General features: G+C 55.0%; 1 protein-coding gene across 2 annotated transcripts; it reads right to left on the bottom strand.

Annotated features, from left to right (window-relative positions):
- Window positions 1-12,584: 12,584 nt before the first annotated feature.
- On the bottom strand, window positions 12,585-65,221 carry UMODL1 (uromodulin like 1). 2 transcript variants are annotated; one of them, XM_045196063.3, is made up of 22 exons: window positions 64,316-65,221; window positions 60,610-60,852; window positions 55,935-56,096; window positions 54,361-54,482; window positions 52,158-52,344; window positions 50,440-50,580; window positions 43,835-44,089; window positions 42,933-43,045; window positions 41,308-41,527; window positions 35,492-35,629; window positions 33,827-34,396; window positions 32,347-32,604; window positions 30,344-30,456; window positions 27,572-27,785; window positions 25,548-25,685; window positions 23,682-24,073; window positions 20,824-20,969; window positions 20,104-20,340; window positions 19,674-19,833; window positions 17,759-17,843; window positions 15,044-15,246; window positions 12,585-13,190 (listed from the first exon to the last, which is right to left on the bottom strand). In XM_045196063.3, the coding sequence occupies exons 1-21, from the start codon at window positions 64,389-64,391 to the stop codon at window positions 15,065-15,067; spliced, it is 4,152 nt and encodes a 1,383-aa protein (XP_045051998.2). In that variant the 5' UTR covers window positions 64,392-65,221; the 3' UTR covers window positions 12,585-13,190; window positions 15,044-15,064. The 2 variants fall into 2 exon arrangements, with proteins under 2 accessions (XP_045051998.2, XP_045051994.2); XM_045196059.3 differs by lacking the exons at window positions 55,935-56,096; window positions 60,610-60,852; window positions 64,316-65,221 and having other exon boundaries at window positions 33,827-34,399; window positions 54,361-54,478.
- Between the last annotated feature and the right edge of the window lie 4,926 nt (window positions 65,222-70,147).

Here is a 70,147-nt window from a genome sequence, read left to right as displayed (position 1 = left end):
AGGTGTGGAGACCCTCCGGGTGCCTGCACGGGGACCCCGCCCCCGTCTCCGTTCCGGAGACCCTACCTGAGCCCTGTGTTCTGTCGTCGCTTTTTCCAAACTGTGTGGCTGCGGGGCTCTCCCCTTGTCTCCAGGCCTGCGCCCCATATCATTACCAGCGGCACTGGTCCCGCTGTCCTGCCCCTCCTGCTCCGTGTCTCTGGCTCTTCTTCGAGGAGAAGGGAAGGCTGCCTCAGGGCACCAGTTTTAACCCAGAAGTCTCGCAGTGCATCCAGTGTCAGAGCTAAGGGCGCTTCCCATCCTTCCCCATCCCTCCTGCCCATCCACCCTGAGCCAGGAGGTTTTCCTCTGCTTCCCAGGACTGGGGAAGGAGCCAGGTGGGGCACTGGCCTCAGCTCTGGGGCGGGCATTCCATGGGTGTTTCCTGGTGTGAGCCCAGCTGGCAGGGTCCTGCTTCCCCATTGTCCTCCCCACTGCTCCAGGGCAGTCCCCAAACTCCAAGTAAGGTGAAAGGAGGGGCCAGGATAAATGCCTCCCCCTGGGAGTGGGGACAGGAGAGGAGCCCCAAGAAGGCATTACAGGTGCCCTGTGCAGCATTGCGGCCTCAGGCCAGGCGAGTGACTAGCAAGTGGCACTCAATATGTTAAGAGCACGGTCAGGAAGTGTTTTGTGATCTCAGGGTCTGGGTCAAGGTAGTCCTGGTGCTGACATTCACCAGATGCAAACCTCAGTCTCCGAACTATAAAATGGGGTAACCCTGAGAGCCACCCCCTCAGGCTAGTGTAGGGAAAGGGGCTAACCCCGGAACCTGGCATGGCTGGGCTCTGATCAGCCCTGCCACTCTTCTGCTACCTAACCAGATCTCTCTCCTGGGACCCTATCTGGCCCCTCCCCCACCTCCCCGCATCATCCCACCCATCAGGGCTGGCGGGCCCCAGGAAGCCCTCACCCACACCTGCTGTTTGCCAAGGAGCGCTGGCTCGGGAGGAGAAACGGTGGTCCACAAGGACAGCCTCCATATCTGGGTGGACTGTGCCAGGGGGCCCTGGGCCTCTGTCTCCCCGGGCCTCTGTCTCCCCATTAACTGCCTCACCCTCGCTCTAGGGTCGCTCCTGTTTATCCTCTGAGCGCCCCTGGAGCAGGATCCCGCTCCCAGGATGCCCTGGGAAGGACACTGATCTGCCTGAGTCCTGTGTTCCGCACCGCTCTCTGATCTGCATAAAGAAACTCTTTGTCAGGGACGTCTGCCCTCCGGGCACAGCGGGCTGGTGTGTGGCGCTCCCCATGCCTCTCAGTGCACCCAGAGACCCCTTCTGCTGGGAGCCGCTCGCTTCAGAACCATGTCTACATCTGGGCTTTCTTTTTCCTCTCCTGTTTCCTTCTCTGTCCTGGGAAAGATGTGAAGGCTTATGCCCAGTAGGGAACAACTCCAGCTCCTTCTGTGAATGTCCTACTCATTCCACGGAGTGAGTGCTCATTGAGTACCTACTATGTACGAATTGGGCTACTCTGTGCACAGAGAAGGGAGCCTGCCTCTGGGGGTGGAGGGTCGGGTGGGGTGTGTGGTGTGAGCTGGGGTGGAGAGGAGCCGGGGGGTGGGGGGGGCAATGAGAAAACCTAGGGGTGTCACCCCACCCAACCCGGGGCCTCACAGAGGAGAGACCTGCTGGCTGTGCCTGAAGGACAAGCAGGAGAAGCAGCAGATGGAACAGGGTGGAGTGAGGTGGGGTCCCGCCCCACTGAGCAAAGACTGTAGGAACAAGCAGGGAGTAATCTGGGCAGGGCACGTGGTGCTGGGAGGTGCGGCTGGGGGAGGAGAGGGCAGTGGTGTGCTGGCAGGTGCTGAACAGCCAGCTCTGTGCGGAGGGAGGCTCCTCCCTACATCCCGACGTCCGTTTACCCTCCAGGTTATTGCTGCAAAGGGAGAACAGCGTACAGTTTACAAATAATGATAAAACAGACCGTTCCTTCTGTAGTGAATTCCGCATAGCCCATCGACTCACACAGGACCCTTTCTGTCCGATTTTTGCCCAGCTCTTTTATTTGTAGCCAACCGATCGTTGCAGTTTCAACGACGATTTGACCATTTTCTGTGCTTGTCACAGTGTAAGTTACAAACATGACAGACTTCCCAGTTATTCTGCATTATTATTTTCTCCATTACTTTAAGTGTAAATAATCGACAAAAATCAAAATAAGCCCTGATTTGTAGTGTTTGCTCATTGCCATGGTGTAAATGTTCTCATCGTGGCCAACTTCAAGCTGCCACCATGATGTCACTGGACCCAGATTTGGGAGGAGATGTGAGGTGTTAGAATCTCTGCCATTGAGATGTAATAACGGCCAATAACCACAAGAATGTGAGGACAGTAACTGGCAGTAAAATAATTAGGACGTAATGAATTGGAGCATTTGTTACCTTTCTGCTACCACAATTTATTTAATTGTGTGTTTATGTAACTTTTTACTAAGGGCTATTTAATTCTTGGCCCCTGAAAGCCCGGAGAAGCCAGCCCCAGCGCGCCCTACAGGTAGAGGGAGGACCTTGGAGGGACGCTCAGCCCACGTTACAGAACGAATGGGGGCCCTGAGGGTACACAGGTCTGGAGTCACCCCAGCCAGGACCCTGTCCAGGCCCTAATCCTGGGACCCGTGAACACATTCTCTTACAGGTCAGAGGGATTAAGGTGGCAGATGGAGCTGAAGTGGCTCGTCCTCTGGCCCGACACCACGGAGATTAACCTGGTCCTTCAGGCGGGCCCAGAGCCGTTGCCAGGATCCTTAGACGTGCGGGGGGGGGGGGGGGGGAGGCAGAGACCTCAAGTGCTATGAAGTGAGAGAGACTTGGCCAGCCCTCTACCTTGGAAGGTGGAGGAGGGGCCCTGAGCCCAGAAACAAGGGCACCTCTGGGAGCAGAACAGACTGAAAGGAAGCGTCTCCAGAACCTCCAGGCGGAACCGCCCTGCCAACCCCCCAATTTTATTCCAGTGAAACATGCGGCAGACTTCTGACCTCCAGAAGTGTGGGGTAACGCCATTGTATTGTTTTAAACTGCTAAGTCCATGCGGATGTTACAGCAGCCACTGGTCCCTGCCTAGCCCTGGGGGCAACGCCCAGGGACTTAGCCTCACTGAGGAGGAGAAAGGACCTCGATCTCCTGGGGTGGTTACGAGGACTTGAGATTATGAGGGCAGGGCAGGACCACGGCAGAGACAGAGGCAGAGGTCCTTAATATGGGCCGAATCCTTATTAAGCCCCTTCTCTGGGAAGACTGGGCTCTCTTTCTGCAGAAACGACAGTGGTTGGAAGCCAGCCCAGCCCTCAGGACAAGGGCTGCTGTGCATTGTTTCACAGCAGATGTGGCTGCAGCATCTCATTCCTGAGCGTGGCATGGCCTTGGGCCAGCAAACGTGGTGTTGATTTGCCTTTGTCCTTCAATGGTTTGGGAGAAAGCCATCTTTGGGTGTCACATCCTTCAGACCGATCAGTGAGGTAGAAAATGCCCTTTTTCTCTGCACAGCTGGGCTGGGGCTACCGACCTCTGAGCCCACATCCCGGGTTTCCAGTTGAGCACTCATGTGGGGGTGCTGGCCTGCAGCCTTTCCGTGTTCTCACCAGAGACGGGGTGCAGGGAGATGGGGCAGGTGTTTAGTGCCACTGGAGGCTGGGGCATGGACCGGCGGATCATTTTCACAGACACGCCCACTCAGAGAAGGAGGGGTAGAGATCACACAGCAAGACTGTTTCACGGTTTCGAGGTTCCCCCACACCCCACCTCGACAGACTTTACCCTTCACCGTCCAGTCCCTACACGTCAGAGGTGCCAGGTTGCTTCCAGGTTCAAAGCTGTGGGCTTTGGGGTCTGGAAAAATCCCGGAACGGACTTGCTGCTACAGGGCCAACTGAGGACAAAGTGGGCAGCTGGATGCCAGGCTCCCCTTTCTGCCAGTGCTTCCTGCCCCCTCCTGCTGCCTGGTCTGGTGTCTCCACCTGCTGCCTCTCCCTCTCCAGTCCCAGCGGCATCCGGGCAGATCCAGGCAGGAGGACAAGCCAGGAGGCCCGAGCGTGAGGCGCTGAGGACCTGGGGCTGCCTCCACCATGCCAGCCACACAGGGAATGGCTCTCTCCTGGGAAGTTTGGGCCTCAGGGAGAAGACGAGGCCCTATCGCGGAGGTCATCTGAAGGGGGTCATGCAGACATCAGGCCCTGGCAGCTCAGGCCAGGACAGTGCTGCTCGAGGTCCTGGACTATCTGAGTCTGGGATGCCGTTTGGGGCGCGTGGACAGGACCCGGTGCACAGCGTCCACCCACAGGCACCAGGACACTGGTGGCCTCTCATTTCTGGGCTCCATCAGGTGAGGAGGACACAGCATAGGAAGGAGGCCGTAGGGCCCTGTCTGAATTTTCTAAATATCCTTAGGTGGTTTTTACAAAGCGTTTGCTTTAATGCTGCCAACCACAGCTAAGCTCACATGGACAACATTCACGTGCATGGACTTGAACCCTCTGACGGGCCACTGGCTGTGCCTTGGGCGACCCTCTCCTCCCTGGACCACGGTCTCTCGCTGCCTGGGGGGCAGGGGGTTCCCTCCTGCCTCAGTGGTGTTTGGCCCGTGGCTTCCCTGCCCCTCTGCCATCTGACACACCCCTGCCTTGGTCTCCTGTGCCCAGGTATAGAGGACCTGGACTGTCTTAGCATCGCTGTGGCCCCCAAACTCAGAGTCTCTCCGCAGAGACGCTCTCCTGCTCCCCTCTTGCCTGACTTCTCAGGGACACGGCTGAAGTCTAATTATAACCTTACCGACAGGTGACAACGCGGCGCCAAAGCAGGTGGCGAGGCATGTGTGGGGGCATTGCGGTCAATGTTTCATTGGAAGTTCTGCATGCTAATTTTCTCTCACGCTTAGTTTCTTGGGGGGTTGTTGTTATGTTCTCTCTCTCTCTTTTTTAAAATCTCAAAATCTGCAGAGAGAGGATTAGAGTTAGCTGGTGAATTTTGCACTACTTGGGCACCAACTTTGTGACAAAGAAATCCGAACACGGGGGGTCTGGGCTGTGGGAAAGGAAGCCTGGCTGACAGGTGTGGTCCCAGATGGGGGAGCTGATGTGGCCTCGGAGCCCGGCCTGGGTGCCAGTGACCACAGCTCCTTTTTGGGCTTCAGAGATTGTGAAATGGGTACAGGCACCTGCAGAGAGATGAGGGATACAGCTCACCAGAGACGGAAGGTTTCTGATGTGATTTATCACCTTGCATCAAGCCCTGGATAAATGCATTAAACCCAGTCTGCCTGAGGCTGTTCCTGCCCAGTGCCGAAATGCCCATGTCACCATGGTTACCCGCGTGTTTGTTGTGCTGAGCTGGTAGCAATTCGGCCACTCTAAAAAGAGTATTTATAAACACTTGGAGAGGTGTGTAAAATTTGAAGCAGCCTGAACGATGGAGGAAAGCCCTTCCCAACTGCACACTCCCAGCAGGGCACTTTGCTCTGCTGTAGGCGAGGAGCCCCGAGCCGAGCCCCTGCACCTCAGCCCAGCTCTGCCTGTGTCTCAGGGTGACTCCCCAGCTCTGTCGGGGAATTGGAACTGGAGGCGGGCAGAGGCCGGCCTCCCAGCAGCCAGGACGTCTCTGCATGAGAACTCAGTGCTCAGAGAGCCCACGGGCACCCTTGGAGCCCTGCCCCCTCCCACAAGTCCCTGGGCAGGAGAGGGCTGACTCAGCAGGGCTGGGCTGTCCAAACCCTGCACCTTCCGAAACAGCCCTGGGTCCCCACGGCTCCCGGGAATGTCCTCCCTGAGAAGAGTGTCTCTGCTCACCAGGGCCCTGACGGGGAGTCGTGCCAACCAGGGGCCCGTCTGGGGGCCTCGATGTCCCGGGAGGCTGCTGGGCACAGAAAACGCCTTCACAGCCACCGACACAGTAACGCATCATTCGTGGAGGCTAATGTTTTAAAGACGACTTATTTCCCTTAAGTAAATTCAGCTTGTGAATCTTACTTAGTTATATTTTGCATATGCCTGGGAACTTTTAACAATTTTTCAAGGGGGCCTTCGGAGTTTGACGAACTCCAGTGATGGAAACCCTCGTAACCAGCCCACCCACCAGTCCACCCTGTCGATGGCATTGCCTTGGGCATTTAACTGTATTCACAAATCGAACGCACTGGGTTTCGTTGGGAAGGTGCTTCGGCAGCGCAGCACACGCGTCCTCAGAAGAGCTCCGGCAACGTCCACGGCAGAGCGAGCGCAGAGGCACGGCGGCTCCGGGTTCCGGGGAACGCTCTGCTCACACACTTCGTGTGTTTCCCTTACGTCTCTCCACGCAGGTTCACAGCCCGATGGGAGCGGCGCCTTTTAAACCAGAGTCAGCTCCCCTGGGGGGTAAACTCTGAAGAGCTAAGCTAGGGGTCCTCCGATGTCTTCATCCCCCGAGGTCGTGAACACTGTGAAGCACCCAGACTGTCCCTGAGCCGAACAGGAAGGTGGTAATACAACGGGTTGATTGGCTGCGTTGGATTCTAAACATCCCTGCAATTAGTAGGGGCTTCTCACTACAAAGGCAATCCCCCCCCCCCCCCCCCCGGCCCCAGCAAGAACAGGGTTATCTTCTCAGAGTGTGAGAGATTTTGGTCTGGATTTGAGACCTGGGATGACAGATGTTCTGGATTGTTCTATCAGGCCACTGAGGAGACCTTGTGTAAGAGTCACATGACACAGGACTCCACGTCCTACAGGGGTGCTGGTCTTCCAGGCCGTGTCCCCGGGTTCAGAAGCAGAGCCAGGAAGCCCCAAAAGCTGAAGGCCAAGAAGGCCAGGGCCAGAGTAGACAGTGCACAAGCCCGGGGCAGCAACCTTGAACCTGAGGCTGCCTCCTCCCCAGCGTCCATCTCGTTCCCTTTCCCCCCACAGGAGTGACCTGGTCGCAGGCCCATGGGTGAGGGAGGCACCTGGCAGAGAGCACTCCTCTGGTTGGGAGGCCTCGCCCTCATCCCTCACCCAGCACCTGCCCCCTCGGGGTGTGGTGTGGGAAGTGGGTGAGAGCTCTGTGTGAGTCTGAAAACCAGGCCATCTGGGCACCTGGGCTGCCCAGGAGACCTCCCACCGGGTTCTGCCGCCCCTCGGAGAGGAGGAGACAGAAGGATCAGCTTCCACGTGAGCAAGCTTCGAGAAGGGCCCTGGAGGGATGCAGGGTGCCGGCCTCAGTGGGGAACACGGGGCCAGCCCTATGAGTCTAAAGAATCTCATGGGCCTTCCTGGGGAAGGGAAAGGAAGGGGGTGTCCGCTGCTTCTGACTTCGTGTCGCAAGTGGGCCAGGCCCCTGAGGAGACGGCTCTCGTTGGAGACTGGACTCTGACGTGGGTGGGGAAGCCCACCCGCAGGCCACTAGGCTGCTGTGCCCCACTCTGGTGAAGGGAGAGAAGCAGGAAGACTCCCTCCTTGGGCAAGGGTCTGACCTGCCCCCACTGAGGCCCACACGGTCATGGGTGCTGGGTGAGCTGCTTCCTTCCCAGAGGGTGGGCGGGCCCTCCGGCCAGGCCAGGGGGTGACAGGCAGCTCCAGAGCACGAGGGTGGGGGTGGGGGGCAGATGGCAGTAGTCAGAGGCTGTGTCGGCCACCACAGCGACTCGGCTCTGTGGAGGGCATGAACAGCGAGGTGTCCCCTCTGTCTTCAAGGCCCCCTTTCTCCCTCGGCCTCTCTCCTCCCAGACAAGGGCTCCGCACTGTGGCTGGGTGACTGGAGGCCCCAGGAGATGAAGTCCCAGCAGGGGTGGCCTCTGACAGCCACAGAGAGAGACCAGGGATTGCTGCCGGGAGGACTCCATCCCAGCCCCTGAGGGGTCAGGCCAGGTGCTGACCCCACCCCCACCCCACCCCGGGGAGCAGGGCCAGGGCAAGGGCAGCAAGAGGCTAACCTTTACTCAGCCCCACCGGAGTGGCCGAGTACCACGCTCACCTTGTGTCACGTTGCTACTGTTCCCCACCGTCACCCCGAGTCATTGAAACTTCTGTTTCCAGAGAGGGAAAGTACAGGTCAAGCCCACTCCATGGCCAGGCCTGAGGGGGATGGGGTGGGGGGGCCAGGCCACCGCCCGGGGAAGTGGTGGTGAGTCCTGTGACAGCCCACGTGTGCACCTGGTTTAGCTGCTGTTCTCACGTTTGTTCGGGCATAAGCCCCTTCTTCCTGAACACGCAGGAACACCCGGGGGACGGGCGTTTTGCAGTCCACACTTTGGGAAACAGTGAGGAAGCCATGGCCGTGGAAAGCCCTGGGCTCACTCAGGTCCAGTGCCTGCCCTGCCTGCATCATGGGAGGAAGTTCCTAATGTCTCAGGGCCTCGCCTCCCAAGATGGTGGCACGGAGAAGTGGGCGACGCGTGCCCGGCCCCCGGCCCTCCGGGGCTCACAGTGAGCATTGTACAAGCGCCATCACCACCTGACTCGGAGGACGAGCCTCAGAGCCCTGACCTGAAAGGGTAGGCGACTTCCTCGGTTTGGCTGTTGAAGGTGGATCTCAAAAGAGAACTCCTGTAGCCGACCCAGGCTCCCCCAGAGAGAGCCCCTTATCCCTGCAAACGGCTGCTGAGCGGAATCAAAGCTCAAACAGTCCAGTGAGAAGACATCACTCGCCCACTAAAAGTCTTCTTCAGGGGTCACCTGACAAGGCTGTATTATTCCCCCGAGTTCCCAGAGAAAATCGGGGGGAATGGAGCCCACAGAGCCTGGAGCCTGGCCAGCCCAGAGGGAGGCAGAGAGGGGACATCGACACAAACTCGTACAAACTCGTTCAAACTCGTCTCAAGTCCTGTGACCTCCAGGCGTCTGAACCGACCAGCATGATGCCTTCTCCTCCCTGCCCCCTCCACATGGACGTGGCTCCAGGCCGGGCTTCGGCCCGGATCCCAGCAGTCAGCCAGCACAGGACACCCTCCTGGCCCTAGTGACAGGCTCAGGTCTGGGGATATGACCCAGGATGGTTCAATCAGGAGACAATCGCAGCCCCTTTGATCAAGAGTCAGGGGAGACGCCATGTTTCTCCTTCTAGATGTGAATGAAGGAGCATGTAGTCCAGGTGACCGACTGCTCACAGCTATTTGGGGGCTGCGAGGGACCTTTTGGTTGAAGCTGAAACCATAGGAGAGCAAAAGATGGAAAAAACTAGGGCCTTTGAGAGTGGCAGGATCAAACCTCGCCGAAAGCCCACCCTGCCCGGGGCTTTTCATTTACAAGAGGCCCAAATTTTTCTTCATTGTGTGTCAAAACCTGTAGGAGTCGACGCTTCCATTACTTGCAGCTCAAAGTCGCCCAGTCCATGCAAGTACCGTCTCCACTTCACGGGCAGGGAAACTGAGGCTCAGGGAGACTGGTGCCCCATGTGCAAGAGCCGGTGCCTTTAATCTCCACACCATCCTGCCCCCCCGCAATCACTTGCTACATTGTGGGCTGCAAACTCCAAATATTCTCTGGTTTAAGGAACCCCCAAACAAAGTCCTTAATGTCAATCTATCTCCATCAGAGTTACTTTGGCGTCCAGGGCCTCCTAAGTGAGATCTGTAGTCCCTGATGGTGAGGACGGCCCTTCCCACTGAACCAAGGCTCAATGTCCCGAGTCAGGATGGGGGGGCACCCGGCAGGCTGTGGCTTCCCTCCTGCCCTGTGTAACCCTAATTCCCAGCACTCACTGCCCCAACAGTTGCAAAGTTGAGGCCCAGTCAGAAGCACCTCCGCTCTGACACAGATGCGGCCTCCTCACATGGTTGCCCGGTCTCTCCAACCTGAGGACCTGCTGCAGGCAGACACCACTCTCCTCTCCTCGACCCTTGCTCAGGGAAGCTGCCGCACCCACTCAGTCTTAGGGGTTCCACTGCACACAGGCCCTGTTTCCTGGGGAGGCTGCCCTTTTCCTCCCAGAAAAGGAGAGGGAGGGGAAGAAGGCAACTACCCCCCTCTGTGGGAAGTCAGGGTGGGAAAGCGGAGCCCATGCTGGCTTTGTGCGGCTGGTCGCACTGGCCAGAGCATCCAACAGCGCCTTGTTCTGAAGATGCCAGGTCTGTCCATCTTGAACGACCAGCATCGTTTTCTGAGCTGCTTCCAGGGCGCCCAGGGTCCCACCCCAGCAGAGAGGCGCCCAGGGCCCCCAAAGCCTTGTGGAATGACTTCAAATGCCCCTTTGTTTGCCGGCAAGAGGTCAAATTGAGCAAAAGAAAAGAGAAATGGCTGTGTAGGGTTGGAAACAGAGGGACCTCCTGCCCTGGTCTGCCCCGCCATCTAGTGGTCAGAATGAGGTGGTGCAGCCTGGGTTCCGGGGCAAAGAGGAACTCGGGGCCCCAGGTGGTGTCTGAATGTTATAGCTACACCAGACACAGAAACTCAGCCACCCGAGGCTATCCTGCTTTGGGGAACACCAGACTATCTCTCCCTGTCTCAGAGGTATTCTGAGCTCTAAGGTGCTCAAAGGCCCTCCCTCCCATTCCTTGCCTGTCAAACAAGAGGAGTAAGAAGAGCCTGACCCAGGTGGGAGGAGTTCTGAGTTGCCATTCTGAGCTGCGTGGACCAGTAATTACAACCTCTGGCCTCGGTTTGCTTGCCTGTAAAATGGGACCGACAACTTCTCACTGCAAAGGTTGTTGCAACAATTAGATGTGTAAGAGGGGAACGTTCTTGGTCCTGCCACGGCTTTCGTTCCAGCTCCTTGCTCACTTGCTGTCTGACCGGGAAAGCTGCACGGCTCCGTTCCTCGACTGCGCAGTGAGCGTAATTCCACATGGAGGCTTGTAATGCGGACTGAATAAGGTCATGGCTGCAGAGTACGCACAGAGCTCCTATGAAACCCCTCCCCTGCACGAGCAGGACAGCCCAGGGCCCTCCCGGCCTGGCCTGTGAAGGGGTCTTCCAAGACTGCTGGGGCCGGCCTTCCAGTTGTGCCCTGCACAGCGCTGAGGGTGACAGCTGCGTTGAAGAGCAGAAGCCGTGCACAACCTCCACCCACGTCCTGGCCACCCCGGATGCCTCCCTTCCCCCTCCTCTTTCAGTAGCTTGGCACATAGTTTCTTGAGCCGTGCCGGCAGGAAGAGTCTAGGGTTAGAGGATTCCACGTGCAAGCAACGTGCAGACGGAGCGTATTCCTACATGGCAGCACCCCGGGCCCCTCCCCGCCAGAGAAGTAGCACGAGCTGGGGGGCATGTGCGCCCTATTCTGTGTCTCCCCTCCCCAGCCGCCCTGTCTGTCACAGGGACTTTTCTGCAGGTGGACCTTGGGTCCCTAAGGGCAAGGGCTCTGCCTCATCTCTTTTGTCTTCCTAACATCAGTGTGAGAACTGGAGCTCAGTAAACATCCGTTTGTTAGATGAATGCATGAGTGGATGGATGGACGGATGGATGGACGGGTGAGTGAGAGGGCAGATGGAGGGCTGGTGGATGGATGGTTGGGCAGGTGCGTGTGTGGGTGGGGAGGAGAATGAACGGTCAGGTGAGTGGGCAGATGGGCCAGGACAGCGGCACCTCACATCACACACGCATGTGTCCCTCTCAGCACTCATCCTGGCTGTCATCCTCCACCGATCTGAGTGTCTCTCCCCCACCAACAAAACTGTGTGCTCAGTGAGGGCAGGGCTCAGTCTGCTCTCTCACAACCTCACCCGCAGCTCTGAGTCCAAGACTGGAGCGTGGCGTGTGCTCAGGAAATGGCTGTCAAAGAAGGGACTGCAGCAGGTGAGGTCAGGAGAGGGGAGACCAACTTTCCGTTATTATGCAAACCACAGGTAAACCAAGGTAGCACACTTCTTGAGATGGCATAAAAGCTGTAGATGAAGTTTTAAAGATGGAGTTTTAAAATGCACATCGGCTGTGGCATCCAAATCCACACAGCCGGGGGGCGCATGCCTGGGTTTGTGCATGTTTATCATCTCTTCTTCAGGAAAGGCACGTCATAGCTCCTGAGTGGGCATCAGGACAAATGGACGCAGCTCGGGAAGAGCCAGAGACGTGGGCCAGTCTCCCCGGACCAGATGGCCCCGCACAGTACCGGGCCCTTGGCGGATGCCACCTGAACCAAACAGAGCAGCCAGCACAGCCACGCTTCGGTGCCGTATGCAGTTTATTCTACTTGTTCAAAATCGGTCATCCGCAACATCACATACTGGGGTTCTCTACTGACTCTGAGAACATCCAGTACATCAAAGACCTCACTTCTCCCAAACGTTTGTATTCGCGGGAGTCCATTATATTCAACAAAATTAACCTCATAAACTGAAAACTAAAGAGCATGCTGTAATTCTAAGGTCATCGGAGAAAACATTTTACTTTCAGGTGTTAACTATCAGATACAATTGCATTTGTTTTAAATGCAGTGAAAAGCATCATCTGTTAGCATGGTATATTGGAGAAAATACTAAACTAACATATTTAGGTTCTAGACCCACTTCCTCAGTAATTCATTCTGTGACCCTGAGGCAACGCCTCCCTTTCTTCTTCTTGGGGTGCCCGTTGTGTATGGTTACCTCCCTGTGTGGTGGGGGACGGTTAAGACGGCCGTGAAATGTCTGGGGGAAGATAAAATAGTGGTCTATGTTACGTTGTTTTGATTCACAAAGATTTTCATATTAAGACAGTGCCTTTTGAGTCACCGCTGTGTGAATAAAAGTAATATCCTGGTAAAGCAGGAGAAAGGTTAAAGAGCGTATACATCTACCAAACATAACATCAATAATACACTTATTACTGACATAGTATTAAAAGAACTTTGAGTGCATTGTGAAATATCTTCGAAAACTAAGAATATTATGTATTTGACAAAGCATGCCAAATGGCGGGCTGGCTGGACATGGATGATGGATGGATGGATGGATGGATGGATGGATGGATGGATGGCAGTGGTGAGCAAAGGGCCACTTGGGCTAAACTGGGTGGCAAAGGGCCTGGCAGCTCTGGGGCTGTGGAAGTGACCTAGGTGACAGCAGAGCTGGGTCCACGTCTGGGTTGAAGATCCCTGTGTCTGAGACTCCAGGCGTCCCCAACACCCTGCCCACTTCTCCAGCAGCTCATGCTTGTTTGGACCTCTGCAGTCGCCGGGCCCCTGGGGCCAGGCAGAGTGATGTTTTCCTCGTCTCTGGGGCTCACCCGAGGCCTGGATGTGGGGGAGAGCAGGCTTCTGTCGACACTTGATGAATGAAGAACTGAGCTCGAGTCAGGGCTACCTGTGCAGGAAAGGGGGTCACTGGGTCAGTTTGCACACAGGAAAGGAGAGGCTCATACAGGAAAGCCCCTGGAGGGCGGGTAGCTCAGGGCTGCGGCCAGGCCCTGAGGACATGACTTCTGTGCTGGCTGGATAGGGAGAGACAGCCCTCCAATAACAGGGCAGCGACTCCCAGGAGGAGCAGAGGAATCGGAACTTTGGTGCCTGGGGTCTGGCCTCTGGGGAGCGACGCGCCCCCCTGTCAGTGGGCAGGTGTGCCTGGTGCACACACCTGAGGCAGACAAACACACCCTTGGGGACTTTGTGCCTTTGTGTTATCTGTGGAGAACCCCACCCCACCCTGCGGACACAGGGCCCCGGTGCCTAGCACCAACCTGGTGTGTGGAGGGACGGTTATTTAACATGTTTCAAAGAGCAGAGTTTTGCAGGAACCTGAAAACTAGTTCTAGATGGTTTCCACTGCGGAAGACAGAAGCCCTGGGAGAACAGCAAAAGAAGAGGGGCCGATGGCCCTCCGGCGTTTCCACTGCAAGGACAGCCGCAGCTTGGCCTTGACGTGGATACACTGATGGCCTTGGACAGTTAGGACAAGCCTTGGCCCCGTTGTTGGGATTCCCGTTTCAAATATTAAGTAAAATCCGCTGAAATTCCTCTGTCAGCCTCTCCAGGGAAGTGACTGGCCTGGGGTGCTGGACACCAAGGGTTCCGAGACCCCGGAGAGTGGGTCCCTAGCTGCCAAGCATCCTCCTGGCAAACGGCCAGGACAAAGCAGAGGCGTGGTCTCTCCTGGGTCTGCAGAACCAGCTGCCTGAATAGCTCCTTCGCCTCTGGTTGAGATAAAGTGACCCGGGCAAGGATGTGAGCTTGTGGAGAAGTGTGCTGAGACCTGCCCCCACTCTGTGACCTTGGGCGAGCCACTTGACCCCTCTGGGACTGGTTTCCTCAGTTCAAGGGTGCGACCAGTATCTGCCACACTTTGCTGAGCTATTGTGAAGATCTGCTACCCCAGGAGAATAAGGAGCCAAACACAGGCAAGGTGTCCTTGGCCGGGGAAGCTGCTGGGCCCCCTGAGGAAATGGGGAGCAGCGGCCCGTCACTGTGGGGCCTGTGCACACGAACGCACCCCTGACCGGGGACAGGATGGAGCAGGGTCGGTAAGTAGAAGGGTCGTGGGCCCCAAAGCAGAGACTAAGACACCACGCTGAGGCAAGCCGTTCTTTTCCGATTAGAGTGTCAAGGTGAACTGGAACGTGCTGCTGTCCACTCCCTTCTTTGGGACTCTCAGGGGAGACAGAGGACCCCAACTAGCTAGCAGGAGGCTTCAGGGACCCCAGGAAAGCTCTTGCCTCCTGACCCAGATGCCTGGTACCCCCCCCCCCCTTCGTGGACATCTTAGAGAACTGCTCCCAGTACCCTGTCCTGGTTTTTTATGGAGGCTTTATTACAGGGCTTGTTTGATTAAATCATTGGCCATTGGTGATTGATTTGACCTCCAGGCCCTCCTCCCCTCTCCAGAGACCTGGGGGTGGGACCAACATGGCCAACCCTCCAATCACTGGTCAGTTCTCCTAGCAACCGGCCCCATCCTTGGGTGCCTTCCAAAGGTTGCCTTGTAACATAATAGAAGACACCTTTCCTGTTCCCATCACTCAGGAAACCCCAGAGTTTCAGGAGCTCTGTGCAGGAACGGTGAATAAAGACCAAACATGCATTTCTTACTATAAATCGCGGGCACCAACTGCTTACAGCCACAAATCTACCTTTTGCCAAAGCCACTGAGACACACTAGGCGGTCCCCATTGGAGGCAAAGGGGATGCAGGTCAGATGCGGCTCGCACCTCGCTCCTCACCCACCTTCCGGGCAGCCGGGGCCACCTAGTCGTGGAACACCTGGTAGCTGAAGTTGTCTGGCCGAGTTTTGAAGGTGTACTTTCCGGTCACTCTCTGGTAGCGCACGATGAGAAGGGCAGCTGCCCCGGTCACCGCAGCAAAGACGGCCACCACAATGAGGACGATGTAGCTGGGTCTCAGGCCGGCCTGCACACTTGGAGACTCTCCTGCAGGGGGCGGGACAGGCATAGGTAAGAGGTCTGCCCGAGGCAGGAGGACGGCACCTCCACAGCAGCACTGAGACGTGGGTGCAAGTGTCGAATGCAGGGCGCAGGACTGAGCCTGGGTACAACGCGCTCCCTCAGGTGTTGGCTATTACATAACACTCTCCTTGGAAAGTCATTCACACGAAGCACCGTGGCAGTGAGGTGTGAGCCCGTGTTCCTGTGGGTACCCAAAGGTGACAAGGACAGTGTCCCAAGGCAGGGAGAGCACAGCAGCCAGGACAGTTCACCCTGCCCAGCGTTCAGGATAAGCACCAGCCCAGGTGTGAACAACAGGCCCTCTGGGTGGAGGCAGACAGCTCGGGGGGACCACCCACATGGAGACACACGGGGTGCACACACTCTGCAACATGCCATGGGCCAGGGAGGGGCGATAAAATAAACAGGAGAGTGTGGACCCCGGAGACTGACAACAGGGATTCGCATAAACACTTGTAAACCCATGTCCCTAGCAGCACTTTGCACAACAGCCGAAGGTGGAAACAACCCAAGTGTCCCTCAAAGGATGGATGGATACAAATGGAGTACATTGTAGCACACCCGTGTGCTAAAGGAAAAGCATTGCCTGACATACACTAGATGAAATAATGAATAAGTGGGAGGGGTGGATGGGTGGACAAATAGATGAATGGATGGATGAGTGGATGTATGAAGAAATGATGGATAGATGGACAGACGGAAAGATGAACGGATGAGTACGTGAGTAGATGAATGGACGGACAGTAGATGGATGGATGAGTGGATGGATACAATTCAGAAGATTCGTTAAGTTTCCTAAGACCATATAGCTCATAAGTATGAGAACCCATATTCAGGCTCAGATCCCCTAACTCCAAGCCCAGTGCTTTCCCCACTCTGGGCTTTGCACTGTCTGTGATGTCTATGAATGAATAGAAGGTGTGCACCCAGAAATGGAAATTCGACGCACCTGTGTTCTATTTCATATTAGGGCCCCAGTTCTCCTCAGCAATTTAAGACGATGCAGAGGGTAAGAAAAGCATGTTGTCCAAGGACACAGGCCTACAGCTGCCTGAGGTCCAGTGTGCACCCCAGGCCTGGGCGCCCAGCCCCAGAGATCCTGTCCCGGGCTGGGGGTGGCCTGGGGCCCGTGAAGGGTTACATTTCCCAAACGCTCTGGATGAGAACCAGCCGCTGAGAATCCCTGGCCAAGAAGTCCTCCCTGCCCAAGTCCTGATCAGCATTCACATCCTGGCTCAGACCCTGCATCCGAGACACAGGCGTTCTTGTACCGGAAAACATCGAGAGGAAGCAGGGCCATCCAAGTGCGGAAGAAAAGCAGCAGAAAAGGAAGGGCAAGAAAGATTAGGTGTAGCTGTGAAGAAAGAAGAAACCCCAGAATAGCAGTGATGAGGAACATGGAAATTTCTTTCTTTCTCGCATCAAAACTGGTTAATCAGAACCCAGGCCAGGCTCGGGAGCTTTGCTCTACCGTGTCCTCGGGACCCGGCTCTCCCAGCTCTTGTCCCTGTGGTCCTCCTGGTCCAGGATGGCGGCTCGCAGAGGCTGTCTCTCGGGCATGTCAGGCGGCAGGACGGGGAAACGGGAACAGAGACGGGGGACAGCGTGGGAGCAGGATGTTTCTACAGAGGGCAGCCCTCGAAGTTGTCACTGACATTCCCACCTGCATTTCTTTGGCTGAACTTACTCATAGGGCCACGCCTGGCTGCCAGGTTAGTTATATACTTAAAAAATTACAGTTTTTTATTCCCAGCTAAAAACTGGGGGTTCAGTACTATGCCAGGAGAGGAGAACAGATATTGGGGAACAGCTAGCAGCTTTGGTCTTAATAACCCAAAGCACGCAATTTCCCCAAACTATTTTTTCTTTAAATAGAGTAGATCACAAAGAAAAGAAAATGTTTTCCTGGAAAAACTAAGGGCGAGTTTCAAAAATACAGGGTATGTCATTGGCTGGCGGAAGGTTTATGCTGAGAGAGAACAGCCGTGCCATTTTTTTCATTTTGCATCCTGCGGTTTAGCCAAGCTTGAAATGCAACAGCGTCCCCACTCACAGGTGTGTGCGGGCGTGCACACGCACACGCACACGCACAGAACCTGACCTGCCCGGAGCCTGTGCTCCTTCCTCGTACAACCCGCCGCACGCCGACCCGGGGCCAGGACACTTTGCTGCCTACTCCGGTCAAACACGCATTATCTGAACCCACCCAGCTTCCAGAAGCCCTGGTCTTCCCATCGGCCAAGGGGAGATCTGGCCTCACAGAAGTACGTTCTGCACCGGAAGAACCTAACGCAGGGCTGGGAAGTCGGCTGGGGCTCTCCGGGAGTGCGCGCTGGCATTGTTACTGCTGGCATGAGCCCCGGGGGAATCCCTGAAGGGCTCCATGTCCCAAGGAGACGCTTTTTGGTTTACACGCTGGTGAAATGGCATCGGCCACACCTTTTCTTTAACTGTCTAAACCAAGTCACCAACTTACCGTTGGAGCGAATGAGGGGTCCCCAGGACATCTGGTGTGTTTCGGATGGGTCACTACTTCTCAGCGACCGGAAGTCATTGCAATTCTGTGTGTTTTTTTTTTTTTTTAAGGAGAGAAACTTCAAATTAGTTGAACAATGTTTGTGAGGAATTTACCCACTCTCAGGGATGCTACTCTGATTTGCAGATTTTTTTTCCTGCTGGAGACGTGAAATCACGATAGATGAGCTCAGATGGGGAGAAGGGGGGCTACAGAGGCCTGGACCCCTTACCTGGACCGTGGGCTCTGCCCAGGGTGACGGGAGGGAGGGCTGGCTGCAAAGAGGTGCGCAAGAGCAGCAAGAGGTGGCAGCACCCTGAGCTGCCTCCAGCTCCCAGCACGGGTCCTTTTGCCCCTTGGGTTGGGGGGAGCTTTTCTCAGAGTCGCCTCTGCATTTCCCACATTCTGCTGCTGCAGCCACTTGCTCCTTGTAACGCCTTTGCCTCACAGAAAGGCTCAGTGGCGGGATGGCATCTGCTTCCTATACACCCGCTACAGGTTGCCTATGCCCCCAAAAAGACGCTGAAGCCCTAACCCCCAGAACTGGCACCTGGGGCCTCACTGGGAGACAGGGTCTTTGCAGACGTTCACGGTGAGACGAGCTCACTCGGGTGGGTCCTGATCCAGTAAGGCTGTGTCCTCAGACAAAGGGGACACTTGAACACAGACGCAGACACACGCGGGGAGACAAGACTTGCGAAGACCCAGGCGGAAGAGGGGCATCTGTCAGCCAAGGAGACTGACCTGGAACAGACTCTCCCTCGCAGCCTCAGAGGGAGCCACCACGGCCAACACCCTGGTCTCGGACCCCCAGCCCCCAGACTTGAGTGTTGACAAGTGTCTACAGTTATAGCCAACTCCTTCTGTGGCACGGACGGTGTCACAGCAGCCACAGGGAAGCACTACAACGCCCCTCCTAAGGGGACTTGGAAAGAAACGTGTGGCGCTCCTATAGTGAAGAATTTGGGAACTGGCAGCCCCCTGCAGAGACGAAGGGTCCCTGTGGCTATTAATGCCCTTAGCATCTCTGAGGGGCTTGTGGAACCAGGTGAGGCTCCTAGGTGCCCTTAGCTGGCAGTCGTCAGGGGTCTATGTCCCTTCCCCCAGAAAATCGGCTGTTTGAGCAAAAGTGATGTCAGCAAAACCTACTGTAGTTGGGTTTCTCTCATCCGGGACCTGCTGAGGCTCGGAGGCGGATCACCCAGGAGAGCCTCAGGAGCTCAGAAGGAGCAGAGGGACAGGCTTATCCCCCCAAAGGACAGAGAGACATGCAGGGGCCAAACCAACGGCCAGCAGGGCCCTCTACACTGTCCTTGGCCACAGACAACGTGTGACATTCACTTCTTGTACTTGTCACTGGTATAAAGAAGAGCTTTCAAACCTCAGGACTGCAAAGCATACTTCAAATTCACAGGTGTAAGGAAATGAGAATGTGAAATTATTCATAATCTCAGCCGGAAAGCCGCCCATAGGGAAAGAAAAAAACCTGATTAAATATCATAGGGGCTATGATTCAGTGGTGTTCCATCAATGTAGCTAAAAACAGTATCAAATTAAAATAGATTTTTTAACCCTAAATATGAAGTAAGTTGCCGCGGGGAGAAGCACAATAGCATCACGCCAAGGAAGCTGTGATGTGACAGCCAGCAGAGGGTGTGGCCTCAAGAAGGACTTAGGTAACCTTCCAGCTACATCGGTCCTCTCTACCCAAGGGCTGCCCACTGTTGAAACCTCATTTCCCGCCGTTTGGGGGCCACATGTGCAGAACCCAGCACCTCTTCCCAAAAGTTGGGCCCCAGAGCCACCCACACCCCGGCGTCCTCATAACCACGAGAAGGGAGGGCCCAGGCAGAAGCTTAGAACACCCAACACCTACGATTTTGCACGTGGTCCCGGGGGTCTCCATGCAGATGCGAAGCTTGCAGTGCAGGTAGACTATGGAGTTGTTGATGAAGGAGAAGATTTTCAGCTTAAACTGGGCCTTGTTGGAGTCCCCGTTCTCAATCACACTGGTGTGAGTGTTGGGGATGGGGCAGCTGGGAGGAGAGCAAAGGGGGCTCATTAGTTACAAACCGGCCCTCCTGTCCTCGCTCCCCGAGGATCAAGTCATAGTACACCCGACTGCACCTGGAACGTCCCCACCCAGCTCCAAGGATGGCTGGCCTGCCAGTTCCCGAGAGGAGAGGGTCTCCTGTGGGGTGTTACTTATAGTGGGAGTCCAGACCTGTACAAGTCTGGAAACTCCGAGGGCCCCAAGTGTGGGGGTGGGGGAGCCCGTGGAGCCCAGGGCCCACGCATGCCCCTACCTGTTGTTGATGAAACCGAACGTGACGGGGTCCCGTGCGTTGCTGGAGGGCGTGGCCCAGCACTCGGTCAGGACCACCTTGAGGCTGCTTTTGTGTCTATAAAGCCCCACTTCAATCTTGATATCGTCGCTGGCAGACACACTGTAGTTTTGCGGTATGGGAGAGTCTCCAATAAATAACTGCATTTCTGTGACAAAATTTCCAGCGCCGTGGAGGTCCTCGATGATGGTATAAACCCTGCAAAGCGGAGCAGTTTGCAGGAGGCTCCCTCCTACGACCCTCCTCGTTCCCATTCCTCCCCCACAAGGAAGTGTGGAAACAAAGAAAGAATACCCCAGTGAGTGAGCAAGAGCAAAGAAAGTCTGTTTGTTCCCAGCTGGCTGCAGCGGGGGCTCAGCCCCCGTCCCCTGTGTTGTGGGACATTCAAAGGCAGGTGGAGGAGAGAGGCAGCTTCCTAGTGGAAAAGGGAGTCTCAGGTGTGCCCTGATGGGGGTGTCTTCCTGGAGAAGCTGGGGGCGGGCTCACGAGAAGAGGGTGTCCTACATGGTTGACTAGGGAAGCATACATATGGCTTTCCGTGGTCGGTCCTGAGTTGGAAGTGGGAACAAAACTTAGGGGAGCTATCAGTTACGAATCAAGGCCTGGCCACCGTGCGTTCGTATATTCAGCCTCTCAGATGGATCCTCGGGTCGGGGGCGGGGGAGGGGGCTCTCCACTCACCCCCACTCCGGAGTGTAGCCCGACGAGGTCAGGAGGTCGTTCTGGAAGGCGCAGTGGATGGGGCTCAGGACCTTCGGGTGGTGGATAATGCCCTCAGGGGACAGGTCGTTCCTCAGCGTGGTCCTCACCACGGTGTTCGTCACGTTCTGAACACAAGCCAAACGGGGCGTGAGCGAGCGCCAGGTCCCGCAGGTCCCCAGCGTGGCTGCGGACCACGGCTCCAGGTGCTGGGGAGGGGACTTTTTGCAAGATTTTCCCCCAAAACATGAAAACCAGTTTTGAGCATAAAGACAAATATTCCAGTGTCAGCTGGTATATTAAGGTCTGGACCGTGGAAGCTTAGCAGAAAGAAGAGAAGGTTCCAGACAGCAGGACTAGGCTGAGAAGATGGGCCTTCCTCAGAGACGGCCAAAGCAGGCAAAAACAGAGACAGAGACCCCGAGAGGGGCCGTTCCACACTGTGCTTCGGTGGGAAGGACGGAAGCAGAAGACAGACCTCTCTGGAAAATCCCCATCCTTACGCCGAAGGCTTTTGTTTGACAAAACGCCTGAAGTGCCAGCTATTCCTGTGCAGCGCTGTGCTGGTCAGCGGCCTGGAGTCCGACCGCCATGGTGGTGGACTGTCCAATGCCCCTTTAATGCCACTTCCTACGTTGTCACCAGAACAGAGCACGAGGCCCAGCAAAGGCAGCTCGGGGTCCCTGCAGTGGGCCTCACAGCGCGGACGGTTAGCCGTGGGCGCTGCTGGGTGGTGACCTTGCCGGCCTCGCCCCCTCTGAACCCCGGGAGGGAAATTCTGTGGGGAGTCAGCACGCCAGACCCAAGGAGTGAGGAGGAATTGAGGGGCAGGGTTGAAAGTTGACCGTGGAGAAGTCGGAGCAGAGGGAGCTGAAAGTGCAAGTCCAGCGCAGGAGGAGCTGCTGGACTTCTCGGGGGACAAGAGGAGGAGGCGGGTGGATGGTGGGTGTAAGAGAAAACGCCTGACCCTGATACGATCGTCAGTTCGGCGTTTGCCGAAAATGAACATTCTGTGGCTAGCATTACCGATGGGACCCACGCATCCGACAGACGAGGAATCCCGGGGCCGAACGCTCCCACGGGGGAGGGTTTGAGAACGAAACGGGGTGTGTAGACAGCGCTGACAGGCGGTGAGGGGTGTGGCTGCTCTCAGGGGTCCTGCAGTCTCTTTCCCCTTCTACTTTGCTTGCTACTTTACCTAAAGTTATAGAATGAATGCATCCTCCTCGTGCATTAAACAGACCTGGACAAACTTGGGTAGAGCTGATTGCATCGGGGCCATTAGCTTATCTTTGGAAGCTAGTACATATTGTTGGTCTAGGTTTTTATATAAATAGCAACATTTCAATTATGGAAAGCTATGTTAATTTTTGTGTTTTTTAATGAGTTTTAGGTAGAGGAAAGGGGAGAGAGAGAAACACCGATGTGAGAGAGAAACACTGATGTGCTGCCTCCGGTACACGCCCTGACTGGGGATTGAACCTGCGAGCTTTTGATACATGGGACGATGCTCCAGCCAGCTGAGCCAGGGCCCCATCCCTGTTAATTTTTAGATTTCATTTTCCTTAGTAGGGCCTAGTGATACATTACGTTCTGGGAACAAACACATAATTCTTTACCAATTTGTCCCCACAGAAGCCTTTAGACACTTCTGAATTCCTGCCTCTTTGTGTTTGCGTCTTTTACGAAATGGCTTATATTTGTATTTGTATCTCTGAGCTTTGGAGTGATTGTCGGCCTGACCTTTACGGGCCCCGTGGTCTTGTTAGCGTTCTAACAGTCGCGAAGCCAAGCCTTCGATGGGCCGTAGCAGGCGCACCAGGTCCGGAATGTGTCTTCACGATGGTGCACAGCGCGTGCCTTGAATGATGGTGCAAAGTGTCTCAGAAACACTGAACAGTCCCTTTCTATCTCCAGAGGATTTTACAGCGGCCTATGACGGCGATTCTGTGCTCTAGTGAGACTCTCGGAGCAGGGACCAGTTCCTGCCTCTTCCTAGCATGATCTGTTTATAGTAATCAGACGTGGAGATGAGACCTTAAATTGAACTTCTGTTTTAAACCTGGAGGTCAGTAAAATTTAAACTGCTTAACCACAAAAAAAGGGAGGTGGAACCTGCTAACTGTAGGGAATCCATTGTGTTTGTACGAATAAGTCTTCAAGGCAAAGTGAGTTGTTGCCAAATGTCAAAGAATATCAAGACCTTGTATGGATTCCAGGGCTGGCATGACTCGAGAGAGACGGATTTCCGTTTGCTCTACCAGCTCCTGGACCGACGGAGAGTAATTGCTACACCAGGCGTTCGCCTGGCTCAGAGAAACACGAGCCGACGCCTGCAGCCTCGGCTCCGGGCCCTCGCCCACCACGGCGGCACTCACCCTCGGGAACCGCCTGCGGGGACATCCCAGGCAGGAGCTGGACAGCTCTGCCCATGCCCAGCCTGTGCCAACACCTCCCCACACACAACCACACTGACGCACACATCCTTACACACACACACTCACACGCACATCCACCTTCTCACACCTGCACACACGGACGGCCACATTTGCACACAGGCTCCGGCGTCCCTGCCCCCGTCCTCCCCCTCTGGTGGCCCTGCCTGTGCGCCAGACTCACTGAGAGGACACTTCAGACCCTGACTCTCAGACCCTCTCCAGGCCCTCAGTCCCCCCTGGTTCTAGGGTGTAGCCCACCCTCCAGTGAGAACGTGGCCTTATCTTTGGCTGGGTCCCTCACTGAGAGTCAGAGACCTCGGGGTGCAGAGTCTTCCCTGGGTCCCAGGTCCCTCCACTCATCGAGGTCCAGACAGCTTGGACGCCCCCGCACCCAGGACTTACGCTTTGCACGAGGGTTCCGCACTCGCTCCATCCGGCCACCAGGAACACGTGTGTGCTGTTGCTGTCACTCACGTTGCAGGACGGGTGCCCCAGGTAGAGGGAGGACTCAGGGATGGCCTCCTGCTGCAGGAAGCGCCTCTCAATGGCGATGGCCACCTTCTCGATCTCGCAGAGCACCCTGACCGCTCCAGTCAGGTTCAGCCGCGGGGGCAGGCCCTGGGTGGCCGGGTGGTCGCCTTGCATGGGGGCAGCCTTAGTTTCTGCTGAGGTGGGGGGCTGCTCTAGGCCAGGGGCCAGTGAAGAATCGGGAGCCAGCGAAGAATCGGGAGCCAGCGAAGAATTAGGGGCCAGCGAAAAATCGGAGGCCTGGGTTGTGTTGCCAAAAGAGTCACCTGCGAGGCATGAGGACACCATAGCAAAGTGTGGCTCTGTGTTTGGGGGCTCTTATGTGAGCCTGGACAGTGAGGCTGGCACAGGGGGAAAGAGGTGAAGAGCACATGGGAATCACCTGCCCTGCATCGCACAGTCCAGCCACGGCCGCACGCACAGACGCGCTACACGCTTCTGCCAGCCCACGCAGCTGGGCTTGGCTCGACTCCCTGTGGGCCAGGAAAACCAAGGGACCCTCTGCCCTCCCAGCCTCTCCCAGGCCGATGCTGGGCACATGCCAAGCCTGTGGACTTGGGACAAGCCATCTACCCTTGGGAGTCCCCGAGTCCTGTCTCTAAGATGAGTTAATAAAGTTTACTCTCAGGACCCTTGAGTTCCTTGCTCCTGCTCCAGCTTCCTGTTTCCCCCGGGGCACACTTGCTTTCATCCTCTAGGAGAATGAAGAGGCTCCTCAGAGGCGCCCACCATTCTTCCTGGGCTCCCTCCCTGCTCTGCATGAAGCAGATCCAGGACATGCCTTGGCCCACCTCCAGGCCCCCTTTTATAGGCTGGCTCCACTGCCTGCCATGTTGGCACGTGCCTTCTCTCACCTCAAGGTGGAGGACTCACCCATCACTCTGCCGCCTCACCTAGCTCCCCCAGCCTCCAGGATACAGTCCGAATCACTGCCCCTGGTGCTTGCAACCTTCTCAACTGATCTCAACCACCACCCTTGGCAGCCTGCGGGCACCCATGCTGCAGCCAGCCCAGCTGTGTGCCTGGACCACACTCACCTTCACAGCTCTGTCCTCACCACTGCCCCCTCTGCCCAGTGCTGTCTTAGCTATCCTTTAAGACCAGCTCTAAGACACCTCTTCCAGGAAGCCCTCCCTGACCACATACATGGGGCTGAAACAACTTAAGTCTCCTCTGGGCCTCCTGCTTCTACCTCAAGTGGTGCCCATTCCATATTCCCTGTGACACTGTTTACTTGCATAAACCTCTGTCTCCCTGCAGTTGACCACCAGGCCGTGGGTGGCAGGCATCATCTCTGAGTCAATGCAGAGCCCACTGAGGCCCCGTGGAACGGGGACAGTGCTGGGTGGAAAGCGGGGCTGAGCAGAAACGTTTCCTGCCTGTGGCTTGTCCCATGGGCTGTACATCTTGAAGGGTCTTTTAGCACTGAGAGAACACAGTCAGGTCACGTGTGTGTTCTCATCTCGGTCATCGGAAAAAGCACTTGGGGATGTGGGCACGACCCAGAAGGCTGGAGCTAAGTGGGAGAACGTGAATGGACAGCATGTACACACCCACACGCACACGCGTGCATGTACACACACCCACTCACATGCGTACACATACGTGTGCACACCACCTATAAGGGAACTAGCCCAGGACGTAAAAATAGGCACCTCATTTGGAAAAGAAGCACGTTGCTTCTTTTAAAAGAACGGATTATCCAACAGGCTTCCAGAAAAGGGACGATGAGGATATTACCTTCACAGGGTCTTCCAGAATATTCCACAGGGAAGTCGGAGGCACCGCCCGCACAGCTGCAGGTGAAAGACCCGAGGGTGTTGCGGCAGGACATGCCTGGCCCACAGTCGTCCTCTCTCCTCGCACACTCGTCGTAGTCTGTGCAGCATTCGGGGAACAAACGGGGGACCCTCTCAGTGGGCTGCAGGGTTGTGGGGGAGGGGTAGCCTGGCCAGCCATTTACAGATGGCCTTCCAGAACGTGCGTCTCAGAAAAGGTTGGAAATTATCAAACAACAACAAAGAGCCACTTCGGGAGAGCTCTGGAGACGGGTGTGGGGTGGGGGCAGGTGCCGGGGCTGTTCTGGAAGGAGGACTCCTGGCCCCAGGGCTGGGAGGGGACGCTGGGCAGTGTCACATCAGAGCAACCAAGAGGGGAGCAGGCCACCCCCCAACTCCTGGTCTCGGGTGAGGGGACCCGGAGGGCAGGGCAGTCCTGGGCGAAGGCCCTCGGTGCACCTGCCTTCCGTGTCCACGCTCGCTCACTCACTGGTGACAGTAATTCAGATCTCTGTGGGAGATTTCCAAGCTTTGCCTTTTGAAGAAACACTGAAGGTGAATATCTTTGGGTGTAAACTCTGGTCTCACCTGTGACCTATTTCCTTAGGACAGGGTCCTAGAAGTGACCTTCCAAAGTCAAAGTGGAGGACATTCTTACAGCTCTCGAGGAACATTGTCAAATTGGTTTCCAGGGAGCGCAAGCATATTCTGTTCCCAACCTTCACGACCCATTCACCGGTACTATTGTTTTTAAAAAGTGCTCTTAGATGGGAAAGAAGAGCCACTCATTTCAGCGGGGTGTCCTTGGGTCTTACATCGCTGTTAGTCATTTGTGTCTCTTCTTTCATATGTTGTCCATCTGAGACTTTTCTGTACTTATTTGTCAGGTTCTTAATATTTTATTACGAATATATGTGACCTCTCTCGGTATTTAGAATATAATTCTTCATCAAATTATTGAAATTACATTTTGGTTCATTACTTGCTTTATAATGGTGCCTTTATTTTAACATAAAAAATTTACAATTTTTTGGAGTCAAATATTCCAGCTTTTTCTTCTGTGGGCTTGTTTTCCTTCTTCTGCTTTTAAACTTGGAAAACCCTTCTCATTTCAAAAACTCAGAATAATATTCATCTGTATTGTCTTTGATTTTTTTATACATGTGACTAGAAACCTTGTGTCACTTATTTTCACTAGGATACATGCTGTGGACTGAATTTGCCCCCCGCACCCAGTCCGTCTGTGGAAGCCCAAGACCCAGCATGACCGTGTTTGGAGGTGGGGCCTTTCGGAGCTAATTAAGGTCAGTTGAGGTCATGAAGGCGGGGCCTGGATATGATGGGACTGATGCCCTTACAAGGAGAGACATCAAGAAGCTCTCCTGAGGACACAGGTCAGGAAGAGGACCCTCATCAAAAACCAGACTAACCGGCCCCCGGATCTGGGCCTTCTAGCCCCCGGGTCTGGGAGATACACGTCTGTGGGTTAAGCCACCTGTCCGTGGTATTTTGTGAGGGCAGCTTGAGCAGAGACGATGTGAGAAAAGAATCTACGTTGCTGTTTCTCCCTGCTTTCTTTTCAATGATTGTCACTGGGATCTCCTTGGCAACTGTGCTTGGCAGGAAGTCTGGCTGCAGAGAGGGATGAATCTGCCCTTGGCCAATGGAAATGGACAGCAGAGGACGGGCAGGGGCAGGCACAGCCTGCGACAAGGGAGCAGAGATTCTGGGAATCTTGGCGAGTTCACCTGAAGGTGTTCTCAACCCTTAAACCTCCTAACGAACAAACAGGAAACACACACAAAAAAGCAAGACAGCGGCAGTAAATGAGGTGAGGGTCCCACCTGCCCCATCTTCATCAAAGGCAGGAAGCCCTGGAGAGGAGGCACGTGAGCGACACCTTCCAGAAACAAAGGCAGTCGCTGGGCTCCCTTGGCCTCTCAGCCCAGACCCAGTGACCCACCACCCAGCCCGACCTCCACGTACCCCACAGGGAGGTGTCCCCGCTGACCACCTCCAGCAGAGAGGCATTCTGAAGGGCGGTGAGGAACTCGGCAGACACCTCCTGGACCTCCAGGTCCGCGAGGATCAGCAGGTTAAACTCCACGATGACACTGCCATTGGAGATGCAGATCACCTCCACCCGCACCCCGCCGGTGTCCAGGTGCTGGCGCATGGTGGGCGATGAGGAGTCCCACACCTGTAGAGAGACAGAGCTGGCAAGAAGGGCTGCCTGAGAGCAAATGGGGTCCTTGTCCCAAGGTGGCTCCTCCTGGGCCAGCAGGGCTGGCCTTGGCCCAAAGGTCAAAGCCACAGGGCAGTCTGGGCCCAGTACCAGTGCCTGCGGGGTCTGAGGTACTGGGAAGAGCTGTTAGCCCCTAACCAGCCAGTCAGTATGGGGCTGGGTACAAAAGCCCTGCCCTGGGGACTTGTCACTCACAGGGGGATCACAACTCCACTAGGATCTGCTCCCATCAGCTGGGAGCCATGGGGGGGCCAGAGGCTGGATGAGTGGTCATAGGGAGGGATATCACCTCCCTTGCTTTGTCTTTTCTAGAACGATCTAGAACATTTCCCCTCAATTCTTCTTCTCTGCCTTTCCAAAAACTCCCTCACAAGCATGCCTGTTGAGACAGGCTGTTCCTGCCTCTTAGAGGCTTGCTTTTTGCTCTATGATGTTGGACAGCACCTTACACCCACCACGATACCACTCCAGTGTGGCCCATCACGGCCAAAGTGTCCATGGAGACACACGATACAGTGATGCCCAGTGAGGAGTCCGTGCAATGGAAATCTTCTGTGGCCAAGTGCACCTCCAGGCTCTGCCCTCACAGAAAACTCGGCCACCTCTGCACTGTAAGAGGTACTCAAGGCACAGCCTTGGGACAGTCAACCCGAACAAGTCCCCTGTCACCCATCAGAGGCTGCAGAGGCCCAGAGACACCAGGAGCTGCCTGCAGGCAGGTGGCTGACATTATTACCCTTCGATCAGTCAGCTTTTACCAATCACCTATGTGTGTACGTATGTCTGTATCCATCTATAATCTATCAATCATCTACCTGTCTATCTATCTCTCCCTCTCTCGCTGTATCTCTTTTGCTCTTCTGGGACTTCCTAAGAGTGACCTGTCACAGTCTTGGACTAATGTTACTGTCACCTTTAGCTGATTTTCCAACCAATCTCAAACTAAGTTCCAAGCTCCTTGCTAGAAAGTTACAAAGAACAAGATGCTGAATTAAGCCACAAATTCCCAAAATGCGTCTTAAAATCCTACATATAAGTGGCACATTATTTGCTATCCTGGAATTCTAGACAAACATACCAAAAAAAGAAAAAAAACTGTTCTGAAAAATAGGCAAAAGAGGAAAGGGTTTTAAGAGGAAAGATTAGTCAGTCAAGAAACTTGGAGCAGAAATGGAGCTCCCCCATGTGACCACTAGGTCACTGGGGACGGATTTCAGTGTTCGCTCAACATTATGTATAACGATCGTTCACCCTAAAGGAGACAGATACACGAACGCATCCAACCATCCCCGACTCTGGAATCCACACACGGGGCCAGGATAAGCACAGTGGAATCCCAGGTCCCAGGAGCCTCGGCCGGACACTTCCTGGAGGTGGCGTGACTGTTTCATCACTGAGTAACACTGGCAGGGGTGAACAGAGCCAAAAACGGGGACACTTGCATTGCTAAGGTGCCACAGGGCGTGACACTCCACCACTAGACGGTGCTGCCAGGCTCTCGCTCCTCTGTGTCCTAAGCTCCCAGAATAAGGAGAAGCTAAAACACGTGAGATTTTCGCTGTGCAAATAATAAGATCAGTAGGCCATGGCAAGTACATCCCCTGTTCACCCACGGGTAATCTAGCCTCCATCAAAAAGAACACCGAGAATGCCACCTGACTAGACTGTAGCAACGCACCATCCCGAAGAATGCTAAAGGGACAGCAGAGGACACCGCAAGGAAGAGGAGGAAAAGTGATTTTTTTTTAAGGCCAGGGGTTCTGACAGCACTATTCACAATAGTCCAAAATTGGAAAGACCCCGGATGTCCATCAATGAGCGAATGGATAAACAAAGGGTGGTCCATGCACGTGATGGGGTATCATTCAGCCACTAACAGGAACGAGGTTCTGATGTCGCTACAGCCTGCACAAACCCTGGAGGCGTGACGCTCAGTGAGAAGAATCCAGGCACAAAGCATCACATGCTATAGATTCCATTTCTATGAAATGTCCCAAACAGGCAGATTCAGAGACAGCAAGCACCCTGGTGGCTGCCAGGGGCAGAGAGAAGGGGGAATGGAAACTGACTACCAATGGGTCGGGGTTTGGGGGGATGGGTGATGAAATGTTCTAGAATTAGAAAGTGGTGACAGCTGCACGATTTTGCAAATACCACACTGAGTTTTGTGGTTTCTGAAAGAAATCTCAATTTTAAAGAAAGTGTTCTTGTAAGGTAGCGGAGGGGCCGTCTGCTTCAAAGGGTCCCACCTCGATAAAGTTTCCCTGAACAGGGAGCAATGTGAGCAAGGGTGCAGCAGAGGAAAGGAGCGTGCCCCGTGTACTGATGCGTCTGTTTGGTGGCAGCCCCTGGGACACCCAGGCACCACGCCAGAGCTGGAAGTCCCAGCTTCCTTCAGAAGACAGGCACCCACTGCTCCCTCGGGTCTAAGTCCCGCTTGGCTGCAGCCAGGATTCCACCCGCCTCCCTCCTTCACATCCCACAAGGAAATAAGGGCGATTTCACCAACTTACCATCTGAAAAAAGAGAGCTAGGAAATCCTGGGATTCCTTGCTGCTGGTGTTGTGGAAGGATTCTGAGTACCTGACGTTTGCTATTCTGACTTTCCCGCTGAGCTTCTGGGCGGCTGCAAGAGGAAGCATAAACGCATTTGAAACAGGAATGTATTAGGGAACAGACGAGCGCGTCGATCTTCATGATAGCATTTTCATGTTGGCCGGGAAGGACGTCAAACCGAGGCTGACTCGGGCTCTACAGAGAAGGAACAGTGCCCGACACTCTCAGTCACAGCCCACCGGCGGGAGGACACCAGGGCAAAGCCTGGGCACAGAGGGAGAACCTTCTGGAGGCCATGGAAGCAGCTCAGCCCCTCCAGCTCACTCCTCCCTGCCTGTGTCTTCACCTGTGCCAGCGTGTCCAGGAAATTTACCAGCGAGTGGGGACAACGTGGAGAGTAAAAGGAGGCACTGGAAGCTCCTTGTGCCAGGACCTCGGATGCACACCAGCTGTCCCTGGCAAACCCAGATATCGGGTGGCCTTGCCCTGCCTCGCTCAGAGCCCACGGCCCACGACAGACGGCCCGGAGGTCCTGACACTCCCCCTCTTCCTCCTCCCCTACAGCCCTGCCTCTCTGCAGCGTCAGGGCAGCTGCTGCTCTGGCACCGGCCAGTTCCACCTGCATCTTTTCCTTCGCATAGGACTTCCAGGAGTGCCCATTATAGAACTGGCCCGGGAACACTGCCCGGCCGAATCCGCTCCCGTACGGAAGCCATCTCAGTTCTCATTCAGCCCTTCCCCAGGTACCTGGGAAGCCCCTGCCATGGGCCGGCTCTCCCATCGGGAACTGACAATCCCTCCCCCAGGAGCCTGTGGCCCCCAGTGTAAGACAAACCACAACACCGTCCCACTACGCATTCCAGGATAAGCCCAAACCCCACGTCCTCGGGATCTCTGCCACTGCTGTGTCTGAGTGCCACCAGTCCAGACTCTGGACAACCAGAGTGCGCGGCCTGGTCCAGAGCAGGACAGGTGCACGGGTGTGAGCAGACGTGGACCCACTTCGGGCTCCCAATGGGAGCTCCTCCCCCCAGGGGGTGAGACCTTCAGAGGCCAGAGTGATGCTGGCTTGGGGCTGCCCGCCTGACCATCCGGCCAGCAGTGGCCCCCCCATCCAGCTCTCACAAACTCGCACAACACACAGCACACCGAACACCTTCTCTCTGTTTCCCAGCCATGGCCAATTAGAATGTTAAAGCACATAAACAAAAATTCTAAACTTTTCTGACTGTACCCCTGCAGGTGTGCACCCCACCTTGGAGACGACCACCATCAACTCCCGGACAGCTGCCCAGATCTGAGGACCGACTGGCAACATCAGGCCTGCCCTTTTGCTGTCCAGAGAAGTTAAGACATTCAAGAAACTACCTGGGTGACCAATGCTAATGAGGAGAAAAGAGGAACTTTATCTGGATACATAACCATGGTCATGGTCAGCCCTCAGCTGCACCATATCGGAGTCTACACATGATTGGTTCGATTCCATTCCCATCCCCTTTACTCTGCAGCCTCAGGCTCTGGGGGCGCCATTCGCAGATCCACTGTGGGTCCAGCTGCCTACTGTCACTCTTCCTGAAGAGCAGATCCTGCTCCACTGAGAGTGACAGTGATCAGAAGGAACAGGTGACACCCAACAAACCGGCACCACCCACATCCTCCCACACGCAGGACACAGCAGGTGTCTACAACCTCCTGGGCAGAGTCGGGAGCTCCTTGCAACCCCGACTCTTTGCCCACCGTCACCCAACACCTTTTCCTGAAACGAGCCACCTGCTGTCTGACCAGCCCATGCCAGCTGAGTGTGAAGTGAGCCAGCTGTGTCTACGTTGAGGAGCCAAGGGACACCCAGCAGCCTGCAAGCAAATCCAGCCCTTTCACACCCTAACCCACCGAAATTCTTTTCCACGCATTTCCCTCCCTTTACGAGCCAATGGCGATTAGTGTTTCCAAAAGCCGTTACCTGTCCTCACTTTCAGGTGCACCGCGGCACTTTCTCTCCCACACGCTTTGGCCACTATCTCGACCAGGTGCAAGACACCGGGCTCCAGGCCCCCGAGCTGCAGACTCGTGTTCCAGGTCTCCAGGTGCACAGTAGGGCTCTGCGTGGACATCAGCGTGAGCTGGAAAGTGGGGCCCAGGGCGAGATCTGCCACCCACGCCACGTGAAAGCTGGTGCTGGTCACGTTGGAGACTGTGACTCTTCCTATGGGGGCAGGAACTGGGAAGTGGATATAAACGCTGAGATTAAAAACACACATTCTGAGGAGAAAGGGGAGAAGGAGTTTCACCCAGTGTGAAAATCAAATGCACCACTTGGGACCTAGGACGTCCTCAGGGGACACTAGCCCAGAGAAGTCCTGTGCAGTCCCCTCACTGCAAGCCGAGCACATGGGTGCAGGACCCCTGGATGGCACCCCTAACGTTTTGGTTTGGAGTCTGTCTCTGAGGTCCCTGGACTAACCAAAACGAAACCCTCTTGAGCAGGTTGTGGGCGGCTTCTCCAGAGGTGCTGTCCCCCTCAAGCCCTGCGCAGACACTGAGGAGTCAGCATGGTGGCCGTTGCTGGCTCCAGAGCCACTCTTACGGGGCCCCAGGGGCACTGGACAGCACAGGTTTCCGTGGGCTTAACAGGTCAGCCCTGGAAGCTGCACGGCTCAGCGGAGGAAATGCGCTTGACAGCTCCATCCACTGGGATGCCAGCCAGAGTTGGGCCAGTGAGGCGGCCAGGCCCTCTCCTGCACAGGGCTGTTGCCTGTCTCCTGAGCTGTCACCCAGGGGCCTTGGCAATGCCCCAGCCCTGTACGTGTAACATGTAACGTGTAACATGTGATGTGGAACTGCTGGGGTCAGCATGGCTGGGGGCTGCACAGCGGGAGTCAGCACAGTGGGGGGCCTGCAGAGCTGGGGTCAGCACAGTGGGGGGCCTGTAGAGCTGGGGTCAGCACAGTGGGGGGTCTGCAGAGCTGGGGTCAGCACAGTGGGGGGCCTATAGAGCTGGGGTCAGCACAGTGGGGGTGCTGCAGAGCTGGAGTTAGCACAGTGGGGGCGCTGCACAGCTGGGGTCAGCAGGGCTGGGGAGGTGCAGGAATGTCGGAGGGGCCCAACACTGCTGGAGGCTGTGCCCTGGTGCTTATGGTGACACATACCCCACATCCCCTCCAGATGCCTGAATTCCTACCCCAGCTGTTGGCAGCTGTGAGGCTTCAGAAGGAGAGGGGGGTGGGCTGGAGAGAACAGAGATGGAGTCTTGTCCTAACTAGACCAGAAGTCGGCCGCCCAGGGACAGGGCTGCTCTGCGCCCCGGGGCGCCGAGCCCTAACGTGACAAACCCGCCTGAGTGTTCCTGGAGGAGCTTTGATCCCACAAGCGCACGTGTCTGTGCCCCTGGAGCTCATGCCGACTACGTGGCCCCATTTGTCCCCAGCATTCCAGGCACTCACCACAGGCCAGGGGCTTCAGAGACGCAGGGGTGGAAGCCAAGGGCAGGTCTGGGGAGCTGGAGCGTCCAGGGTCTGTGTTCTGTGGCATTGTGGGGTCCAGAGGTGCTGGCGCTGTGCCCCACGTGGGGAGGCTGGCGTGCCACACGTGGCCCGTGGGGCTCTCAGCAGGGGTGGGCCAGGCGTGCGGCTCTGTGGTGGAGTTCTTCAGCAACCATCTGGGGGTGTCCGACAGACCGTCCGTGGCCCCAGGAAGGGAGCTGTGGGTTGGCCCAGGAGCCCTGCTGGCCGTCCACTGGCTCGTCCCCAGACCTGGGGCCTCACTGGGTTCACTCTCCTCCACACCTTGAGCTGTCCTGTTTCTGTCCTGCTCGACCATGCCACTGTCCCCGCTCTGGGGCGGGGTCCCTGGGGTCTGGGCCTGGCCCGCTGCAGGGGTGCCCCATGGGCGCCCTGGGCTGGGTGACGAGGCAGGGGTCTCCAGGCCAAGGGCTGCTGTTTCTGTGCTGAGAGCAGGGGCCGTTACCCCTGTCACCAGGGACAGTGCGCCTTCCGTGGGGCTCACCACGTCACCTGCTGGAAGACATCCACTCTCACATGGGGTGTCTTGTCCAGACATATCTGAGCAAAGTCCACCAGATGCCGCCCAAGAGCTCCCCGGGTGGGCCCCAAGTGAGAACACGCGCTGTCTCAGTTGGTGACTGTCGACATTTAGTGTGGGTGTCACCCAAGTGACTCCCGTGGAGAACCAGGAGGAGCCTCCCCACTTAATAAATGAGGATGCTGAGACCCCAAAAGTGGGTATCCAACAGGGGACCTGCAGAACCAGGACAAGGATGTAGGCCTTGGTTCCTGCAGGCCTCTGGTGAATCCAATCGGCTTTTGGGAAATGGAGCAACGTCCCTAAATGTGTAATCAGGGTGGGGCGTGGTGCTGGCCATGGTCATCCGCCTGCTGGACATCACATGACTAAGAAGAAGATGGGAGAAGAGAAGCCTCGTGGATGTGAGGAGGCGGAACCACATACACGGCTGGTGAGGAGACTTTCCAGAGAACAAGCCTCCACTACAGCTTCCAGCTGGAGGCCTTCTCTGGGCCGGCAAAGGGGGCCGAGCGCCTCCCCTGCCATCCCATGTCCAGGGCAGACGTGGCTCGTCCACCCCAGCACTGCGCGTCTGCACGGGCCTCCTCCTGCCTCCACCTCGGCCCTCCAGGTAGCCCCACCAAGCAATCGGAACTGGCCCCCCAAAAACTCAAGGCAGAGCTTTTTGGTCCCACATCAGGGCCTTCTCCACACCTGCCTGGGCTTCTACAGCCTCTCAGGCGCCAGACTCCCTGGGGAGGGATCGCCTTCTGGGGGCTGCATTATGACTTTCGTGAATACATTTGCCCATAAAAAATTAAAAACTGTATCTTAAAACTCACTGGTATAAAGATTGGATTCATTACTGGTATCCACTACTATGTTAATTTCTTTCCTTTGATTTTAAAATAAATTAAAATGAAAACATTTCCATGGGTTCCTAATGGTGTGGTGGGCCCCGGTTCCTGTGCCCTTCGTGCCTGATGGAGAAGCTGGCCCCACCCCATGCCCAGGTCCCTGGAGGTGGGGGTGGGGCGGCCCAGAGCTGGGGGAAGGGAAGGGAAGGGGTGCAGTTCAGGGCGCACCTGCACAGGCCCGGCCAGCGTGGGAGGGGTTGGCGTCCCTGGCGGTCAGGCAGCGGCAGGTGTAGGAGCCCTCGAGGTTGATGCACTGGGCGGCCGGCGAGCAGTCGTGCTCCAGGCTGTCCGCACACTCGTCCCAATCTGCCGGGAGGACAGCGAAGGGCGGAGCTGGTGAGAACAGGGCCCCAGGCTGCTCATAAAACGGACAGGAACAGAGCAGAGCTCCTCCTGACTGTCTTTGCAGCCATGGCCCAGAGGCCAAGGCCAGGACTGAGGGACGTGCCTGCAGCGTCCAAGACCTCTGGGAGGAGGCCCTGCACAGACCCTTCCCCAGAAGCCTGAACTTGAACCAAGGCCACAAGCTAAGCGCCTGCGTGTGCTGACCCTCGCCATTGGCTGGCTGATTTGAGAGCAAAAATTAGGGGTTGTTGGTTGCTTTTGGAGGTGTTAGCATTCACAGGGGAACGGATTTCTTCCTTGTTTATTCTTTATTCTAAGACACAATCTCTCTGATGTGTCGACATCCCCTAACAGTTGGTGTTTCAAGGAAGAAATAGAAAAATGACTGAGCCAGATGTCCAGTGGCGTGTCACGTGAGCTTTCCCTGACATGGATGGGAATGGCCCTCAAGCGCCTCCTCTGGGAAGTGACTGTAAAGGCCCACAGACTCCATGTCACCAGGAAGCCCTGACCCTTCAGATTTGGGCAAGGAAGAATGTGAGATAAGCCCCCATCCCTGCAAGGGCCCCCAGCCCTCGCTCAGCCACACACACCCAGTCCAGCCCTGCCTTTTCCAGCCGGTGGACAGCCAGGGCTTGCATTAGGCCCAACTGAGACAAAAAACTCAACGGGACACCACTCCTTTCTCTCTCACTTGCCCTCTCCTCTCCCCTCTTCTGGACCCCTGGGACCGCCACCCCCACCCCTGCACCTGGGTTAAGAAAGACTCTGATGGGCTTGTGCATTTGATTCACGACTCATCGGTGAAGTGCTACATGCAATGAGTACGCTAGACTAAAGGAGTATCTCAAACTGACTTTCAGGCTGGGAGGAGCTGGGGTGGGGGCAGTTTTCCCACACCCCTAGAATTCCATCCTTCAGCCCAGAGCCAGCTCTTTGGGTCACTACCTGGCCCACTTCCCCTACCCCCCAAGGGAACAGGTGGCCTTGAACAGAGTCACCTCTGCTAGCAGGGCAAGCTGGGGCTCCGGGAGGGTAGTGGATTCCCTGGGTGGGGGTGGGCTGCGAGGCCCTCCTGCATGCCTCTCGCTGGAGTCTGGAGCTGAGCGCCCGGTCCACGCCCAGCTCTCCAGAAGAGTCAGGCTTGGCTGGGATTCAAGTCAAGATAAGGGATGAGTTCAGCTTTGCACAAAGAAAACTCTGCAGCTAAGTGCTCAGAGGCCCCTTTTGTGGTTTTCAGATTTGCTTCATGCGATCTTCATGGAAGCAGCTCCCCGGAGACCAGCGGGCTCACTCATCAGCTGATGCAACACTTACACATGCACGCACACACACCCCAGGCCTGGGCTCTTTCACAGACAGGGCCCTGCTGCCCTGGAACCCTGCCTGACCCCCAGCCTGCAGGCAGCTCCAGGGTGCTGGGGAGCTGGAAGCCAGGGACAGGGCCCAGGCTTGCCCAGAAGCAGGGCCCTGAGGACATCGAGGTCCCAGTTGAGTCCTGGCTCAAACCAGCCAAGCCCCTGGTGGCTATTTTCAGTGCTGGTGACCCCCCCTAGCCTAGGGGGCACACAGTTCCCCTGGCACACAGTTCACGAGCAAGCCCGAGCAAGGTGGCCCACTTTATCTGGCCTTGTATCAAAGCCCAAGGCCAGGTGGTTCTCCAGGTCAGAGGAAGGAGGCAGGTCTGGGAGCAGAGCTGCCAGGTGGCCCTGCACCTCCTGGACTGGCCAGGCGAGGACATGGTCAGGAGTCCCATGGAGGAAGCTGTGCTCTGCTCCTGCTGGCCCTGAAGCTCGGACAAGGGTGTGGCTCACCTCCCACAAGAGGGGGACAACCACCTCAAAGCTTTGACTCCTGGTACAGGTGCTCCCTCCCCCAGGAATGAGTCCGGGAGGCCTAAAACCAGGCCCCTGGGTCCTGGAAGGGGCAGGATCCTCACAAGGGTTCACACTGGGGCCCAGGTGCCCTTTGGAGGTGAAGCCTGGGCCAGAACCCTTGTTTCCGCTGGCGACCAGCATCAGATTCACACTAGAGGGGAAATGCAGGCATGGAGAACCTGGCTCTAACAGCACCACACCCCAAAGCTGGACAAAAGGCAGTGCCATTGAATGCAGAGAGGAAGCCCACAGCAGCAGACCAGGCGGACGGCGGCAGTCTGAGCCAGGCTCCCTCTGCTCCTGCCCTTTCTCCCCCTGCCTGTGCAACAGCGGGGAATTGCAACCGGACCACCCTTCTCCTGACACTGTTTCTGTAAGTGCTGACTCTGATATGCGGCTTGTAGATAAATAGCATGCTTGTGTAAGGATCCCAGGCACTAACTTTAACAGACACCAATTCTGACCTTCCATCATCCCAGCTCTGGGAGGTTTGCTGACCTTCGACCATAAAACCAGGATGACATGAAGCCAGGATGACATAAACCAGGATGATGCATGCCAGACAATCGCCTGTCCAGTTTCGAGGTCCTTATCGGAATGGACTGTGCTCGTCTGCACGTAGAGAACTTCTCAACCCCTCCCTGTTTTCCCTCTCCCTCCTTATAAACACCTCCGCCTGCACTGAGATGCTAAGATGGGCTTTGAGACAAGAATCCCCCATCTTCCCAGGTTGCTGACATCTGCATAAATAACTTCCCTCTTCTCAGCAGCCCCTGGCTCACGAGTTTGGCTTTCACCGTAGCAGGTAACAGGACCTGCGTTTGGTTACAATTTTTGGCAAGCCATCTGCACAGAACCCTGAAGTGCAGGGGTCCACGTGGAGGCCTGGTGGACACCCATTCGGTCAATGTCACTTGAGAGCAAATAAGCAGCATGGTCCTTCCCGGAGGCAGACCTTAAAGGACAGAGGAGGCAGGAGCAAGAAAAAGGGGAATGATGGGAGGCAGCAGGTAGGAGCCCCTTGAGGAGGAGGACCAGTGGGATCTTGGGGGACATGGGAGGACCTTCCAGGTCTGAGAACTCTTCCGTGACGTGGATACCTAGAAAAGAGCCAACCTGAAATGTGGCCATCTTCTGGGGGCCAGGTCCCGTGCTAAATCCCGCACCTGCACGGTGCCTGCACTGACACAGCAGCCCGGAGAGGTGGGGCACAGGGCAGTCTCCCCATTTCCCAGGTGAGCGCACAGAGGCCCAGGGAGGTGGAGTCTCCAGGGCAGGCCCCACAGCAAAGGAGTGTCAGGGTCGGGTTACAACCTTCTCACCTCACACCAAAGCCACAAACTACCTGCCTGTGTCACGCTGCCTCCTTCGGGCACACTGAGCAGGACCCGGGGTTGCCCAGCATCTGGGTCCCCAGCACAGGGTTCACCCCTCCTGACACGTGGCCCCCCAGTGACCCCAGCATGGAGGGGCCTCAGGGACATGATGAGGTCAGGACAACGTGACCCCCTCACTGTTGGGACATACTGACTCACAGGCAGCGAGGCTCCCGAATGATCCAAGAATGCTCTGGTGATGCCAACAACCTCAGGTCTGTGCGAGCCACAGAGGAAAGGAGCCCTTTCTGCGCTGGGTTTCTGCAGAACGGCAATAAATGTGCTTCTCCTCCTGTTCCCGGCCTGCCTACGGGGCTGGGGCCTCTTAGGCAGGGGAGAGCACCTTCCCCACATGTGGGCTCAGGCCTGTGCTGCCACCGCTGGGGGGCTGTGGCCCAGGGACAGCCCTGTGGCTCTGGTGTCAGAAGCCAGTGGTAACTGGGTCAGAAAACTCTGCATAGGCAGGGCACCTCCCCCGCCAATAAACAGCCTGAGGCCTCTTGGTCCAGGGCCAAGGGCAATTGCCTGCACAGGGGAGCCTTCCCCCAGCCTCCCCTCAGCTCCGGCATGTTACGCAAGCAGCCCACTGTTGGTCAGGAATGCTGCCGGGCGCCGGTCTTCTCTGGGCTCTTCCCGTCTGAGGGGCCCCTGCTACTCCATGGAATGGGAGGGGGCTTCAGAACGGTTTTCTGAGAATCCTAGAATGTCAGCTATGCAAGGTGCCTCTTCTTCCTCTGTAGGAGTCGTCTGAGGCTGCCTAACAAATTACTACAAGCTTTTACATTGGCTTAAAATGATACAATTCAGCCCTGACCACTGTGGCTCAGTGGGTTGGGCATCATTCCATGAAACGAAAGGTCACCGGTTCAATTCCTGGTCAGGGCACATGCCTGGGTTGCAGGTTTGGTCACGGGTGGGGTGCGTAGAAGCAGCAGCCAATCAACAGCATCTCTCCCAGTGCTGGAGGCCCAACTCCAGGCATCAGCAGGGCCAGGTTCCCGCTGAAGGCTCCTGGGGTTGGTCCTTCCCTCCCGCTCTGGAAGTTCAGGGGTTCCTTGGTTTGTGACCACACCACCCCATCTTCACGTGGCCTCCTTCCTGTGTCCCTGTGTCCCTGTATCCCTGTGTCTGCTGACTCTTCTAAGGACACTTATCCCTGGATTTAGGGCTCACACCGGTGGAGAATGACCTCAGAGACCCTTCTTCCAGATAAGGTCCCATTCTGAAGCTCTGTGTGGACATCTCTTTTGGAGGCCATCATTCAACACGCTGCATCATTTGATGAAGATCTGGAATAACCCAAGCCCTGGGGCACAAGGCCATCTCTGGGAAGTGGTGGATGGCTCCTATTTGGTCTTAGGTGGGACCCAGGGGCACAGGCCGAGGACCCACCCACAGCACACCCAGGGTCTGCCAAGTGCAAAGAGCCACTGCCATCTCTGTCCCGAGGGGCTGAGTGACAGAGCAAGCCTAGGCTAAACAGGCAGGCATGGCTTCAAGTGTAACACAGGGTTGGCCTTCCCTGCATACTCAGGGGGCGGGCGGGGGGACAGCAAGCCAGCACAGGACAGAGCTCGAAGGAGATGACACAGCTCATTCTTGGACCCAGCTCCACTGAGAGGTGACACTGGGGGACACCCCTTCCACACACTGACCCCAAATAGGCTCGTCGATGTGGAGACTGCAGGTGTGCTCGCTGCGCAAGGGAACCGTGTCTGTGTTTGAAAGGCAAAGCCTTCCTTACTCGGCAGTTCTCTCTCTCTCTCTCTGCCTCTGTCTCTCTCTTTCTCACCCTCCCCAGTCCCCTCTTCCCCCACCTCTCTCTGTCTCCTGGTATCTCTCTCACACCTCCCCCTCCCCCTCATCTCTCTGTCTCTTTCTATGTCTCGGCTTATATATCTCTCTTGGTCTCTTTTCCTCATCTCGGACCTGTGACTTCCTGCCTCGAGGCAACACCAAGTGTGATTGCACAACGTTTGGCCTAATGGAACAGACCCCCGTGTGGGTGAGTCACCCAGGGCTGAGCAGGGCCTGGGTGCCGCCACAGATACAGTAAGCCCTCGTCCTCTTCCCTCTCGGGCCCTCCAGCCCGGCTACACCCGGAGCTCTGGGCCTGTGGCGACCAAGTGGCACCTCTGAGGGCACAAGCTCCCTGGGCTCTTTGGGTCACTTCTCCCTTCTGGAACAGCAGGTGTGAAGGACAGGTGGGCTGTCACTGTTTTGCCGCTGTGGCCCTGGGCCCCGGGTTCCATGGAGTAATGCAGAATAAAGATTCAAATTTCACTTGCTTATCTTTCTTTTGGAATAAAGTCAATGTTGGCCCGAAATACTACGGACGTTAGAGCGTGCCTTGGCAGCACGCTCAGGGCATGGGGAGGTGACCTACCTTGCACTAGCGTCCCCGTCCGGTCAATCTGGAACACTGTGCTCTCCCACAGCCGCGGGAGCATGGGGGCCAGTGTGGAGATACCCACTGGGAACTCAGGGTCCTGCACCGTCACTCGGAGCTTCACGACCACGCTTCCGGCCTGCAGCGACACAATCTGCAGCCACAGCTTCCCCCGCCTGTGCAAGTCGGACACGGCCGGCGGAAAGGCGCTTTCGACCTGGCCAAGGAAGGGCGGCAGCCACTCATCAGAGCCGACCTTCCAGCGACATCTTTAATGTGGCTGACAGATGGGGCACAGAATCCATGTGTCCCCTTCATGACCAAGAACAGGCGCCCGGCAACCAACCTCTTAGGGCAAGCAGCCCAACCGGGCCTCCCCTGAGACAGCGGATTGGGTGCTTTGGAGGACACACAGGGACCACGGCAGCCAGCCTCCCTGTCGTGGAGCCTGAGACAGATATACAACGCACCCAGGGTGCCCCGGAATTCAGTGTGAAGGTCATTGGTGCGACAGAGGGACTGTTGGGTTGACTGATGGAGGGGGCCTGCCAAGGGACAACCTCGTGGCTATTTCGTGCTATCCCCCACTTATGGGGCTGTATCCCCCAGGAAACACACGGGCCGAGCCGGAGGCTCAGGGTCTGCTCTGCCAGAGCGAGGGAGACCCCGCCTTGCCCCACTTCCCTATGGCACCGTTCCTGCACACTCGTGAGTGTCACTGAAAAGAAGAGAGGGTTCTCTAAGGAAGTGTGGAAGCCAAGTGGCCCTGCAAGTGAATGCTGAGAGACAGCCCTCCTTCTGTCTCCCGCATTTCCACACGTGTTGCCAGAAGCAGCACTAACTGCTCTTTTGGTTCAGAATATCTTTCCAAAACGTTTGTATGGTGAACAGCCTGGGGGGAGAGAGACGGATCTTGGGCAAAGGGCGGATCTGTTCACTGTCTGATATACTAACAGTAATGTCTCTTTATGGAGGGAGTTTAGGCAGGTTTGCTCGCAGCCCATTACAAAGGTTCAGGTTCCCTAAGACTGGGGGTTCCCTGCTGTGACGCAGACCTACTGCTGCGCCTCACCCACCTGGGCCCCTCGGAGCCTCCCCCGTGGGCCTCGGGGGCCAGAAGGGCAACTGGCACCAATGCTCACGCCACCTGCTCTGCTGGAATAAAGTCCTTTGCCTCTGACCCAGCCACTGCTTGTCTCCCACCAGCACCCAGTCCCCAGGAACAGGCTAACTTATTAGTTCGCAAGAAGGGTAAAAATCTTAGACTTCTCATGGTTCCTGACAGTTTATCAAGTCACTTTTTTCTCCAATTCATCCTCTGAGGGTACAGTGTTTGCTGCCGGCCTGGCTCTCCCAGGCTACATGCTGATGGCCACCTCTAGCCACGGGTATGCATGGGTGCCTGGCCACTGGTAAGCGCTTCCTCAATAAAGCTGCCCCAAAGGGGCATACAGACCCCCCAGGCCCCCGGGAGGGAAGCGCTACGGAAAGCCCAGCTGCAGGACCAAGTGGTGTAGACCATTTGAATCAAAGCCACGTATCCCAAAATGGTTCGACCCCAAGTCTGGATTAATTTCCCCATACGTGGAGAGGGGGGAGCACTGGCCTGCCCTCGGCTGTACCTCGTGGAGAAGCTGTTGAGCAAAGTCCTGGTACTCAGGGCTGTCACGTGTCAGCAGCGACGCAGTCAGGGTGCGGTTCAGGATCCTCACGGTGACCTCAAACATGCGGGCAGCTGAGACAGACAACCGCACAGATTAGCTGAAATCCAGTGATCCGACATCCCGTGACTTTCTGTCAACGTTTTTCAAAAGGCCTACTGTTTGAGGGGAGATTTAAAAAAAATAGCTGCACAACCCAGGTGCCACCACGGCCAGGCAAAGAGGAGCTGGAGCCACGGAGCGGGGAAGAAGTCAGCTGCCTGGCAGAGTCACACAGGCCACAACAGCTGCCTTCTGCACACCAGGGTCCCCAGCTCATTCCTACATGGTGTTTGTTCCGGGCGGGGGGGGGGGGGTTCTTTCATGGCACCGACATGGTGGGCATGGCGTTAGCATGTCCACAGAATGAGGCGTGCTTTGTGAAGATGCCACACGGTGCTCAGGTCTTGGCTTGGGGAGGTTATGCACACTCAACCCTGTGGTGCTGAGTGTGACAGAAGTCTTTCGATGTGTGCAAATCGCCACCAGTGTCTACTTCACCACTCTTGCTGCCTCACTCTATCCGACTGCTTTACGAGTCCTCCAGACAGCAGCGTGGCGGGGGCCCCTGGGAGCCCTCAGCAGCACAGGTGTCTGACGCGGCCCTGGCAGGATGTAGCGGGGAGCGAGGGAGACTCTGATGGCCCAGACTCTGCTCAGAGGACACAGCGCCCACGACCCCACCAGGACAGGGGCAGGGGCAGGTCCGTGGCTGCCCCTGCCTTATAATAAGAAGTGCAACACTTTGAGTCTCTGGGGCCAGCGGAACTGGAATAGAAAGACCAGCTCACAGGTAGTATTCAGCGTTTGGATGAGTGCCTTACCGGTTCTGACGGTCAGTGTGGCGGTGACATTGGTCCCGCACGCCTGGTAGCTCGTCTTCACCCTGTACAGCACTCCGGCCTCCAGCCCAGTCACCTCCATGGTCATCCCCTGGGTCCTGGCACTTCTGAGCAGCTCCTCACCCTGGTAAACCCGCACATGGAAGGTGCGGTTCTGGGTGCTGTTCAAACTCCAGGACACTCGGAAGCTGCTGCTGGTGACGCCTAGGATCACGTAGTCTCCGAAGGGAGGGCTGTCTGGATGAGACACAGAAACGAGAAGATTCAGCGGGCGTCAGAGGGAGGCAACAAAAGCGAAAGTCAGCAGCGGGGCTCCACAAATCAAAACAAGTTCTCTGTGTCTGCATAGCGAAGGAAGCCATCAACGAGGAGAAAAGCCAACCTACCGAGTGGGAGACGGTATTTGCAGATGGTATGTGGGCTCAGAGGTTAGTATCCAAAATATGTATGGAACTCATACAAACTCAATAGCAAAAAACGAATAACCCAATAGACATTTCCCCAAAGATGTACCGATGGCCAACAAGCACAAAAAAGATGCGCAGCCTCACTCATCATTAGGGAAATGCGCATCCAAACCACAGCGAGACATCACTGTGAACCTGTCAGAACGGCTGCCATCAATAAGACAAGAGGTAAGTGCTGGCGAGGGTGTGGAAAAGAGGGAACCCTGTGCACCGCTGGTGCAGCCCCTGTGGAAAACAGCATGGAGGTTCCTCCAAAAATTAAAACTAGAGCTGCCATAGGATCCGCGATCCCCCTTCTGGGTGTGTATCCGTAGGAAATGAAACGACCGTCTCAAAGCGGTTTCCAGGCTTCAGCGTTCAGTGCAGTATCATCACGATGGCCAAGACATGGGGGCAGCCTAAGCTGTTTTTGCAGCTGGGCTGCTACACTGTGTCACGGGCCGCGTTGTATTTCCCAGTATTCGTAGGTCGCAGTCTTAACTCCCAGTCCGTCACAATGTGACAGCATTTGGAGACGGGGTCCTTAAAGAGATAGCTGAGTTAAAGTTAGGTGAGAAGCTGAGGCTTCATAGGTTTTTATATTGAAATCCATGTTTTGGGGAGCAACATTCCCATATAGCACTCCAGTTCATAATTCTCTAATACAAAAATTAGTATATATTTTAACAGTGAAATGTAATTAAATCTCTTTTTTAGAAGGAAAATTCTGGCCTACAAGAGGCACCTGGGTTATAGGAATTATGTAAAAAGTAGGTTGGCTTTCAGTCCAGACACAATAATTTTTATGTCAGAATTTGAGTTCTATAAAAAGCTACTAGCCAGGAGGATATTTTTTTTTAATCTTTTGTAAAACCACAGTAAAAAGGAAGCAGTTAAAAAGTGTCTGACATTTCCCAAAATTCTTCATGTAAGAATTCATAAAACACAGTTTCTAGTAGCATGAAAAAAATCTGTCTTTCCAGACAAATGTATATGCTTCCTTTCAGTAAAAAAAATAAAAACCAGTCTAATTCAACCCATTTCCCTTTTTGCCTTGGCTGTCAAGAGGCTCAGAACAGGTTTTGTGCCTCATCCTAGTCCTTCAACTCAGCCCTGTGTCATCCTCCAACTGAGCCCTGAGCTGCCTTGTATAAATGGGGGCACCCTGTGTACACATGCTTCCCTACTGCGAACCCCGGTGGGCCCCCCTCAAAGCAGGTGGAGACGGATTGCTGGAGGCTTATGAGAACAGTGCGCCCAGCCCTCCCTCCCCTGCTGTATGTGGATAGAATTGGGGACCGCCATCTACATTCGCACTGCTCCCTGATAACTCTCCCAGGACAGGGAGGTAGAGTGTATCTGAAGAAGACACATCTGGCCTTTACAGACTTCTGCCCTCCAGAACTGTGAGGGAATACATAAAATTCTGCTGTTTTATTCTTTATTAAATAATAAATTTGATCATTTTCTTTTTCTTTTCTTTTTACCTTTTTTCTGCCGTTTTACATCACCAGCGGTGTGGTGCTTTGAAACAGCAGCCACAGGATACGGATCCACCCCCCAGTCTCCTTCACCTGGTTTCTAAGGCGGCCGTGGGCTGGACAGCAACTTGGAAAGTTCTTCGTGTGGGGGCAAAATCAGTCAGCTTCTGACATATTAAGGCTAATCCCTCTTTTGTAAGACAGAGCTTGAGACTGGTTAAACTGGAAAGAGTCCTTCTGCCCCTTACACTTGAACTTGGATTTTAGTCCTTCATTAGCCAGGAAACCCGGCTCTCATGGCCTTTTAGCTTTTTCATGATCTTCTTGAAATGTGATCCTAGGAAATAACACCGAATTCTGGACTCTGTGATCCGAGGACACCGCTGCCAGGTGGCCCTCCCCAGCCTGCCCTTGGGAACTTGATCTTTGTCTCGGTGAAGCACATTAGGTTCCCTGTGTCTGTGGGTCTGGACTATGTTTCTTCTGGGTGGCCCTGTCCCATCTCTGGTGAAGCAGGAAGGGACCTGCTGGGGACGCTGCCTTTCCCAGGATACCCGTGTTGGGTGGTTCCTCTTTTCCCTTGGGCCTGTCCCCCTGGCCCCTGACCCTTGTAAAGGTACAAATGCCAAGGATTTGAGCCAAGAGTCTGAGCGTTCCGTTAGGGATAAGGAGTCTTGGCTCCGGTGAGCTTGGGAGGCCACTTCCTGCCAGCCTGGTTGCCTCTCGAGCAGGCAGCCCTGCCCTGGCCAAACGTAAGTCCAGGAGACCTTTCTTTATGGGGCTGAGTGGCTGTTCGGTCCAGCTAAGGAAGGGGACCGTGTCCGAGGGAGTTAGGGTGACCCTGAAGACAGTTCCACTCTGCCCTAAAAGCAGAACACGTTCCCGGAGTGTTACATGCCAACGGAGCAATATTTCTTCTGGTTTCTGTTTTGGGCAAGAATCTAGCTGCCCCGTGTGTCATTCATTGAATGACTAATTTCACAAGAAAAGCATGTGAAATTTGTGCTGTATTTTCCACGGGCTTGTACCTCTAAACCATTCCAGCAGATTGCTCATTTATATTAGCTTCTAAATTTAAAACATGTGCTGCTTCTCTTAACAATATGCGATTGGAATTCACTCTTAAGTTTCTGAGCTGGCAACATTGGATTTGCCTTTTCTGCCCTTTGTGGGGTGAAGTTGGGGGGTGGCGCTTTCCCGGCCTGTGCTCACCTTCAAGATGGCCCTTTATCTGGAAGGAACCTCCCAACTTAGTATCTGAGCAGCATATTTCCCACAGCTGTATTCCCATCTTCTATCCTCCACGAGGTACCGGAATCTGCCCCCGCGGGCACAGTGCAGGCGGTCTAAGGATGGTCTGGAGGGGGTCTGGGCAAAGCCTTGTGGGCGCAGTGCTACACAGACACTCAAAGTGCACAGCGGAGTGTCTTGTTGCTGGAGGTGAGCTGGCAGATGCCGCCACTCGACTCTCCGTTTTCCTTCACTAATATCAAATATGTGTCAAGTGTCCACTATTTACCAGTTACAGGGACTGGCTGGCATTGACCAGGAGACCTGCCCTGTGGAGCTTTGTCCTGGGGGAGGCAGAACATTCCAGTGGATGAAGACTGACCCCGGGCCCCTCCGGGTCCTCAAGGGGTGCTGGGAACCAGCTCCTCCCCAGCGTCTCTTGCAACCTCCACCCCCACCCCCCTTCCCAAAACCAGAGGAAGAAGGGTCAGTAAGGACCTGGCACTCAGCACCCTGCTGAGCTCGGGATCACCAGAGGGAAAAATCCACGGCTCCAGATCTCTGGTCAGCTCCTGACCCTTCTCATGGATGGGGGAGGAAAGGGCACCATGCTGTGACAAGGGGCAGCCCCTGGGGGACGCACTGTGGGGCAGTTGCCTGGTGGGGTGGTTCTGAGGATGAAATAGATGACACTGTAAAAGTGCTTACTACAGAGCCCGCTGACTTAAGTGCTGAGCAGCTCTTGGCCGTATTATTATGAACAAAGGGAGGGTCTTCGCTATTATGTTCCTTTAAAGGGGATACAGGACATGCGAATTAAAATAAGTGATTCAAAAGTGATTATAACAATACTCTGCAAAACCACTTCATGATGTTAATGAAAGTTCTAGTGTTTGTAGCAGAATGTCGTGAGCCACCTTAATACCCCCGCATGAGGCAAATAGCTAAGACGGTATGTCACTGCTATGCAACATCATTGTTACTCAGCCATCGAAAATCAGAATTATGAAGACCAGGTTGTTTCTTGGAACCCTTTACATGACATAATGGTGAGTGACAAGAGCAGCACCCCAAACTGCATGCACAGGAGGATTAAATGGGGCAGAAACCCTGGAAGGGAGCAGGGAGAAATAAACCACTTAGCCACGTGTTGAGACTGGCGTGACTGATCTTCCCACCGGTGTTAGGATGGGGCTAAAGTGATAAAGCAGATGCTGCAGTGACAAGAGAAATTTTAGTGGCCAAATTGATTAAGTGGTGTCTGCTCTAGGTACCGGGTCCATCAGAGTCCCATCCTGCAGCCTCCTCTCCCACCGACCCCTTGCCTGGGGTTTGCACCCAGGTGTCCTAGGGAGGCCTGGTGTTTGTCTAGCAGACACGTTCCCCTCTCCCCCACGACGCCTGATGTGCCCCCACCAGCCACCAGTCCCAAGACCCGGCCGGAATGGTGCCTCCCTGCTCCCTGCCATGCCCCAAGTCACTTGGCTTGGGGTCAGCTGCTCCATATAACAGGAAACCCCCTGCATAGGGAACGCCCCTTGCATAGGGAACATCTACAGTATATCAGACCCAGGCCCCTTTGCTGTCTTCGCTCCTCCAACACTAGTGTCTGAGCCTTATCCTCAAGATCATGCCATGGCTGAGACGGCCAATGGGACCTCGGCCATCACAGTCCTGGGCCCAGCCTCCTCTCAGCAGCGTCTATAACCATTAAGCATCCTTCCTGATGCTCCTGGAAACTTCTGCTACATCTCATTGGCTAAGGCAAGTCACATGACCATCCTACCTGCAAAGGAGTCAGGGAAGTGTAGTCTTTTCCACTGACACATTTCCACACAAAACTCAATGTAAGTTCTGTCACTAAGGAAGGGAAGAGTAGATTTGGGGTCTGCCATGACCCTTCTATTCTATTCTTTTTTTAAAGATTTTATTTATTTTTAGAGAGAGGGGAAGGGAAGGAGAAGGAGAAGGAAAGAAAAACATCAATGTGTGAAAGAAACATTGATTGGTTGCCTTCCACATGGGCCCCAACCAGGGATAGAACCTGCAACCCGGGCATGTGCCCTGACTGGGAATCAAACTGGCGACTTTTTGCTTTGTGGAATGATGCCCATCCAGCTGAACCACGCTGGTCAGAGCAGTCTATTCTTCTCCCAGCATAGTAGGAACAGTACCTGGCACATAGTAGGCTCTCATTAAAATGTCCCATAAGTGACTGAATGATGGAATGCACGCTAACCTGTTGCTCCCCTCCCACCCATGCTAGCTGGAAGATTCCATCCGAGCATCTCCTGCTCACCACCCCAGCTGTGCCTGCAGCCTTGCTCACCTGCAGACAGCCCTGCAGTCCGTGGACACTGAGCTTCCCCTGACCACATGCTGGCCACCGGAGCAGCTGCAGGTGACTCTCACCCCCAGCTGGGGAAGTCCTGGGGTTACGGGAGAAGTCCAAGAGCCGCTTCCCAAAAGAGAGAAGGCTTGACTGGGCCCCAGAGCTGCGGGAATCGGCCAGGGTCTCTCCTGACAGCACATAAGCCTGCTTTGGCATCACGCATGTTCCCAAAGACCCTCCTGGGAGTCTGCCCCTCCTCTAGGCTCTGCTTGATCTCGGCGCCTCCTTGTTGCAAACAGACTCCTGAGGCTGTCTTTCCTTCTCTTCTTCTCCTCATTTGTCTCTTTGTAAGCTCCTCCTCCGGTACTGACTTCTAAATAGTGGGGTTCTTCAGCCACAGGCCCCATTGCTGTCCCCCAGCCACGCCCACAGTGAAATGCCACCTGGATGTTGATGACCTCGGATTGCAGCCCAGCCCCCGCGGAGCTCTAGCACCCAACATCCAGCTCAGGCAGCATCCCGGCCTCCCCACGCAATTTCATACCTTCTCAATTTAAACTGTTATTGTCAAAAATCATAATAACAACCCTAGTCTTCCCCCAGCTCATTCAGGAATCACCACCTATTCCATTACTTCTGCATGCTGCCTCACTTCCCTCTTTCTCTTTTGCATCTGATTAATCAGTCCTCTCAATCAGGGAGGTTCAGGTTATTCCTGGTGCCAAGGTAAGTACTCCTCAGGCCCCTCTCACTCCCAACGCTGTCCCACTTAAACAATCAGTTACACAGGCCTCCTCCGTACACATCATGCCTAATGAGCATCGATCGGCAAGTTCTCTACTAGGTTTCCTGAGAGCGGTGATGATGATCTATTCGTACAGGTCTCTATTACCAGCATCTCACCCAGCGGGCGGCGCATAAACAAACTAATTCAATCAAACAATGAAGGCAAGAAGACCCGGTGTGAGATTAAGAACCATCTACAGAGCCAGGTGACAATTCTCTGCCCACGAGCCAGCTGTTCCCTCTTTGCGAGAAGAGAGGACCCCGGTGGTCTATGGACCATCTAGCCTGAACAGGTTCCTTATGCCGCCGTACCTTCACACGTGCAGTTCAGCTCCTGGGGAGACGAGGCCGGCGACTCCGGGTGGAGGGCACACTGGTATGAGCCCTCCACATTTAAGCACAGTTCCCTCTCAGAGCAGGTGTTGAGTTCCTCATAGAAACATTCATCCATGTCTGTGGAAAAGAACGGGTAAGTTGTAACCAGCTGGTCATTCTCATTAACCTCCAAGGGTGTGTCCTATGAGCCGAAGAAGTGGGCCGGGAGCAGCCCCCAGGTGCCTCTCGAAGCCCCGTCTCAAAGAGCCCGTGGACCCCCTGGCCACCTCTGGGCCCGTGTCTCAGGACCCATGGCCGCTTGCCTGCAGCTGTCACATGCGCTTGGGTGGCTGCTGCTGCCCGAGCCAGTGGCTCTGGGGCTGTACTGAGTCTGATGGGTCATGAGATGCGGGAGTCCAAACACCCTACCTGAGAACTAATCTGGCAGATGGACACCTTTCTGCACTTAGAAGGACAGCAGAGCAGCCCCTGACATTCAGAAGCAGCCTGTCACTCACAGCGGGGCCTTGTCACTCTCCTACCTACAGGAACAGTCTCACAGAACTCACAAGGGGACTCCCGGACGGGGGTCAAGTGAGACAGAGCCACGCCATGGCACGACTCACCGAAGCCAGACAGAAAAAGACCCCTGTGTTACCTCGAAGGGATCACCACCCACCTTGGGCAAAATGAGAAACTCAGCTTTTTGCTAATTAGAGCTTATCTCCAGGCTAGTTTGCCTTTCTCCATAAATAAATGTATTGAGATACCCAGTCAGAGACCCCTTACTTTCTAACAGCATCCAATCTAGAACAAAGCCCTGGATCAAAGCTCCCAGCCCCCAAACTGCCCAGCCAGAGCCCACATTCCGTAACAGACTCTCTCCAACCACCAGCTCCTGCCCCACAGCCTGGGGTCCTCCCACGCCACCTGGCAGCTGAGCACTTGAGACAGAGGCCACGTGGCCCACAGCCCAACATATTTCTTACGAGTTTAAATATTTTTTTTTATTTTTTGAGTTTAGAGAGTGAGAAGGAGAGAGAAAAAGAAACATCGATTTCTTATTGCAGTTCTTTACACATTCACTGATTGCTTCTTGTATGTGCCCTGACTGGGGATCGAACCCACAACCTTGGGGTAGTGTGACAACGCTCTACCCAACTGAACTATGTGGCCAGGGCCTACAGCCCAAAGTATTTACTGTCTGACACTTCTCAGAAAAAGTGTATTGACTCCTGCCATAGAGAAGAAAGACAGGAAGAGGGGGAGAGAGAGAGAAGGAAGGCAGGAAGGAAGGAAAAGAAAAAAAAAGAACAGAGAAAAGAAAAGGCAGACCAGGTAATTTCTTCCAGAACAAGGCCACATCTGTGTGCTTTACCAAATTCACCTTTGTACAGATTCTGCTGACAAAGCCTTCTAGGTACCAAGATGTCCTTGGTAAGGGTGAGAAAGGGGCAAGAGGAAAATGTAGGGCCAGAGAAATGAAGACAAATTCATGTGTTGTTCTGGGGCCTGTCCCCCCCTTCCCCAACACCCACCTGGATGGAAGGAGAAACCCTGGCATGGCAGGTGTGGAGGAGACACGGGGTGTAAACTTGGAGATTAAACTTGGTTTGAGCCAGAAGGGGCTAAGATGGGTCAGCCACCCCGCACCTGCTGGTTGATGTCCCACTCCTGCCCCTCCCCCCGAGGAGAGGACCAAGGGAAAGCATCACCTTGCACCTGGATGGTGATCACTTCGTAGACTCGCTTCACGATGCCGTCCAACACGGCGGAGACGCTGGCCACAGGCACCGGCCGTGGCAGGCCCAGCAGCAGCCTCGACACTGTGGTCGAGGTATCCCCGCAGGCTGAGTGTAGGTGGTGGACAGCAGCGTCCATCGGCTGCAGGGCACCGGTGACCTGTGAAGCCAAAGTGAGAGCATCACCCAGTGAAAGCACCCCCATCAGACAGACAGGGAGACTGAGGCCTGGACTGGGGAGTTCAGTGCTCATGCGCCAGTCTGGCCTGCAGCCGAGAACCTCTACGACAGTTTAGTTCTGTCATCGCCCCAGAAAAAGTCCTGCAAACCAGAGTATAAATACTTCTGCAGCAACAGTTGCCACGGGCTAAGAGTGTCCACCCCCAAACCCTTATGTTGAAGCCCTACCCCCAGGACCTCGGCACGGGTCCTTATTTGGAAAGAGGGTCGTTGCAGGTATAATTAGAGATGAGGTCATCTGGAAGGGCCTTTGCCCAGTCGGACTGGTGCTCTTACACAAAGAAGAGGTGGGACACAGAGACAGACACCAATAGAAGGACGTGCTGTGGGGACTCGAGGAGAAGACAGCTACCTACAAGCCAAGGACAGGCCTGGAAGGGACCCTTCCCTCACAGCCTCAGAAGGGACAGCCCTGCCCACACCTTGCTCTTGGGCCTCCAGCTCGCAGACCTGTGGGAGCTCACACGTCTGTTATGTGAGGCCCCCGGCCTGCAGCCCTCTGTCCCAGCCACCCCCAAGAAAAACACGTCGGTCAACCACCGGGCCCCAGTCGCCACCCACCCTCACGGCTCATAACAGAGTTAGATCAGACACTGGAGAACTGGACATCCAGCCATGGTCTCACGTTGCATGTCTAAATTTTTTTTAGCTTCAGTGATCCCTTATCTCGTTTCATACAAATCCTTTTTGCTCCAGCCAACTATCATCTCTTTAAGTTCTTCCCTTGTTCTGTTTAAACCTTGCAGCCACTGTCTCCAGTAGGATTATAACCGCTTCTAGTTAATGGAAGTTGTATCTAAAGCCCAGAGAAGCTAAGTAACTTGCCCAAGGCCACAGAGCTGATGAGAGGCAGCAATGGGACTTGAACCCAGGTAGTCTGGCTCCTGAGCTCTCACTGGCCAAAGGGGCCATCTTCCTTTGCCCTCAACAAACTCAAAAGACACAAAATCGCCTCCAGCTGGGGCAGTTAGGGAGGCTTCCAGGGGACAGTGACCTTTTGGAATACCTCTCAAGCCGCTTTACTGGACAGCCCAGAGCAAGGTGAGTGTGTGTGCCGCTTGTTCTGTGGGGAAGGGCCCAGCCACATGGGGTACGAGGCCCAGTACAGAAGGAAAATGGGGGGCTGTATTCAAAGAGTATGAAGCATTTCAAGAGACAATGGCAGAACATAAAGTGTGGGGCCCTTGTGAGTCTGAGGTGACTCCACGGGACACTCACCCATGAAGTGGCCCTATGGGCAGACCACCACCCTGGGGAGACCCCCATACGGTGAGGATGAGCAACGCCCTGTCCACCACTGGGTAAAGACATCCTGGCTGGAAGGCTCTCAAGTGTCAGAAAGTGTGAGCTGTGTCTACAGCGGGGCTCTCCAGCTGGAACAGGGGACATGTGGCCACATCCAGAGACATTTCTGGTTGTCACTGCTAGGCATGTTTTTCGGTTCTTATGCAAAAAGGCCAGGCACGCTGTGAAATCCTATGATGACAGGCAGCCCCACAACTAAGAGCCACCCTGCCCCGGAGGTCCACATTGCTGGCTGAAGGCCCCCATCCCAGGGCTTTCCAGGACGCGGGGGGTCTGCGTGAGGCCAGGCAGGGTGGGGCTCTGGGTCCAGGCCATCTAGCTGGGGCACCCTTGGTTTAAGCAACAGGCTGTTAAAAGATGAGGGTCCCATGTCCTGTGCCGTGATGGGGTGGGGCTCACAGCGCTGTGTGTGTCGAACTCCAAGCTGCACACTGGTGTGCGTGCATTTTATTTGCATGTAAATTATACCTCTCTGGAGCTTTGCTTTTTAAAATAAGAAATCACATTTCCTTCAGAGTTAGGCATTCTAAGGTCAGTTGGGTTCCCGCCATACTCCTATCCCTGCCTCCGGCTCCGCCCCTTGCCCCATGCACCAGCAGGGCAGCCTGCAGCTCACTCTCCCCACACCCACCATAGAGTGCAGGAGCCGCATGTGGTTCAGGAGCCTGGGGTCCACCTGCTGGAGTTCCCGGAAGTCCATTTTCACCAGGACGGTCACGTTGTACCAGGAATTGGTTAAAGTCCTCTCTACAGCTGCAAGAGGGCAGATGCAGATGAGCTACAGGCCCAGGGCCAGGTGGCGCCACCAGAGTCCCTGGGGTAAGAAAGGGGAACAGGAGGCCTGGGAGGCAGGAGGCTGGCCCTTCTGCACTCATTCTCCTATGTAAGAGGGGCTGCCGCCTGGCCAGCGTGAGACACTTCCCCCACTTCGCGTCCCACACTTCTCTCACATAATATATGTAATCCTATATATGAGGGGGACCCCAGAAACTGGAATTATCTTCTGAAGGTGGGCCCCTTGTAGTACAGGCTTCCCCCACCAGGTGAGTGTTCTAGGAACCCATCTGCATCAGTGGACTAGCTGGCGTTGTTGTGAGAGGCTGTGTCTGGCTGCAGTGAATTTTTTTTTGAAGACTCTTTCACTGCATTTGCCCATTTCATGACGGGCGATTGACGAGCGCACCTGCCCACACACAAAACGGCATGACCCCTGGGCCCTACCCTCCCAATTCACCCAATCTCACCCCAAGTGACTTTTTTACCCCCAGTGAAACAAAGTCCTCAAAGGGAAACGTTTTGCTGATGTGGAAGATGTGAAACAAAAAACAGCAGAAGCACGAAAAGGCATCAAAATCGACAAGTTCAAAAACTGTTTGGAGCGGTGGGAAAAACATCTCGATAGGTGTGTTGCATCACATGGAGAGCACTTTGAACGTGACTGAAGTTTAAGCATGTAAGAATAAATACAGAGTTTTTAATAAATAAATTCCGGGTTTTGGGGGTTCCCCCTCATACACTATATATTACTGTAGATAACACATATAGATAATATTGTCTGTGATATATATCTTATAGAATATGTATACTGTGATGTTTATAGTAAAGTAGCATGATTAATACGTGATATGCAATACTTCACATTATTTGTAATAATACTAGAATATATTGTAATATATGTATGATTTTTTTCCCTAGCTCTGAACCTTGACCAACTCGTTCTCCTGGAGGTAGCCACGGTCAAGACCAGAGCCTTCCAGACCAGCCAGACGTGCCCTGAGGGCTGGGCCACTGACCCACCAACCACACACTCTACGCAGGGTTTCGGGACCCTGGGGTGTTTCAGGAGCGGCTGCACACCTTCCCACTCCGAGACAGGTCAGCTTCCAACAGGGGCCACCCGGAGCTCTAGGACTCCCCAGGCGACTTGGGAAAGTTGGCACACTGCTCTGCCAGGAACGTGTCCCCACTCAGGGCGCCTGTAAGCACCCCTCTTCCCCCGACACGTCAGTGGACGGATTTTGGCAGAGATGCTACATTGAGTGGGATGTGCTTTGCACACAGCTGTGGGCTCCCCGTGACATTGTGACATCGGCTGAGTTTCCTGGAAATCGCTCCATCCCCCTCCTTCACCAGACCATTGTGGGACCCCAGCCCATAGGTGGCCGCCTAACTGGACACCTCCTTTGCTGCAGGTCTCAGTCTTACCTTGGGGTACGGGAGCCACACAGCGGCGGCCCCACGACAAGGGGCAGCATTTCTGAAGTCCAGGGCAGTCAGTGTCCAGGGTACAGGGCAAGGTGGCCGCTTCCTGCCCCACCTTCGGGCAGACCCCGGGTCTTGATGCAAACTCCTCAGACCGATTCAGGGCTGGGGGAAGTCGTTAGCAGTTAACAACGTTAGCGGTAAAAACCTGGGTGAGCTGCTCGGGCACCCCATGTGGGTGCCTCCCGAGGCTGACTCTACCTGCAGTTCTTGGAGGCACACAGTGAGGCTGCTCGCGGGCCATGCCCAGGTCTGGGCAGCACCATCCCAATGTCTGAAGTCCTGGAAAATTTGCCACACAGGGACTGGCTTTGGGGACGTAAAAATGGGTGAGTGGCGCGGCCTGCCAAGCCACTGGGATGGAAGTGCCAGCATCCCTGAGGGGCCACCAAGCAAGGATCTGAAGGTCTTTGCTTCCTCCCCTCTTGTAAAAACTAACGGCCTCAAGGCTAAGGAGACATAGAGTAAAGGTGAGGCGGTGCCTGGGACAGAAAAGTGACCCTAGAAGAAAAGAAGCGAAGTCCAAACAGAGTTCCGGCTGAACTAACAGCAGTGCACCAACGCCGGTTCCTTAGTAGGGACACGTGCACCATGGTGACACAAGGCACTAGCACTAGGAGACTCTGTTGATGGGTGTGGGCCAAGTCCTGCTACATCTCTGCAACTTGTCTGGTTAGTTTAGTTTAGAATCTAAACAATTCTAAACCAAAAGGCTTATTTAAATGAAAGGGAAGTGCAGGCCACCAAGAAAAGTCAGCTTCCAAAACTGGTTTGTCAATCACAACAGACATGTTTTCAAGTTCAAGTTCGTCTTGATTTGACTACTGCTGGGAACCACCCCCTTCCCACAGGGCTGGCACTCACTGAGAGCCCAAGAGAACAGTCAACAATTCCAGCTTGGTGGAAAGTCAGAAATCTGCTTCTCCTTCCACTGTCTCAGCACAAACAGTGAAACAGGAGCGCCCAGTGCCTGGCAACCCAAGGTTAGTCCCCGTCCTAGGGGACAGCCCACCAGCGAGCTCCGTGAGCAGCAACACAGAGGTCTCCTGGGCTCAGGAAAGAGATCCTTCTGGAATATCATTCCCACTCCCGCCTCCTTCCCAGGCATCCTCCTTCCCTGAAGGGGCCCTGGTCTCAGCCTGGGGGGATGGGGACTCGGGGTAGTCTCCGGGGGCAGTGGGGTCCTTCTGCCATGATGACAGGCCCGTGGTGAGGACGGGCTCAGTGGAAACCAGGGGTCACTGCAGTTGGTGAGCATCGGCTAAGATGCTCCGTTAGTTCCACCCCCAGGAACTCCTCCTGAGAAAATAACCCAGCTTGTGCATAGCAGCGTTTGTACCATAGGACACTCATCGCAGCGTTACGTATACTAAGGAAAACTTGGAGCCAACTAGATGTTACATGGCAGGAGATTGCTTCATGCTGATACATCCATATGAGGTAATGCCATGTGGCCGCTAAATCCTGCTGCAGGACAATATTTATTGACATGAAACATGGTCCAGACACACTGCCAAGTGGTAAAAAACATGCTACAGAAAAATCCTGAACGGGACGACCACACTTTTGTAAAACGTCTGCCCTGAATGTAGAAGAAAATGTTCACAACACCTAAGCTTGCGGGGGCGGCTTACGGGTGATGTTCCTGCGTTCACGTCTGTGTTTCCAGGTTTTCTGCATGGCTTGTATGTGTTTTTGTAATCATAGTACAAAGATACATCTAAAGGAAATAATGTAGAGTTACTGCGTCCCAAATGCCAGAGTTTCAGAAAGTGAAAGTCATTCAGACTGAAGGGCACGTCTCTCGTGTTCTCATAACACCCTTCCCTTTTTAGTTCCGTGGTTGTCGCGTGGGAGGGGAAGGAGGAAGCTAGTCGGAGGCCTCGCCGCTGCCGGGAGGTGAGACCTGCGAGCTGAGAGCACCGAGGTGCCAAGACACAAGTCACCCCATGCATGGAAGCACCCGAAGGCCCTCCTGTCCTCCCCAAATTCCTAGGCTGCCTCTGTAGCTACCACAACTAGGCCTCTGCCCCATTCTGTGCAAACCAACCAGCGGGTCGGGGGTCTCTTACAGAGACTTCTCTCGGCAGGTTCCAAGAGCCGGCCTGTCATCAGGCTTCTCTAAAGAACTCTGATGGAACGAACAGTTGAGCCCTGCAGACGGAGCCGTTGGGGGGGGGGGGGGAGGTTGTGGAGCCAATGAGCGCGCTAGGTGTAAACACATCCTCCACAGGCAGTTCCAGCTGCCAACGCCCTGGCCCTGAGCGTGGGGGCAGGAGGAGGTGCTCAGCGTGACCCCCATGTCCCCGCTCTCCCTACTCCAGCCACTGCCCTCCTGCAGCTCCCCAGAGCAGCCCTGCCCAAGGGACTCCCTAACTAGAATGTTCTTGCCCTCCCCACCCCCCCCCCGCAGTGAGTTCCTAATTAAAGGTGCTAATACTTTAAAAGTGGGATCAATGTCCCATGAGAGGCATTTCTTAGAGGCTGGTTTGTTGATGGGAAGAAAGAGGAGCAGCAGGTAGCAGGGAAGGGACACCAGCCTTCCCTGCCTTCTCTCCTTTGGGACTTTACTTGTTTAGCTCTGCAGGTCAGCAGCCCTTACAGAAAGGTCACCCTTTGGTGGGTGGGGCTGGTGGGGCTCAGCCAATCTTGGCTCTTCCTCCGGGCTGCTGGGCCTGTGACCTCACTAGTCCTAACAACATCCAGCAGGTCTTCACCCGTGTGGCCTTCACAGGTGAAGACAAATGGAGCAGGGCCACACCTGTATTCTTTCACTGGATTCTGATGTTCCAAGCCAAGGTGCCAGGGTCTCCATAAAAAAATGGGACCCCCGCATCCTCCAGGAAGAGAGGTGCCCCCAGCACAGGGGCAGCAGCTAAGCTGGCCGCCCCTTTGTGCGGGTGTGGCCCTTGAAGACAAGGAAAGCAGGGGTTGTTACAGCACAGGAAGGGACTCCTGATACCCCGTACCTGGGCAGCCCCTCCAGAGGCCAGCCCTTCCCTTCAAGCACCCCGATAGAGAGCCAGCGGGCATGTACAACTGGCACCAAGCCCCGGCCCGAGCTCAGCTGGCCCTCTCTGGTTTTATGGATGGTGGCAGTGTTAGTGCTAATGACATCATTTTAATAGGCGACCCTGAGCCAACAGGACAGCTCCGTGCCCGGCCCTCCGAACAGGGTCTCTGGGGAGGGTCAGGCGTCCCTGTCTGCAGTGAGTCCGCTCTGTTTCCAGATGTTCTGCAGGGCTCGTGTGTCCCTCTTTGTAATTACAGTGAAACGATGCATTGTTAAGCAAAATAAAGTATGAGTTACCATTGCGTTCCCAAAGCTGAATTTTTTAAAAATTGAAAAAGTCATACAGAGTAAAAACACGTTCACGTGTCCTCACAATGCTCCTCCCATTTGAGGTCGTCGGCCGTTGCACTGTGCGGGGGACCTGAGGAGGGCAGGCTCAGGGTGACTCAGCGTGCGGAGCCCATGCAGCCCTCTGCAGGGCCTGCTGGGCACAGGCTACACCCTGTCGCCCCTGGTTCTGGAGGAGGTCGGCACCCCTAGCGGGCGGTGTCCACGCCTGGGCCTCAGGCAGGGCGGGATCCCCCTCCTGGACGCCTGAGCTGGGCCTTTCTGCCCTCTGGACGCAGCAGCCCTCACAACTCAGGGTGACCCCCGCAGATGCTCCCTGGAGCCACGCCCTGCCCACTTCCCCTCCATGACTGAGCAGGGACAGGGGGACCTTCTGACTGCTCAGAAACTCAATTTTGAGATCTGGTATTGACTCAGATGTCACAATCACCACCACCCACACACGCTTACATAGGCACCCTTTCCTTGGAAGAGGTCTTCTGGAAAGTTCCCTTTACAACAAGAGGCTGAGCCCTGAACCCACGCAGAACACAGACTCGGGCACTGGCCCTGCACAGCCACACCAGTTACCCTGGTAACCGACTCAAGAATCTTCCAAAGCACACAGAGGAAATGAGAGGACTTGGGGGCCTCTAGGCAGTTAGGGGGGACCGAGGGGACCCCTTCCATCTCTTTCACATATTGGAGTTCAGATTAGGATTTCAGATAAAGAAAGCATCCACTATAGCTTTTTAAAAGAAAAGGGGGACCCCCAACGTAGAGGGGACGGCAATATTGGTTCTCCAACTCAGCCATGGGTCAGTGGCTTGGGAGCTTTAAAAGCCCCCCCACGCCCAGGCTGTGCCCCAGGTCAAGTCCATTACAACACCTCAGGGCAGGACCTGGCCATCTGGATTCTTAAAGCTGCCTGGGGCCTTCTGTGCGCAGCCAGGTCTCCAGCTGGGGTCCGAGGGGCCAGCAGCATGGGGCGCTACCTGGGAACTTGTACTTCAGCCCTGACCAAGGGATCTGAAGTCTGGGGGTGGGGTCAGCGATCTGTGCTTGGACAAGTCCCCCAGGTGATCCTGATGCTCAAGATTAAGAACAATGTTCCAGAAGGATCTAGGAAGTTCAGAGCTACTAGGTGTGAACGGTGCCTCTCCTGAGGCTCAGCAGGCCTCCCAGGGAGATGGAAACGGGGGGGGGGGGGGGGGGGTGGGGGGGAGTGGGGGGGTGGCCCATAGTCCCCACCCCCACCCCCGGCAGCCCTGGACTCACGCAGGACGCAGTAGAGACCCAGCTGCTCGAAGCCCTCGCAGCAATCTGTCACGTTCCGAGGCTCGGGCGCGTCCACTGCCAGGTACCGGGTCCTGTAGATGGTCTTGGGGCACCGCCTCCACGGGATCCATCCGCCGCAGGGGGCGTAGGTCACATGGGACACGCGGACGGTCTCCACTTTCTGGACACTTTGGGTCACGCTGTAGTTGCACAGCTGGTAGCTCAGCAAGGACAGGCCTGTCTCTAGGAGGGAGGCAGAGGATCAATGAACCAAAAAAAGAACCAACGCCAGGATCCAATGGCTGCAAAGGGTGGGTCTCTTCGCTTCTGCAGAAGCGAGTGAACCGAGTCCCCCGCACTCGGGCAGACCCTCGGAATCTGCCCATCAGCCGGCCGAGAGGTCAGTGCAGCAACGTAAACTCGAAGGGAAAAGCGTCAGCAGAGACTCTCTTGCCAAGAAAGACTCCTGTACAGGACATGGAGCTGCCAGCAGGCCGTGCTACGCTGCCCGAAGCCCCAGGGGTGCACAGAAGGGAGACACAGAGGAGTCAGACTTCTGGGGCTCCGGTCCCCATTTTCTGCTGTGAGCTCCATGATTCCGCCGCCGGCGCGCACACTTAATCTCCATGGGGCCCAGCTTGCCACGTGGGAAATGCATCAGTGACCATTCCCACGGTGACTATGTACTGGAGGCCTACTGTGCCCCAGTCTCTGGTGGCAGTGTCACTGGAAGCCTTTTATGGGATGAATGGAAGATAAACAGAAATCTCAGGCAAACAGGAGGGGTTAGAGATGGTGAAGGGCAGTCCAACCCTTACCGTTGCCATGGAGAGATGAGGGCATAGGATGGCACCCTAGGTTCCTGTGACCCCCACGACCCCCACCAGCCCTGTGCTTCTTTGTCATGGACCCTGTGGCCCTGGGGCACCCTGTCTGCCCAGAGAGCTTCTGTTGTGTCACGTGGCAGGGTCTGTTACGGGCTGAATTGTGTCCTCCGCCCACCCGAAATTCATATGTTGAAGTCCTCGCTCCCAGTACCTTAGTATGTGACCTTGTTTATACACAGGAATTTCTCAGATGGAATTAGCTAAGATGCGGTTCTGTTGGAGCGGGGTGGCCCCCATCCAACAGGACAGATGTCCTTATAAGAGGAGAAAGGTGGACACAGAACAGGAATGCACAGAACAGGGAAAGGTCGTGCAAAGATGAAGGCAGAGTTCGAGGTGATACTCCTACAAGCCAAGGAACCCTGAGCAAACCAGCAAACCAGCAGGAGGTGGAGGGGAGGATGGGACAGAATCTCTCACCGCTGTCAGGAGGAGCTGGCCCTGCTGACGCCTTGATCTCGGACTTCGGGCCTCTAGAGCTTTAAGGGGATAAACCCCCACTGTGTGAGTGCCCAGCTTGCCGTACTTGTCCAGGCGGCCCTAAGGAACTCTCACAGCCAGCATGGGGCGCTCAGTACAGGATGAAGGAATGCATGGCCTGAACACACTTCACACCTTCAGATTCTCATCCTCTGAGCTCCCAGCCTTAGGAGGCTGTACAGCCTACGAGTAGGCGCTCGGTTTTATAGAGCACACCCCGCAGTGAGAAGCTGGGTTTCTGGGGAGGGGGAGCTCGGGTTTGGCAGCAGAAACCATCCCCATCCCCAGCACCAGGCAGCACCCTGAAGAGTCCCTCATTTGGCTTCACAGCAGCCCCGAAGTGTGTAGAAAGTGAGACTTGGGGCGAGGGGCTAGTGATCCCCAGGAAGAAATGGACTGAGCCAGCCCTCAAGCCTGGGCTGACGGGAGAGCCTGCAGCCTTACTCCGGGCTGAACAGAGTGCTGAACCACCCACCCCAGATCAAGCCCACCCCACAGCCATGCGAGCCACGTGGCTGCCTCCCCATCACCACCGTGGGTGGCAGGGCCTCTGGGAATGGAGACACCTGCTGCCCGTCTGCACCAAAGGGGTGGGCGACAATAAGCTTTGAGAAGGAAGGGGTGGCCCCTTGTTATGTGGGTGGGCAGGAGAAATCAGCCTCCGAGGCCAGAGTCACTTGGCCCAGAGCTTAGAGGTGAGTTGGTTGAGGGGCTAGGGACAATGGCCCCATGAAAGTAAGTGGTCAGTAATGGAGTGGTCGACTAACAAGACAAAGCGCAGGGACGACCCGCATGGAGGACTTGGCCAAGGGGACCTAATTTTGTTTTTCATCTTACCCTAAGTCAAGATGAAACCACTAATGAAGGTTACACGTCCCTGTCTCCAGAGAGTCACTGGTCCCCATCCGATCAAGGTCCCAGCTGATCGTTAGCACACACACCACACACGTCGCCTGTGAAACTGCGCTTGGGAGCGGCTTGTTTTGTTTTTTTACATTCTCCCGGAGGCCACCGGATTCTCTCCACGCCTGGCTTCTTGGCAGAGCCCCGAGTAGAAGCCTCTGAGCAGAACCTGCCATTCATAAATCCCTTCAAGAGCCATCAGCGTGGGATTTGGGGGTCCTGGGGTCCTGTCTCAGTAGTGGGACATCCTCACACTCCAGAGTGAGCCTGGGCCCTGGGGACAGAAGACCCAGGTTCACACCAGCTTCACAAACACCAGCTGTGTGATTCCGAGCCCATTTCACACCCTCCCAGGGCCCCAGTCTTATCACTTGTGCATACTAGCTACACCCTGGGTTGCAGGATTAACTGAAACAATCCCTGAAAAGGCAATACCCAGCCTCTAGGACCAAAGAGGTGTGCGACCCCAAGCATCCCTGAGCTTCTGTCCCCTGTGTTCCCACCAGTACAACAAGGGGCTCATGAAATACCCGCTAAGTTCCCTCCTCCTGCTTCGTGATAGCCCCCTTCGTTCTGCAACTCAGCTGTGTGGTTTACACATTACCCATTCCAAAGGAAAAATCATGTAAAAACCATCACAATTAAACCAAGATCCTACTTATGGGTGAAAAAAAAAACTTGAAAATGGAACAAAACTGAAGCTGATTATAGGAACACATGGATCTGTTTGAGTTCCTGACCGAATAAGACAGATTTCAGGAGAAAAATGGTTTAAGTTTTCCGATCTCAATTCCCTAAACTCTGGGGATTTCAGAAACCCAATGTTTTTTTTTTTGCAGCTGACCATGTACCTCACAAAGGCCTTGGACAGGTGCCCTCCCTCGGCCCCTCACTCCCCTCACCCCAGGCCACTTTCGTCCTCATTTACTGCTGAGGACGAGGGGGCTGGCAGAGCCCAAGTGGAGGGGCAGCTGGATGGAGAACTGCCCCGTCAGGGTGGCCCTGGTGGAAATTCTGCCCCACAGCCAGCTGTGTGGCCTTGGGCGAGTTCCTGACCACCTGGGCCTCTGTCTCCTCCTCTTTAAGTCAAGGATACTAAGTTTTGGAGATCTCAGTTCTGTGTCTGCTCAGCCTGGCCTCTGGGCCTGCATCACCCACACATCCCTGGCAGAAAAGCACGTGGTTCTGGGCCCCCCACACCCTCAGACTCAGACTCTGCACTGCAACCCCACAGACACCCAGGTGATTCAAAGGCACTCACACCACCTCTTTTGTGGCTGCAAGAAAGTTTGGTGAGAAGAAACAGATGCTACCTCTCTGAGCAGAGGCATCTCTGCCTGCCCAGCTCTCAGCAAGGCTGCCATCCTTACTCACTGAGACGCCCTCCCAGGGAGCCCCTCCTCCAGCATCACCCACACGGAGCCTGGACCCCTCACCTGTGAAGCCACTGGCCTGGCTGGAGCCCACAGTGCTGAGCAGAGGCAGCAGGGCCAGCCCTAGGGTCCTGAGCATGGCTGGGCAGTGGTGGCAGCTCTGAGCCCCTCCTGAGCAGAAGCACAAAGGGGCCTGGGCCGCCTGGGCTGGAGAAAGAGCCCTTCTGTTCCCCGTGCTGCCAACAGTGGCAATGGCTTCACAGGGTGTGCTCTCAGGGAGCAGTCCCTTATGCCTGCTCGTTAATGCCTGCCACCGCCAGGGCCGTGTCCCCGGGGGGCGCCTGCATGTCACAGCCCATTCTCACTCCAGGCAGATGGCATCTCTGAGGAAAGGTGAGTACCCAACTGCCAAGCTGCATCTCTGGGCCCCATCTCGTTGTTACGCAGAAAACACATTTCAGACCCGAATCTGACTCCCTCCATCCAGTCCAAAGTATTCTCTGAACTTTATCATTGTGAACTGGCAGGAGAAAACAGCGTCAAATCAAAGTGGTCCATCAGATTCAGAAAAGCATCCTTCCCACGATTGGCAGGACAGATCAAAAGCCATAAAAAGTGTCCCGAAACCTTAACCCAGTGCCGGCTGCTGAGGCTCTGCCTGGGGGCCGGGAAGCTGCGCTGCCAGAGATGCTCATCAAGGTCAGGATTCAACACCGAGCAGCGGTGGGCACGATCCCGAAAGGCCGCGCGTGGGCATGAAGACCAGCGGTGGGAGGCGTGACTGAGTGACGGCTGATCCCTGCTTCACGGCAGTGGCTGTCATGTGGTCTGTGGAATGGACTTTAAAATTTTGTGTGAGGAACTGCCAGTGCTGTCTTCTCAGTTCCCCGCTGGGTTGTCCTGAATTCAGGGCTTGGGACTGAAAACCGAGGCACGAATGTTACCTTTAGATGAACATCTCATTAATTCTGCTGAGAAAACTTCCAAATAGGGCAACAAAGACCCGTGTTGGCTGTTGGTTCAGAAGTCTGAGTCCCTTGTGTCAGAAATGCCAAACAGGTCTTCCCGAAGGGAGCTTACAGCCTAGCAGCTGCATCCACGTTGCCATGTCTTTTAGCCCCAGTAGATTAGCTTCTGCGATGATTAACCGCTGCGTTTGCATGGTTGGTTAATGGCTAAATGGCACATGCTAGGACAAGAATACCAAAAAAACCCCCAAAAAACCATGGAGCTGGAAATCAATAATTGTGCAGTTAAAGGGCTCAGCGGTGGGGAGTCTTCTGGAAGATGGCACCCGTTATGGAGAACCAGGAAAGCAGGCTCGACTCACCAAGTGTGCTGGAATGGAGGTTAAAAAAAGTTTCAGTAAGGGAAGAACACATTTTAAAAGCTATAATATAACATTCAAGAAAATAAAATTTAATTAGCCCTAGCAGAAAATATATTATAATTTAGGTCAATTTGAATGTTTAAAAATGTGAGCTCAATCTGTATTATTTATATCTGTATCGATATTCTGTTATATCCCCTCTTAGAACTTTTTGCTTCTATAATGTATGACCATTTCTATAAAATATGAAGATGACATCAAGGATGATAATACATTTTAAACTGGGAATTGGTGCTGTGCCCCATTTTCCCTCCTCTTCAGGACCACCCTATGAAGTAGGTCCCTTGTTCCCATTGCACAGAAGAAGAAGCTGAGGGTCAGAGAGGCCACACAGCCAGAGAGGGAGATTCAACCCCATGCCTGAGTGCTCCACGCTCCACTCCTTGTCTCGTCCCAGTGCCAAGCAGGAGAGCAGCCAGCCACAGCCCCCAAGAGGGAGGAGCAAAGCCAAGACAGCTAGCCAGCTGGGCACTTCATGCTAATTTGGAATGATCCCTAAAATGTCATCACACATATTTTCTCCTTATATTATAACTCATATGACCAAAAAAAATCCCCCAAATCCCCCAAAAGGCCTCCAAATTGGCAGTCTGGTTCCAGCTTGGTCCTCGCTCAGCCTCCCTTTCATTCAGGCACAGAAAGGACATGTGAGTGAGTTCACTCTGCAGTGAGGGCTCTTCCTCCAGCTACATGGAGGCGTACTTTTCTGCATGGCGACTGTAGGAGGGATTTTCCACATCTGCCCTTTTCATGTAAACGCTCTGAAGGGAAAACGACCATGCGCCGTAGCCCAGCGGGGAGCGGGGTGTCCCTCCAGGGCATCATGTCTACCACCTCCAGGGTGCGCCCCGCCGCAGGTGCACCCAGCAAAGACCCCTGTTCGCTCCGTGTCCAAGGCTGGAGTCCAGGGGTAGCCACCATGGCACAGTGCTAGAGTCAAGGATACACACTCACTCACACTCATGCATGCACACGGACACATTTACACTCATACTCTCATATGTATAAATACATACAGGCTCATCCACATGCCCACACTCATGCATACTCACACTCATGTGTGCACACTCACACACCTTCACTCTCACATGTACACACGTACACCCACACTCTCTCACACTGACATATGTGTGTAGATGTACACACATACATGCTTGCACAGTTACACTTTCACGTGTAGGCGTGTACATGCAGACACACATGCTGCACACACAGAGGCATGTGCATACTCACACACTCACATATGCATGTGCAAGTGCACACTCACACAGGCACAGGCACACAGGATGCGCATGCTCCCTGTCCCTGGAACCAGTGTCTCCGTGACCTTGAACTGAACTGTGCTTTCTGCTTCCAGTGTCGTTCTGCTTGCTCTCTCCACCTGTGGATGGAGGAGGCCTTTCTCACCTTGGCTTCTGAGTTCTGTGGTCCTATGAACAGAGATTCAACAGATTCCACTATAACATCTCGTCTGTCATTACCCTCTGAGCCAAAATGCATACGCTCCCAGTGCTCTCCTGGGGTGTGGTGATGGTGTCCTGGGGGACAGATGTGCATGGCCGTTGTGGGGCTCACGGCAGCCATCTAGGGTAGAAATGGCACATGTGACATTGGGGTGTCTAGAACCAGGGGTGTCCAGGGCCCCGACCCAGACTTCGCCCTCTCTGCCTCTGCAGGTCACAGCTTCCTTCCTGTGAACCTGTTCAACATCCAGCTCTGGCAGCCACCGTCTGTCAAGCGGAGCTGGCCTGAAGGGGCCGTGCACTCTCCCGCTTCACCTGGAGTCTGGTTGGAGGAGGTGAGCACAGGAAGAGGCACGAGTGGCAGAAACACACATCCAGGGACTGTCCTGGGGGCGTGGCAACCCGCAGTGAGACCACCACCAAGGTGTCTTGGCTCCAGGGGCATGTGGTAACAGGGGTTCCCGGTGGGGATAGCATGAGGCCTGGTGACCACTCTGTTTCTTGGCAATAGATGGGGATGATGCTGCAGATGGGCTGGGGAGGCACCTTGACCTCAAAGGGGTTTCCTGGGCCCAGATACTTCCAGGGAACACTGGCCGTGATGGATGTTGTGACAAAGAGCCACAGAGGAGCTTTATAAAGTGTAAAAATGCTGCATTTGGGGGACACTGTAAGTAGTCTTGTCCCCCTTCCCACGAAATCCAGGCTGCCCTCTGCCCCTAAAACAGCGCCTCCTGGGGTGCGGTGAGGACCACTGCAGTCAGCATCACGGGGAGGGGGCTTACCAGAAACGCACGTACCTTCCCAAAGCGACACTGAGCCTTTCTGCACCTCAGTTCCCCCATCTACAGAATGGGGACACTTGTGCCTTCTGACATACCGGTGTGCTAATGCCACCAACTTTCTGAAGACCAAATAAAACAATGTGTGCACCAGTCTTCTGCAACTACAGAGCACTTTTAAGGTGACCACCTTCTAGGGTCAGTAACTGTAGAAACGGTATTCTTGGGGAAATGTAACAACAAAATCTGCCCCCTCCCCAGAAAACCTCTCACAGGGGTGCAAGAGAAAGGAGGCACCTTTATCACGGAATTAGTGTGAGCATCAGACCCGAACACCATGGGCTCCAATCTGCCAGGAGGTGACAGAGACAGACAGAAGTCTCACCTTTTCTATAACTGAGCAGACACGGCCCCTTACACCCAGGTTCTCCAGATAAGTGATAACCAGTCCCTACGTACGAGGACCTGCGGTACCATTGGTTACACTTGTTCACCCTAAGTTCACTCTAGACGTGGACGTGACCCTCTGTTAGCTCAATGACTTTATCGAGAGGACAAGCAAACTTGTCACCTCTTTAGGACACGAGGTCGTTTTGCAAATTAAAGCAAAAGGGCCACCCAAGCTAGGCTCCCGCCCTCCTACAGACACCAGAGGGTGGGTCCCATCGCCCTTGATTTTTGCATCAAAAAGAGATGCCCTGGGCCTGGAGAAAGACAATAAAGTGCCAGTGGAGTCTTCCAAAGGGTTTCTATACATTCGAAGGGAAGAGCAAGTTCTTTGGTTACAAGTTTTCTGAAGTGCAAATATGCTCCAAGAGAAAGGAGGGAGGGGGAGTCTCTCCCCTTACGTTCCGCAGGGAGAACAGGCCTCTTGTTTTCCCTGTGCGTTTGTCCTCACCGAGGGAAGGGCAGGGCGCAGTCTGCCGGGGCTGAGGGCCACGCACCCGACAAGTCTGGGCTGGATGCCTTGCCAGGCCCCTTCCACTCAGCTTCCGGACATGACGGAGGAGTTTTAGAATCTTGTAACAAGAGCACAAATACCATGATCAGGAATGACATTGCTCCTAATAAATAGTTTTCAAATATAGAATTAATGGTTCTTATAGAAACTAATGCAAGTGCAGAAACAAAAATGCATCCAAATGCAGGTCCTAGAGCATGGCAGTGGATGCGGGCTGGGCTGAGACAGGGAGTCCAGGGCTCCAGACGGGGCTCCAGCTGCTCTGTGTGAGTTGGGGACGTCTCCAGTTCTGGGACTTCAGCTCTCGACTCTGCATGATGGGAGGATGACCAGCTGTGTGTGTCCCCATCCACACCAGCACATCCTGATGGCATGGTCTCCCTCAGGACAGGTAGAGGCAGTGCTTCTAGAACCATCTGGACTGTCCAATAATGGATTCCACCATGTGGATTTAAAATGAAACAAGAGCAATATCGCCTGAACACAATCACAGTAACAGCAAGAGTGAGGGAGGCCTTCCCGAACCATCTTCAGTGGTGGCTGAGAAGTCAGACCCCGTGGCTTCTCTGTTCACAGCCCAGCCCACGTTCTCTGCTGGCCGCCCTGGGAAATCCTTGCCCGCGGCCTAATGCGTCTATAATGTCTTCATCCCACTAAAAAACGAGCGCCTTTTCCTTCTCTCACCAGAGCTCTGTTTTTGTCCTGAGGTCTTTCTTTATCATGGCTAGATAGCCCCCGGGTTCAGCATGCCAGGACCGAGGGGGAAAGTGCCAGAATACCCAGTCCTGGGGTGTCCAGGGCCCAAACCCAGACTCCGCCCTCTCTGCCTCTGCAGGTCCAGCCTCAGCCAGCTGTCCACACAGGGTTTCTCTTCGTGCTCACAAGAGAAAAGGGGGCTTGTCCTGAAGAAGACGAGTGTGCATGCTTTGGGCTGAATGTTGGTGTCCCCTCGAAATTCATAGGTTAAAGCCCTACTCCCTCCCCCCCCCCACACACACAGTGTGGTTGTATTAGGGGTAAGGAAGTTATTGAGGTTAAATGAGGTCATAAGATTGGAGTCCTGATCTGATAGCGTAAGAGGGTGCAGCCAGGGGGCCCCCAAAAGAAGGATTTGTATGGGGTCCAGAACTCAGGTTGTCCAGGAAATATTAAAAATATGGGATGTCCTCACCCCCACAAGTCTGAGCTGGGGGATGGGACACGTGGAGCAGGGCCCTATGCAGGGCTTGTTCTGCACAGCAACAGTTTTGCAGCTAACCTCTGGCACGGTCATTTAACATATCTACAACCTTTCACTGG

Source organism: Desmodus rotundus, chromosome 2 (assembly GCF_022682495.2).
Source record: "Desmodus rotundus isolate HL8 chromosome 2, HLdesRot8A.1, whole genome shotgun sequence".
Lineage (NCBI taxonomy): Eukaryota > Metazoa > Chordata > Mammalia > Chiroptera > Phyllostomidae > Desmodus > Desmodus rotundus.
This window is presented reverse-complemented; position numbering and strand designations above follow the sequence as displayed.

Coding starts and splice junctions, on each gene's coding strand:
- UMODL1 (XM_045196063.3), bottom strand. CDS start 64,391: ATGCTCAGGACCCTAGGGCTGGCCCTGCTGCCTCTGCTCAGCACTGTG. Junction 44,090..50,439: donor GCTGAACTGCACGTGTGAAG/GTACGGCGGCAT, acceptor TGTCTCATCCAG/ACAGCCCTCCCTTCGGAGAC. Junction 27,786..30,343: donor TAGCTCTCTTTTTTCAGATG/GTAAGTTGGTGA, acceptor GTCTCTCTACAG/GTGTGGGACTCCTCATCGCC.